This window comes from Calypte anna, chromosome Z, assembly GCF_003957555.1.
Source record: "Calypte anna isolate BGI_N300 chromosome Z, bCalAnn1_v1.p, whole genome shotgun sequence".
Lineage (NCBI taxonomy): Eukaryota > Metazoa > Chordata > Aves > Apodiformes > Trochilidae > Calypte > Calypte anna.
The window spans coordinates 43,804,272-43,876,360 of NC_044274.1; positions in this window are offsets into that span (position 1 = coordinate 43,804,272).

Genomic DNA, 72,089 nt, shown 5'->3' on the forward strand with positions numbered 1-72,089 from the left:
AAACACAAAAACCAAACCAAACCAAACAAGAACAACAAAAAAGAGCTTAAAAAAACCCAAAAAAACCAAACAACTGCTTAGAGAAAAACATGTCTGAAGGCTCTATTGTGGAAGCCATGTGGAAGATACAAAAGAGATTGTTGTCACTGTCAAGACTTAATGTTGGGCTAGCACTTAAATGAATGACATGCTCTTTATTAACTCCTCTCCCTTCCCAGAAAGGGAAAAGAAAGAGAATAAGGGCTTATGTGCTGGAAACTAAACTACACAGCTTTAATTAAAAAAAGAGCAATGAAAAAGCATACAACGAAATATATAGAAATATATACAAAACCAATACCACCGTAACCCCCCCAAACAGGCTCATGTCACCAATGAGGCTGCAGGACAGGCTCTGGACTGAAATCCTGCTGTCAGCAGCAGATGGGAGATGGATGCAGCAATACATATACTGGGACCAAAGGCAGAAGAATGCATGGATGCTTTCCAGGACACCAGTCATGGACAAGGAGATCTTGATCTTTGTGTGTGATTCTTCAGCTTTGTACTTAGAATATCTTTTATGGGATGGAATACTAGGTCAGCTTTGATCACCTGTGTAGTTTCCTCCTCAAAAGGGTTGCAGGTGTGACCCCCCCTTTTTCACCTTTTTTTTTTTTTTCCTGAGCATACCATGTTTCACAGAAGCAAGCAGCGGTATTGTTTCTGCATGTCATTCACCAGCAACTACTTAGAAGAAACTAAACTGAAGTAAATAGGTTGTGTACTGACTCAAACCAGGACAGTGAAAAAAAAATGGCAACAGTGGGGAAAAAAAAATAGTTATTTCTCTGTGGTACCAGATGATGCCATTTTCTAACACAAGTTCACAGTCAAATATCCACATTTGAAATAATTACTGTTTCATTTCTCTGTCAGAGTCTGGTCACTGTCCTGCTGGCAGAAGTTGCCTTTTATTCCAATCAGACCATTTGTGCTGCTTGTGTATCACTTATTAACTTATGTCTGTCAAAGCAAACTGTCTTAATCTAAAAATTTACAATAGTAGATCTTCAGTTACAAAATCCATTTTGATGGCAACAGCACAAGGGACACTTACACAAACAGCTCTGGCTTATCAGAGGCCATTGAAGTATCCAATCCCTAACATGAAATGTCTTTTAACAGGGTTAGAGTTTTACCCAAGTGGCAAAACCAAAAGCAAATACAGAACTCCAGTTAAGAAACAAAGAACAGGAAGTGAATACAAATACACAAGGAGTGGGATCAGGGAGGTGTGCATGCTTCACAGTATGGGCTGGAAAAATTTTGAGTGTATTCTGGGACAACATTCAACAGATGTCACTGTTTTATGGGACTGTAATCGCCCCCACTTGAAAACATTAAAAACCTCAATGAATTGTGACTACTCAAGGGCCTCAACATCTTTTTACCCTAAAAAACTGATGTAGAAAATATCCATACATAAGCTAGTATTTATTTCATTTTAATAAAATTTTTTCACAGAAATTGAAATTTTCTCAGGGAAAATTTCACAGTACTTTGAAATGACTATGCAAAAGGTTGCTTTCATCTTCTAAGTCAAAACAGAAGGCTAGGTCCACTATCTCTCTGAAATACTCATCAGGTTTTGTGCTTTAATGGAAACTTGGCTATGATGGATGAATTAGTACCAGAAGAAAAATATCGGAGCTAGCTAAATCTATACTCATGAATGAATACTATCATAGGATGCAGTTTTATTTCTATGCTTAAGATGTTTCAGTCAAGGAAATTAAACCACCCTAACGCAGTCAGCAAACAGTTTCTTCTTTCTTTACTAGAAATCAATTAACCATAAAAGCTGAATACATTTTCACAAAAAGAAACATGGTGGAATAATCTTCAAGAGGAAGGCTTTTCAGCAGAGAGATTTTCTCATCATCTGAGACTTGAATATACATATTTGAAATTTTAATATCCTTAAAAAATTCCTTATATTAAAAAAAATTATAATTTTCATTTTTCTCTAAATCAAACACAAAGTCCCAGAAGAAAATACTCTCTATGAAACAAGAAACTGTAATCCCTGTGTTAACAAGAGAGTTTTTCACTCTATACAAAAGTAAAAAAAGTTCAGTCCCTCATAATTAAAAATCTATGAATTTGATACTTGTGAAAGCTCTACCTCTTTCTAGTCAGTATGGAGTAATATAGCTCTAAGTATAGAGTAACAAACTCTGAGGAATTAATTTATCTTTGTCAGATACCTACATCAGAATTAAATGAATTGTAGTCCTGAAGTGCTTGTTTTTCTGTGTTGGTAATAAATAGACTCTAGATCGTGAACCAGAATCCTTGGTGTGAAAAAACACATAAAAAGCCCACGTCTCTCTACTGATTTTACAAATAGGCTAGATGACCACTTTCTTCAAAAGATTTGAATTTAATTTATTTGAAACAAAGACATGTAAATGGCACTCAGTCAGTATTCATTCTAACAGAGTGGATTTTAAAAATCTCTTGGAAAAAAACCTTATCTGGTCAGTTATGCAGGTTCATCCAAAATGGACACTTCCTTCTGATTTCTTTCTTTTGATTACTTAAAGCATGATATTACCTGTTTTTCTTAATTGTTGTCTTACCAGGTAGGTCATTTAAGCCATGGAGAATTCTGCAAGATGGCTTGGTTGTTTTGCTATTATATTTTGTTAAAAATTCTTCTGGGAAAGAAGATATTAAAGGAAAGCTATTTATTGGAGGTTTTGAGTAAATGTGTTTGCCAAAGGAATAATCAAAGAGAAACAGAGTTAAAGAATGATAGAAGGTACAGACTTGCAAAGAAGCTTCCCTCGTGGAAGCTTTTATAAAGAATGTTTTCTAGTTTCTTAAATTTGTGTTTTCACAAAGCAAAAAGAAAGGGAACCTCTTTTTATTAGTGCCTTTGGGTGCTAAAATGGTGTAAGAAGAACAATAAAGTGCACATCACATTTTTTACCTTTGTTTTCCTCACTGATGTCATCTGTCTTTTTCCTTCTCATTTTCAGTTTGAAGGAAAAAAATTCTGCTAGTAAATGACACCTTCTGATCTGCAACACAGAAGCCTAGAGGGACTTGTTTGCTCAAGCTCACTGGTGACATAAACAGCACGCTGCAGCTCATATATTTTTTCCAATTCAAAAGTGCCTGAACACCTAGCTCTCAGATGACTTTCAATGTGATGTATGAGTGAATAGTTTCACACTGTTCGTATCCTTTGTTTCATCACATTTCATATGGGGAAGAAAAAAAATACATCTGTGTCTTTTTGCAGAGTGTGTCCACTATTTATTCTACAACTATCCTTTCATTATGATAATAATGGGTTTCTTACTCTTTGGCAAATTGCATAAACTATTCACTTCTCTTTTCGATCTTCCACATTGCAAATTTAAATAACGTTAAGCACAGCTTAGCAAATAAATGGCCAGGTCTGGTTTCCTCAAAATCTCCATGAAAACTAAACTCATTAACTGAATCAGCTCTGCTGCATTTTTGATGTAGCACCTGCTCTTGTTTAATTGAATTTAATTTAGTAGAAATGATCCAATCATTTTCCCACCTCCTGTTCACTCTTTTGCCTCTCTCCATAAAGCCTCAACTCAGGAAATATGTACTATCTAGACATCAAAACCTTTTCTATTCTTTTCATTGTACGTTGTAAGTCATCAAAAATACATCTCTTTTACCATAATACTTACTGATCACACAGGGTGAGTCACATGGACAATGAACCTAAAAATTATAATCACCCATTTTAACACAAGAAATGAAGTACAGGGAAAGATTGTTAAGAATGAGACTTTGAGCTTAAACCAGCTCTGTATCTGTTGGCCTCTGAGTAGGCAGCAAATAGGCAGAGCTTTGGCTACTGAACTTGACTTTCTGAGTTCCTTTTTGACATCTGAGTTAATACTTGGTTGAAGAACATCAATTCATTGTTGTCATAGACCATAGCATTTCTACTTCATGAGAGTGAAAGGGAAAGAAAGAAAAGAAGGTAACTAAAAGGTGTTCATGATTTATTTTTTCTCCTGGGAAGGTCCCCACAGTGATGCACTTTACGAGCAAACCCTTGCTCAAGGCTTTGCATAACCTAGATTTAACCAAGGATTTACATAACCCAGATTTAACCAAGAATTTACATAACCTAGATTTAACCAAGAAGCTTCACTGATGAATCTTAAATCAAAAAAGTATGGTAGTTCCTGGGAACTACTGATCTCTTTCATAATATCCTTACTCTTTCCTAAAAAGCTATCACATTGACACAACTGAAAATAATGAACATCAGAGGATATATTCAATCTACATATATGGTGGTAGGTTTTTTTTCTTGTTTTGAGTACCTTCCTTGTTTTGATCACAACTGATTCTTTGTCAGTAAAAATAATACTTGCAGATAAACAGAATGGTAGCTATTATGTTTTAAATCAACATCGATTATTTTTACCACAGGTTGTTTCATCACTTTAGCCTATTATCTTTCTCTCCATCTCTCTCTCTGAGTTTTGACTTCCATGTGTACAATGTGTTCTTACCTGTTTGTTTCCATTTTACATTCCTTATACCTATGTAGAAGACAGCTCTTAAGATAGGGGAGAAATAATTTTTTTTTTATTTAAAGAAAATAACTTTATAATAATGAATACTTGATTGTGTTTCTTTAAAAGGCTGAAAGACAATCTACATAAAACACTGAAGAGTCATTTATCTTGGTCATTCACCTTGGGGTTGTCCAGAACTAAACTAATTTAAAGTTTCATAGGATACTACACTTATTCTAAATATTTATACTATTCTAAAAAGCTTAGACAGGAAGCTCTAGATAAGCTGAAAAGCATTTTCATCATTGTTATGCATGATACAAGCTAAGATGCTGGTTAATCAGTATATATTCCTATATATTCCTGGCCTGTATCAGAAACAGTGTGGCCAGCAGGTCCAAGGAAGAGATTCTGCCCCTGTACTCAGCGCTGGTGAGGCCACAGCTTGAGTCCTGTGTCCAGTTCTGGGCCCCACAGTTTAGGAAGGAGATTGAGGTCCTGGAGAGGGTCCAAAAGAGTGCAACAAGGCTGGTGAAGGGATCCAGCACAAGTCCTGTGAGGTGAGGCTGAGGGAGCTGGGGCTGTTCAGCCTGGAGAAGAGGAGGCTCAAGGGAGACCACATCACTCTCTACAACTCCCTGAAAGGAGGGTGTAGCCAGGTGGGGGTTGGTCTCTTTTCCCAGGCAACTCTCAGCAAAACAAGAGGGCATGCTCTCAAGTTGTACCAGGGGAGGTTTAGGTTGGACATTAGAAAGAATTTCTTTATGGAGAGGGTGATCAAACACTGGAATGGGCTGCCCAGGGAAGTAGTGGATTCTCCGTCCCTGGAGATATTTAAAAAGAGACTGGATGTGGCACTTAGTGCCATGATCTAGTAACTGCGACGGTAGTGGATCAAGGGTTGGACTTGATGATCTTAGATGTCCCTTCCAGCCCAGACGATTCTATGATTCCATATTCACTGATTTTATTTTAATCGAGGCAAATTTATTCCAGACAAATGAATAAAGTGATAAACATTTTCCAAAGAAGATGGTAGAAGAAAATATACTTCCTTACATAAGCGCATTATATACAACAAAAACTGTTTATATACAACTGTGCTAATATGCACGGAGTCAGAGCAGCTGTGAATATCCTTGTGCATCCCAGGATACCAAGCATGTCTGTGGGACTGCAGTTGAAAAGTCCCAATTTATAAACTAATAATCTCTCAAATAATATGCTCAAAATTTTCAGAAGATCCAGCTTTTCTCTCTGCCCATGATCTTTTTGGACCAGATATATGAGCAGACAGAAGTATATATACATTTTTTTTTTTTAGAGGGGAACTCTCCAGCAGCCAGAAGTACTTTCTTAGGAAGAGTACTTTCTTAGCCACCGTTTTAAAGATGCTTAGTGTCATCCAATGGCCTATATGTAAACAGACTCTTTGAAGTTCCACTGACAGCAGTTCCATAATGAATTCAGTTTTTATGGCCCAATGGCAAAATCCCTGCTTTAAAAGTAACATTGGACTGCAGAAAGGACCATGATCTTTTTCTTTTTATATAGAGCATGAAATAATAGTTCTCTGACACAAAGTTAGCTGACATCTGATAAAATTATTCAGAATTTTAAAAATATCTTTATAGTCTGAGACAAAATAAACACTTCAGCACAAATAAATTGTCACTAATATGTATGGTAAAATTGCCTAATATGTTCCATGATAAATCCTATTTCTAACTCTGCAGTTTTTCTAAGCATTATTCACTTGATATAAAATATCACTGCTTTCTGCCTGGTTTAGGTTTAGATATTTGGAAAAACAAAACAGGAAAACTAACTAGATTCTAGTTAGAGACATTTTTTTTCTAATTTTGTCACAGAAAAAAGTACTTTGGTACCTTTTTTTTCTTGGTTTTTTTGTTTGTTTGTTTTTTTCTTTTTTTCTTTTTTTTTTAAATTTCCTTTATTGGGGGGGTGGGATAGCAGGCAGAGGAAGGGGAAAGAGAAACTCAATCAAAAACCACAGGGACTTAAAACAAAAGCTTGATCTTTTGCAAGTAGATACAGGAAATATTTTTGTAATTTGAAATGTGATTAAAGTCTTATTTCTAATATGTAAAGTTTTTATTATGTTAGGGAAATAACTTTCACTCAGAAATTATTTTTAATTTTAATTTTTCTGGTTCTTTCTTTAGGAAAGGAGAGATTTCTTATCTCATCTGTTAGGTTTATGTACAGAGGTCATTTTCACATAGAACGGACTAAGTGATACACAGAGCATTAAGGACAGGAAAGACCATCTTTGTATAACTTCTGGCAATTTTCAATGTTTAGATCTTTTAAATTTCCTAGAATCATTGTTGTGTAGCATACAGAGAATAATTTCCTCAGCAAGCACTTGTAAAGGAAGAAAGCACTTGTGCTCTAATGAGTTTAAATCTTTTGCCAGGCCAACTTTAATTGATCCTTCTCTTTAGGAGAAATCCTTTTGTTAATGATCCTTTCAAGCAGTTTAATAGAAATGAGAAATTTTACTTTGTAGTCTTTCAAGTATGAGTTCTCAATGTACACTTAATGAGTAACTTTCTACTTGTTCTCTTTTGAGTTTATCACAAGATTAACACAAGTTAACAAGATGTCTGACAATATCCAATGTGCTGCTTTGTATAGCATCATCTAATTGGTAATTTTTTTGGTAATATTGATCTTGAAGCTCACAGAGAAAATCAGTATTCCTCGCACTATCAGTAGGTGCTACTGTCTCAGCAGCTGGCTTGTGTAAATACATTGATATTAAAATCTGTGACTAATGCAGTTTTTGTTTCCCAGCCTCATATACATGGGGCTTATGGAAAAGGGAGACAGCTTTTAAAAACCAAAGTGAGTTTGAATTACAGTAAAATGTAAGCCAACTAAGGATCCAAATGAGGAAAATCTACATTTTGATTGAAGAGAGACCATATATGTGAGAAGATGCTTTTCTTTCTTTTTTTTTTTTTTTTCTTTCTTACTTTCTTTCTTTATGTATGTATGTCTTCTGCCTTCTGTAGATGCAACCTCATTTTAGTGCCACACTTAATCACAGATATCATACTGTGGAAGTGTACTAGGATGTACCCTTCTCTATGAAAAATCTGAAGTTTCCCACAAAACAGCAAAAATATTCCAGGCAAATTAAATGGTGCTTTCCTTTGGTCGTTAGTAGTACCAGAACATATAATTATGACAGACTTTAAAAAAAATGCTATATTCTAGCTCCAGTTCAGAATTTACATGTGTGTAGGCTGATTAGTAAGGTATTAGTAATAAAATCACCTAAGGAGAGATGCGGAGGATGTGTTATTTATTTGTAAATATCAAATGTGTGCCCCGTTACACAAACAAAATGATGTTGATATTAAGGATATAAAATGCAGATTAAGTTGTAAGTCTTAAAGTAATTCTTTTTCCTTCACCACTAAAGTAAAACACTATTGTCTAGGTCTATTGGTCTAGTATGTTATATATAGATTCTATATACAGTTCTTATAATCTTCAACCCACTTGGAGACTACATTTATTTTCACTTTCCCTCAGCACAGCAAGACACATGGCCTACTTTAGGAGCAGAAAAAGGCTGTCTGAACATTAGTGTTTAAAATCCTGGTCCTTCTGAGCTAAGTGGGAGTTTTGTCATTGGATCCAACAATGTCATTACTGCACACCAGAGAATTCATTTGTTGTAAAGCTGATTCTGATGAATCAACACAGCAGCTGGTGATTTCCATATTTGGAACATAAATGGAAACTCTTGGCCTTATTGATCACTTTTTAAAAGGGAGTATGTGAAGAGTGTGTATAATTTTGTAATATTATTTTGGCATAAGGAAATCAGTAGAACAGTCCATGTAGACACAAACCCTGAGGTCAATGGAAGCTGGCTGTATTTAATACTAGGAAGACTGTTCTGGAGAACTGTTTATTCTGTTCTCCAGAAATGCTGGGGAAACTTTTTATGAGTTTATTGTTAGGGAAAAAATATGAGTCAAGAATTTATAAAGGTAGAACGTTAACTATTACCACTTTCACTGCTGACCTCCCTTTGGGTTCTTTCTCATTCTCTGAAGTCCCTCTCTTATGAAAACTTCTTAACAAGAATTCGAGGTTTTTCCTTAAGTACTTTTTTCTTTTTCTCCTCCTCTTCTGCATCTTCCTTCTTCTGCTCCTTTTGCTCATTTTTTCTTCTTCATTTGGATAGCTCTTTCTTGGATAGCTGTTTTTGTTTCTAAGATTATAAGGTTTTTAAGTTTTCAGCTCCATTACATTCCAGCTGTCAACATGTATCTATTTTATTCCCATTACAAGTGTAAAAGTGTCTTGGGGAGACATCAATTTTTTTTTACAAAGAGGGGTTTCTGATGGCAGTTGAAGCTTGCAGCTTCACAGGATAGATTAAATAGACATCTACCTTAAACCCTAAAAAGTATTTTCCCCATTTACTTTACAAGTTGACTTTGGTTATAAACTTTAAATCACAGCCACATGACTAAGATTCAAGGACCTTCTTAATTACCAGTCATCCCATGCACCAGTCAAGAATAAATTAAATACAAAATCTTACAATATGTAGACCGTGGAAAAGTCCGTGTTTAAATTTCATTCATGTCTTTGAAAGTAGTGTCATTTAAAACAGGACTTGCTAATCCTCTCCATGTTGAATCTAAAGACCATGAGCAAATGACAACCAAAGCAATCTTAAGTGTCTTCATAGTATATTTGCTATGACTAAGGAAATTCTCTAAGTCTTCTGAGCCCATATTATTAGTACTAAAATACATTAATACCTTCATACGGCTAAGAATATGGCTAAGAATAATAATTATATTCATTGTTAATTTTTGTATCTAAGGAAAGAAGTCACCTTACTAAAAAAAAACAACATAGGTTTTTTTATGTTAAACTGGTCTGCTCTAAACCTACAGCATTTACATAGTCACGGTATGCAAATAACCTAAGTAGAGAATGTGAACAGTTCATGATTTAGTATCCAAGTTTCATATAATTAGTAAAACACTTCAAATATCTCTAACTTCAAGTCCTGTGTATGCATACATTAGCATGAGTTAATGTGAAATTATTGTCTAGGCAAGATCACATGTAGGTTAGAGAAAATTAAATAGCTAAGACTGTGTAAAGAGAGAGTTACACACAGTCACAGCAGAGAAAATTATGCACAAACAAAACTAAATTATATAAAGAATCTCACCATCACCTAGTAGACTAAGGAGATTTTACCATAGATTAGTTGGAAGTAATTGAGTATTTGAGTAATTGCACTTTGAAAAACAATGGGTACGTTTTCAGTGCTTTTGTGTGTGTTTTTAACACATGCTTTGTGACATCTCTCCTTGCTTTTCTTCTGACTGGGCATGATGGAAGTTAGGCTCAATTGTTATTGTTAGCTATACATAAGATAACATGTAATGAAAAGTAATTGGGAAAGAACAACAGGTTTTTTTAATACTTAAACTGAAAATTGTAAGAGAATTCTACTCCCACTGTTATTTTAAGAAGAAATATTCAAACCTGATGTTTCAAAGAAACTGCAAAATTTCTGGACTGTGAGAACATTTTTGAAGTAGCTATGGTCTCATAACAAAAAAAACAACTAAACAACCAACCAACCAACCAACCAAAAATTATTTCTATTCTGCTTTGATTAAAATTTTTAAGTTCTTTGGTTTTGTGTTAGTTTTGTTGTTGTTTTTTGTTGTTATTTGTTATTTTTTTAAGGCAAGCACGGTCCAAATTTTTCTCAAGACATGTTAATCTCCAATGTTAATCTCGAATGTTAATCTCCAATAACTAAGAATTAATCTGCAATTATCTAGGAACTATTAATTTACACTAAGGTAAAAGCAAATTTCTATAACATTTTACACTGAAACTGCTTACTGAGAAACCACTTGCTGAAAATAAAAGGGATGGTAACAGATACCCCAAAAACAGCAGATAGTAACAAAGGTCTTGGAAATGCAAGAAGAAACAGCAAATCTATAACCACAATTCACAGGTGGCTGGCTGCTGATTTACTGAAGGAAAGGAACTCTTGGATACATGTACAACCAACTTCAATGTAAGAACCAATCAAATGTAAGAAAAAACAAAGATTAAGTCTCCCTCACAAGAGAAATCATGCTGAATAATTCTGGATATACTGTGGAACTAGAAACCATTGATGAAAGTGTTGCTAAGTAGATTGAGTTGACAAACAAAAAGTGATTCAAGAAAGGGGAAGAAGATTCACCATCACCATCTCAGTAGACTAACAAAGAATTTTCATTTCTAAAAATCCATCTAATTACCTTTTAAATCCCCATCTTCTTGAAAAAGACTGATACCTTTGACATTAGTACCTAAAACAAAATTATAATAGAAAAATATGGCCTAAAACTCTTGGCTTTGTTACTGGATGAATATTTCTTAGACTATAAAGACTAGTTTGATGCACAATGAACTCTTGTCTTCACACTTAACATATATTTCCTTAATACATAAAAATTAAACAGAGTAATTTTATACTCTGTTCTTGAGGGTTATATCCCCTGGGATATATTCCTCAAGGACAAAGGAGTCCAGGAAGGCTGGACAATCCTCAAGAGGGAAATCCTTGAGGCACAGGAACAAACTGTACCTGTGGTACATCTTAAAATGAGCCAGCATTCCTAAACCAGGAGCTTTGGGCAAAACTCAGGAAAAAAAGGAAAGCCCATAGGCTATGGAAGGAAGGGCAGAAAACTTGGGAAGATTATGACATTACTGCAAAGATGTATAAGAAGAAAAGTAGAAAGGCAAAATCTCAGCTTGAATTCAATCTGGCCAGTGTCATTAAAGTTAACATAAAGAGTTTCTGTAAATATGTAAATATCAAAAAAGAGAACTAGGGAGAATCTCCCCCTCTACTTGGCATGGGAGGGAAACTTGTGACAAATGACATGGAAAAGGTTGAACTGCTGAGTGTTGATTTTGCCTCAGTCTTTGCCAATGTCAATTGCTCCCTGAGGGTACAGATCCCTGAATTGGATGACCAAGATAGGGAGCAGAATGAAGCCCCCATAGTCCAGGAGGAAATGATCAGTGTCCTGTTGTGCTGCATGGATGTGCACAAGTCTATGGGACCAAATGGATCTGGTACTCAAGGGTCTTAAAGAAGCTGGCAGAAGGACTCACCAAGCCACTCTCCACTATTTATCAACAGTCCTGGCAAACTGGGGATGTTCCAGCAGATTGGAAACTGGCGAATGTTACACCCATCTACAAGAAGGGCCAGAAGGATGATCTGGGGAACTACAGACCTGTAAGTTTGACCTTGGTGCAAGGAAAGGTTATGGAGCAGCTCACCTTGAGTACCATCACATGGTACATACAAGACAACCAGGTGATCAGGCCCAGTCATCATGGGTTTATGAGAGGCAGGTCCAGTCTGACTAATCTGATCTCCTTCTACAACAAGATGACTCTCTAGTGCATGAGGAAAGAGCTGTGGACATTGTCTATCTGGACTTTAATAAAGCTTTTGACACTGTCTCTCACAGCGCTCTTCTTCAGACACTTATGGCACTTGGCTTGGATATATACACTCTGCATTGGATAACAAATTGTCTGGATGGTTGGGCTGAAAGAGTGGTAGTGAATGGAACTAAACCTGGCTGGTGACCAGTCAAGAGTGGTGTCCCCCAGGTTTCAGTACTAGGGCCTCTTCAATTTAATATCTTCATCAATTATTTGGATGAGTGGATTGAGTGTACCCTCAACAAATTTGCAGATGCCACTAAACTAGATGGCTGTGTCCATCTGGAGGAGGGTAGGGAAGCCTTAGAGTGGGACCTGGACAGGTTAGACCAATGGGACAAGGTTAATTGTATGAGGTTTAACAAGGCCAAATGCCAGGTCTTGCACCCGGGTCACAACAACCCCATGGTAAGCTACAGATCTGGGGAAGTGTGGTTAGAGACCTGTAAGATGGAAAGAGACCTGGAGCTACTGGTTGTCAGTCTACTTAATATGAGTCAGCAGTGTGCACAGGTGGCCAAGAAGGCCAATGGCATCCTGTCTTGTATTAGGAACACAGTGGCCAGCAGGAAGAGGGAGGTGATCATCCCTCTGTACTCAGCTCTGGTGAGGCTGCATCTTGAGTACTTGAGAACTTCAGTTCTGGGCATCTCACTATAAGAGGGACACAGAAGTGCTGGAGCATGTCCAGAGAAGGGCAACAAATCTCATGAGGGTCCTGGAGCACAAGTCCTGTGAGGAGTGGCTGAGGGAGCTGGGGATGTTCAGTCTGGAGAAGAGGAGGCTGAGAGGAGACCTTATTGCTCTCTTCAGCTGCCTCAAGGGAGGTTGGAGCTGGGAGGGAAACAGTCTCTTCTCCTTAGTAAACTGTGATAGGACCAGAAGAAATAGATGGAAGCTGCATCAGGGGAGGTTTAGGCTGGATGTTGGGAAACATTTTTTCACTGAGAGGGGTGTCAGGCATTGGAATGGCCTGCCCAGGAGTCACCATCCCTGGAGGTGTTTAAAAGGCATTTGGACCTGGTCCTTAGGGACATGGTTTAGGAGTTTATTATGGTGTTTATCAAATGTTGGACTGAATGATCTTGGAGGTCTGTTCCAGCCCAAAACATTCTGTGATTCTGTGACTCTGTGGTTAGCTGTTAAAATGAGTTTGCAACAACTGTGTAGAGTATGGGAAATCTAGGCTATAATTTCCAAAGTAAAATGGAAGCATAAGCTTTTGTCTTCTAAACACTTTATCCAGTTTTCCTCACATACCATGCTCTGTTTTGCATTTTGGAGTAGTGTTGGAGTCTTGGAGTAATTTTGCTTTCACCTAAATCTCTGGTAAGCAGTCCCTTTCAGTGTGGTTAAACTGAAAACCATAGCTCATATACAAGCTGTTGCTACTCATTATTACAAAATAAGAAACACTTATTAAGACTTTGTAAAATACATTAATCATAAACTGTAATCTTCAAGTTCTTCCTCTACAAGGATGTTGAACGTCATATACTCAGGAGACCATACATCTTTTCATAAAACATTTACAGCAGAGGATGTAATAGGATGCTCAATTTAATGTGTAAAATGTACACTTATAAACCTCAAAACCTCTCAATTAGGATACTGGGAAATGAAATGACCCTAAGGCTACTCACATCTTATTTTAAATAGTATGTGACAAACAGTATCTAATATGAACCACTGATGGCTCTCAATAATAATGTATCATTTAGTGACTAACACATAGATACAGAAAGAATGCAGTAATTTAAACAGAAACTGTCTCAATAGAAAGCAGGACCATGGCAGAAAAGCAAAGGGATTCCAGGATGACAAATGTAGTATAGTATTTGTTTTTCTCAACTAACCACTGTTTTTTTCCTAGCACTCTCAGAATACTCAAAAGGCTGGAAAAGTGGGAAGGCTCTTTCCAAAGATTTAGACTGTGTATTTTTTATTATTAGAGTGGAAGTCAAAATAGAGAAAAATGTTATCCTAAACATATGTTGGTTTTTGTTGGATGATCCGTAGCACTCTATTCTTAAAGATGTGTATCTTTTCAAGTCTTGATTGCCAATGTAAGTCAAGTATAGGTCCAGTGCAAGCAAAGGTCACAAGTATTTTTCTCTAAATTTTTCTACCTAAAACAAGTTACTGATTTCAGTATATCTTCCAGTGGATAAACATCTGTGTTACATATGTTCCCTTAAAAACTTACACTTTAGTTCAGGTCAACACTGTAGAGAAGACAACATCAAACATATTTCTGACATAGTAAAATCTCTTCTGAGAAGTAGGTTGTGTCTATGACCTTTCTTTTGCTTCCAAAGAATTTCACCACTTCTGCCAGTTCCACAACTGATGAAACAGTCCTTGGTTTAAACCAGAAGGGTTGTCAAAGATTTTCTTTAATAATGTATAAATAACTACAAGGAAAAGATTATATAAAATTTGCTATTAGCCACTTTATATGTTGGAAACAATAACTCTTTAATGTGGCTATTTCAAGTCAGGCAGTTTTCGGGTTATAGCTTATCTAACCTATATATAGTTATGATAAAAATGTGCAAAGCCTAACTTTTATGTAGTTTTTGATTTTTCACATTGAGGTTCCCAGACAGTCTCAGATGATTTCAACTGAGTTTTCTCTTTTTAGTTTTAATCTTTTTATCTTTTAATTTCTTTTATCTTTACAGCAAGATCTCATGAGTTTAAATTATGTTTATTGCCTTTCACTTACTCTTTCTCTTTGGAAACAGGCATAATTGTAGGTATTTTTCTCAACATTATATTGTATTTGCAGCTTGTCAGGGTACAGACAGTATATTATTTTTCCATGAAAACTATTTGCTAGAGAGACACAAATTAATCACATTCATATTGACTCTCATGATATTTTTAAAAATCAACCTGTATGTTTTGATGACAAAAACATCCATAGAAGAAGATAATGCGTGATGACAAAACTTATGGTAGTTGGGTACAGGGAATTATGTGTGCCATGATTCCTGTCTTCTAGAAAGAGTGTGCTACATGTGCAGTCTTCAAAACATAGGGACAGAGTAACCTTGAATTCTGACAACTCACAGACATGTGCCTGACTTAAGTCAGCCTCACTTTAGTCAGTGACCCACTCCCAAGGGATGCTCTGTGCTTCAACTGTATGAATTTCTGATAACAAGAAAGGAACCTAACCCCAAACAACTCTGGCAAAAAACTTCAGTCCAGGCTGTTCTACATTCACAGCTGCAGCAGTCAGGGTCTCAGGGTCCTACCTACCCGCTGACAGCTCTCTCGGGAAAAACTCATTCCTTCTCAGGGCTACCATGGCACAATGCTTAGTCCAGCAATTCCTCTCTCCACAGAAATGAAAATCCCCAGCACTGACTCTGACATGACCTTCCTTTAACTTATATAGGCTCTCAGAGCCACCACTCTCTGAGATTTTATTTGTCTTTAACTATCAGACTTAGAAGCAGAGTAAGAGAATGACCAGAAAGAGACTTCACCTTTGGGCATCTTAGTGCTGTGGTTTGTGGAATATAAGGGGCAACAGAGGTATGAAGATTTCTCCCATCTTTAATTTCTCCTATCACTCATTAAAAGAAATTGGTGGGTTTATACTGCTGCCAATACAGATGTGATGTGATTTAGCACATTAATAGAGAAAGAAAGGGCATTTAACACATCTTTGCATGGTCTTTTCAGTTATCTTGGACTAGAAAGAAGTGTATTTGTTTTCATTGATATTTAAGCTTTTTCCTTACACTCATTCTTCTTGCTCACAAACAATTTCAATAGGAAAACAAAATGTAGGAAACACTCCTTTGTCTAGGATGCACTTTAACTAGCCTGTCAGTATATTTTACTGATATACTGACAAAATGCTATCTTTTCCTATCATGGTAGTCAGAATTAGTAAATATTTATTTAAAATAGAAAAATTGCCACAGTTTAGTCAAAGGAATGTACATTCAGTAACTTAACTGTACAATGTTTATCATGTTAATACAGATATGCAATTAATTCATAAATACAGATATGCACAATATAGTGTATATTTATGTAAACACAAGCAAGCACAGACACATATATAAGTATCTACTATTAAGCTTACATGTTTATGTACACATATTTCTAAGGGATAATCTTTTTATAAAAACATTTTGTCTATTTGACATTAGTTTAAAAATTTGTAAGTTTATAAATTGCAAGTTAGAAGTTTTGAACACCAGAAATCTGAAGATTTTACTTCAGACCTAAGTGTCTACCAGTCAACCCTGATGTAGTCAGGGCTGATGCAAGTAAAAAGGTTATTCTCTCTCATAAAATTCCTGAGGATTATGTACTCCACTCTAACACACAGTTTTAAATTCAGTAGTGAAACATCCATAGCTCATAGCTTAAATAAAATGCAAGATGCAAATACTTTGCTGTTATCTTACAATTTTTGGTGAGAGTGATTAATACATTGTTTTTAATTTCTGGTTTTTTACTTTTCTGTCCCACTCATAAAACAGCAGTTTAACTCAGGGATGCCTGAACCCCTTTATCTTGAGTTATACAGGTTTACTTTCCTTCAGTCTGATAGAAATCTGTAGTTGTGGTTTATCTAGCCCCCCTGCAAAGTAACACAAAGATCTTAGAAAGCAGCAGGAGGGCTTAAGAACACAAAATTCCTTGTTTTAATCTACAACAGGCTATGTCTCAATTCAGAATGTCTTAGAATATCAGGGGTTAAAGGAACATTAAATAACATTATGACAAACTATCGATATTTATATTTGTGTGTTATCTGGCATACTTATCAGTTATTTACTAGGTAATCCTCCAGAGAGAATACTGAATAGCCAATCCAAACATTTCTGTATGGTTGGTGGTTATCTAAAGATATGAATAACTCTAAAAACAGCTAGCTTCCCTTAGGTCCCACCTCAGTGATCCATGCATTTCTTAAATGTGCCATGCCCAGCACACAGATCTAAAAGTAGTTATTTATTTACTAGGGAAATTAGTAAATTCAGAGTTCCCAATAGTATATTTAACCACCTTTCATGAAATCTAAATGAAAGGAAAAGTACCACTCATTTCAGCTTTACTTCAAAAAGTTTTGCTGACCTGGGGAGTGAAACAGTCAGTTTCAATGGTCTTTCTATACTGAAAACCACTATGATTTATATCATTGTTTTACATGCTGAATTTTCATCTAATAGCAATGTAGACTCTGAGGTTAAAGTATGATTGACCCAATACCTCAGAGAAAAATAAAATTTAAATTGCTCTGTATCTGTTGGTTTTAACAGACCACCATATACAAATCAGGATGTCTCTCAGTGTGACACTAATTATAATTTACTTGGTGTTTTCATGCATTCTCATTATTTTAAAACTATATTAAGCCAGTTTTCCCCAATGGGATTAAGAAGAACAAACAAACCTCAGGAGCTCCCACATTGCCAAAATCCTGAAACTCATTTGAATTCATTTGTGCCAAAAATTAAGGACATTTGTAAGATCCACAGCAAGACAAGGACAATCAGTGGAAACTGGCTGTTGAACAGGTAAATGATACAGCTTCATAAGGAACAGAAACAGTAATTGTGGTCACCTTCTTCACATATAGGATTGTATGTGAAGAACTAACTAACAGTTTGGGAATATCAGTGTATCTGAGATGTACAGAAACAAAAGAACACTGTGTTTGTCTATTAAGTTTTACAGCATGATAATTAATGAAGCATGGCCCCACTCAGGCAGAGTGGAATGGCAACAGTGTCTAGGATTATGTTATTATACTATTTAGGGTTTTCCCCTTTTCTTCTTTGAAAACTTCAGAGTTTATATGCCAAGATTATCAAGCAGGCAGAAATGGGTGGCATGGTGGTGTCTGCTACAGATAAGGAATATGAAAATGAGGTCTTTGGGAGTTGGAAAAACTTCACTTTCCCAGTGTGAAGTCCACAAGAGGAGTAATGAATTGCCTTGATACCTGCTGGAGCGACAACATAGGACTTAAACACGTCTGGATATTTCTCAATAGCTTTGATCACAATTCCCTGACACAGGTGATTGAGGAGCCAGTGGGTGTCACTACGCTGCTGGACCTGATACTTACAAATGAGGATGAACTAGCTGAGGATGTAAAGAATAGGTGTAACCTTGTCTGTGATGACTCTGAGATGTCGAATTTAGGATTCTGAGGAGAGAACAAGCCTAAACACAGGGACTTCAGGAGAGTTTGGACTTCAGGAGAGCAAAATCTGGCCTATTCAGAGACTTCCTTGGATGAATACCATGGGATAAAGTCCTGAAGAGTGGTTGTGTCCTGGACAGCTGGTTCATATTCAAGCATTACCTCTTTCTTCAAAGAACAAGTATAGTCCATCCTGATGACCAGTAAGTCAAGCAAAAGTGGAAGAAGCATGCATGGAAGAGTATTAGCAAACTTAAACAGGGAAAAAAAAAGCACAGAGGAGGTGGCAAGCAGTACAGAGCTAGAGGAAATACAGAGGTATATGTCCAAGAATGGAAAGAAAGTGTTAGCCAAAAGCCAGATAGTGTTCAATCCAGTGATGGATGTGAGTTAAAAAGAAGATGAAGCAAATGAATGCCTGCTACCGAATGAGGCAAGGGCCTGAAGACAAAGGACTTAAAAAAGGGCAACTGACTCTATACTTCTGCATCTGTCTCTCAAGTGATAAGAACTTATTTGAGGTCTGGTCCCTGAGCCCCTGAGATTTGTGCAAAAGCCTGGAGCAAGGAAGACTTACTTTGGAGGAAGAAGATCAGGTGAGAGAATATTTATATAAACTGGGCAGCTAGAAGTCCTGTGAAACTGATAGATACAGAGCCAGCTGCATGATGTCATTGCAAAGCCACTTTTGGTTATCTTTGAAAAGTTATGGGGATGAGGCAATGTTTCTGAGGACTGCAAGGAGGCAAATCTCACACATGCTTCTAAGAAGGCATGAAGGAGCTAGAAGTCAATCAATCTTCCCTTCATGCCTGGGAAAGTCAGGGAGCAATTAACTCTGGAAATACTTTCTAAGCCAACTAAGAAAAGAAGGGTGGTTGGGAGTGGTCAGAATGGATTAGTGAAGACAAACTTCACAACCTTCCATGATAAAGTAACTGGAATGATGCAGAAATTGAGAGTAGTGGATGCTGTTTTTCTTGATTTTAAACAAGTCTTTCAACACTGTCTCCCATAGTATCATCATGGACAAACTGATGAAACAAAGGCTAGTTAAATGGAAAGTCAGTTGGACTAAAAGTTGCTGAACAGTTGGGTTTGAAGTACTTTGGTTGGTAGCATTTATGATCATTCTAGATGGAGGCTCCTTACTACATGTATATCTCAGGGGTGGATACTAGGTATACTGATGTTTAGTTTTTTTCATTAGTGATCTAAATGACATGACAGAGCATACCCTCAGCAAATTTTCATACATTACATAAGAGAGGAGAGGCTGAGGCACCACACAGATAGGATAATGGGAACCTCAAGCAGTTCAAGAAAGACAAATGCAAAGTCCCATAGCTGGGGATGAATACACCCACACACTGGCACAGACTGTGGGCCAACTACCTAGAAAGCAGCTTTACAGAAAAGAACCTGCAGGTCCTGCTGAACACTGAGCTGAACAAGAACCAGCAGTGTACCTTGTGGCAAAGAAGTCTGGTATTTTCCTGAGATACATAATGGGAACCTGCAGGTAGAAGGAAGTGATCCTTACTCTTTACCCAACACATGTGAAACCTCCTTGTGAGTACTGTGTCTGGTTCTGGGTTTGTCAATATAGGAGAGACATGGAGATACAAGAGAGTCCAAAAGGCCAGAATGGTCTGTGGACTGGGGTATGTGGCCATGTGTATAAATACTTCATGGGGAAGAATTAAAGAGAATGGAATCCGACATTTCTTGGTAGTGATTAGTGACAGGACAAAAACCAATGAGAACAACCTGAAATGCAGAAGAACTGAATAGAAATCCTTCCAATTGAACCATTTCAAACAAAAGGCCTTCTAAAAGAGGGTACCTGTTCATTTACCTTAAATTCTTTATTATGGTGAGGAACTAGGTTGGGAACTGATGTATAGATAACTGTCTCTTATCAAACAAGTTGTCCTGTTTTATAACGAATAAGAATTTGGTCCTTTATTCAAGTCTTTGTTTGGTTAGATTTTTATTTTATTTTTCTCTCTTGCTTTTAGCTTTATTACAGTTATGCATGACATTTCACAAGCAATACAAACACTGAGTCATCCTCCTGAGGTATTTATTGACAATTCACCCTAAGCAATCATTCAATAACTAAAGGCCGTTTATCATATGTATGGAAAATTATTCATGATACCATATTGCTTGCAAAATATTGATAAAAGCAAGAGTTTAAGTAGTCTGGAAGAGAAATAAGGAGTAATGGCTGCTCATTTAGTACTCTCCAAAGAAAGAGCAAAGAGGATGTTTAGATAGGAATGGGAAAGAGCAACCCAGACAAAACCAGATTGATTTGAGCTGCTGTCATCCTAATATGGGCTATTACTCTAGCTCTTTAGAAAGGACTTTTTGGAAGCATGCATTAGAAATATCCACAAATCATCCATAGAGGTAATGCTGTGGACATTACCAGTCAGTAATGTAAGTAGCAGTCTTGTTTATTTCTGTCCTTTTTTACAGCCCCTTTGTAATAAAGTACTTTAAATCTTTAGTTTAAAAATTATTAATAGATTATTAGATTTAAGTGGTGGGTGACAAAAAAATAACTTGGAAATGATATATTTTCAATGCTAACACACAATTTTTGTTGCAAATATTTAAAGTTAGCATTTTAATTTTATGAGGCTACAACTACACTTTTTCAAAATGTATTTACCTCTCTAACTGATAATTTCCTGTGGACATTTTTCTGGCTACTTAAGAAAAACTGTAAAACACTTCTTTTAAGAGTGAGACCCTGAACATTAAAGGGACTCACATCTCCTTAGCGGTAAAAAGATATTAATTTCTTCTGCATGTATTTGCACAGTTCTTAGCCTGTGGTTTTGTGCTTATTTTGCTCCATTGTTTTCATCCTGGTTTATTTTACAATGCCTTTCCTAAGAAGCACACAAGTGCTTGCCTGGTATTCTACTTCACAGTGTCTATGGAACACCCAGGTACGTAAGAGTCTTCTGTCTGAAGTTGTAAATATTCTCTAAGTACTAGAATCATGAGGGCAAAAGTCAAAGAACAACTAAAAGGTAAGACATTTCCCCTTGTATAATAACATGAATTAGAGTGACATGATCATCATCTTGTGAGAACTGGCCCCGTAACGTATTCATATTCTCAGGAACACATCCTGACAAAGAGGGTGCATAACTGGTTTGTAACTTAGTTTCAGTAACATTTTCCAAAGAAGAACAATTCTAGAGTGGACCATAGTTATGTATTGTCATTGGAAGCGAGTGTCACACTTCTGAACTGCTATTCTGTGACTGTGTCTTATTCTGGAGACCAGTTTTGGTTTTGGGTTGTTTTTTGCTTTTTTTTTTTTTTTTTTTTTTTTTTTTTTTTACAGTTTGATATTTAACACTTTAAATTTTAGCTTGTTAAAGCATGTCCAGCTTTTTAGCTTGTTAAAATGTGAAAAAAATGCAGAACAAAGTTCTTCTGAAGTCTGACATTTTCAAATGATCTTATTTTCCTCTAAAAACAGTTATGAGAGAGATCTCTAAAAGACAAACAATAAGACTGTAGAATTCCAGGCTCTATTCAAAGGAGGCAAGCTCTGCTTTTCCATATTAACCAGTGTTTTATATCTTAATAGATTGTTGTTATTTCAACAGAACAATATCTGGAAAGCTGGCTCATAGCTCTATGTGGTTATTCTTCATTGTTTTGTTTAAAGGTAGTCTTGTTTTCAGAAAACGAAGATTGAGCACAGGATAAACCTATGCTTTTTAGGAAAGAAATACATTACCTTGGTTTAAAGACTCTGGATATTGTGAATATATACAGCAATTCAGATTAAAATACAGAGATTTATCTTAATATTTCCCTATTTATTTTTTGATAAAAAAATACCTGAGCAACCCAATAAGATATTCTCATAATTACTGTCTGATAAACAAACACAGTGGATGTAGTAGCATCCTGTTTATAAATTTGGATGGACAGTATAGATCTGACTACATGTTGGTGCTACTTTTTGAAATAAAACTAGAAGGCAGTAAGGAGGGGTTTTCTAATTCATATGAAATTAACTTGTATGAATGCAAATACAAAATATTTCTAGAAGTTCATAGAGCAGAGATGTAAGGGCTACATTACACTAAAGGGCAGAGATCCTAACTTTGGCTAAATAAACTTGTAAAGATACCTATGGCAATCCATATAATGAAGTTCAAAAATCAATAAAATCACATACATCCTATTGAGAAACAAGCAAATTTTTGCTGTTCTTGACTTAAAGACTCAGTTTAGTACAAACACTTCACTGTGACAGATAAAGAGTTCTTATTCAGGATCAGGCCTAGGGGAAATGATAGATCCTTTCCTTTGATTCAAAGATCTCATTTCTTTATTTCTAAAACTTTTTTCTAAAAAGTCTATATTCTGGTACTGCAGTGTGGGAAACCACAAATCACACAACTATACTTGAGTATAATGCAGAATGAAATTGTAGAGAATGCTGTTGTATCCATATACAGATTTTCCAAATATGACATTAGAAAAAACTTCCCTAGCTAACCTCTTATATATAAATTTACTGTTTCACAGCACTTGAAAAAGCGTTCTAGTACTACCTGTGGAAAAAATATTTTTTATGACCATTGTTTTATTATATTATTACTACTAATGATACTCATGGAATAATACTCATTGCAAGTCTCCAATGACCAAAATCAAGCAATTTTTCCAAAAGAAAGAAAAAATACCTTCCAATATGTTTGGTACAAGAAAACTAAAAGTGTTTCATATCTTCCTGATGTCTTTGAGGTCCCTCTCTATTACCACATATTTAATGTCCTGCAGTATGGACAGCAAATTTCTACTCTGCAGAACACTTCTTATCAAAACCTTCTGAAATGTAAAAAAATCCCTTTGAACTTGATAATTTTAAATTATTTTTATAGAGAGATTTCATCCTTCTTTTAACAATTAGTCATGAGTCGAGTACTAGACTTTTCATTCTACCTCTTTTTGCTTGATTTGTTTTTTTGTTTTATATGTCAAATATTTGTGTTGTCTCTCACTAAACAAACTGTTCCAGTTTTGTACATCATGCTGACACCCACTTGTAACTTTCCCCACTATTAATGGCATTCACTTAATCCAACAAACAAATGTTGGAGTCTGCTTTAATTGTTATAGCCAAACAATATTCTTCAATATAATTTTTTTTTTACTGTCTTATTGGTTTTCTGTATTCACCCAAACACCTCTTCTGCGTTCTCTGTATGGATTATGTTGCAGCTCTAAATCAGCCAAGCAAGTATTAGCTGTTCAGAGGACCCTAGTGTAATGCTTCTAATACCTGTTTCTTCACTGTATTAGTAATTTTCTGCTAGTTTACTCCAGTACTACAATTTAAATGACTTCTCTGTAATATTGTCTTGGCAAACGCCTAGAATAAATATTCTCTATACATCTGCTGATAAGATCTGGATGTGAACAGGTAGGAATATAAGTCAAGTCTCTGCCTCAGAGAGAATTCAGTCCTCAGCTTTAAATATAAGGATTCTTTCACTCAAACTAGCATGATCACCATTTAATGTTCACTGAGATACATAAATGAAAAAAAAAAAGTATTTCTTAATTATGCAAGTACCCTGTTTGTAGTGTACAAAGAATATAATTTCATTGTTTATGTCCTCCTTGTTTATTTTTTGTTAGAATATAATGTAACAGCATAAGTTTTTTGGGGGGGTTGTGGGTTGGGTTGGTTTTTTTGCACTTTATTGGCAAAAACAATGCCAAAGGAAATTTGAATTATTTTCTTCCTGTAGTCAGTGATGTTCTACATATTTTTACTATTATGATAAATTACAGGAGAAAATTTTAAAATAACCATCTGTGAGGGGTCATACACAATACACAGCATTCATTACAGCTATTTCTACTGCGATTCTTATAAAGCAATTGAATCCTGCATAAAATGAAACTTTTAGCTAATAAGCATCTGAAAATTTGTCCTATTTTTTTTCCAATTAATATTTTATCCACTAACTAGCATCTATGTAGGAATCCCTACAGGTATTTGCAAAATCTTTCAGTAAAAAGAAATTACTCACGTGATTTCACATGAACTAGCAATTCCCTTGAACTGTTTATGTATCTCAAGTTATTTTAATAGTCTATCTTGGGAAAACTCTAATTGGTTTGGAATGCATCAGAATGAAGTTAACATTTATGTTTCAATCTAATGCAGTGCATTTATTACAATCTGCATGTCTAGAACAAAGAAGAAATGCCTGCTTTCATATTTGTATTTGCTGAAAGACCTCAGTGGAGTATAATCAGTTTAGTGTTTCAAAGCTGTGTTTAGTCTGAGTTCTTTCTTTGCCTTGCTTTCTTATTCAATCTCTTCCCCTTATGAACACAAAGCTGTTGTTTAATACAAAATGTGTAATGGTTATTTTCGTTATGCAGAAACCCAGTTCTCCAGTGTCACAGTTTAGGCTCAGCTGGTATCAATCAGACCTCCACTCATTCACCCCCTACCTCCACTATGGGACAGGGAGGAGAAAATCCACCCAAAGGATCATTAATCAATCAAGGATAGGAAAGTTTTCACTCCCCTGTTATGGTAACATGCAAAAACTTGACACACCCAATTTGGGAAGAGAAGAAGTAATTTAATATACCAGGAGAGAGAAAAAAGCATGACCATATTTTAATACCTTCACCCCCTCACCCCTTCCTTATTCCCAGTCTTTAATTGCTTCGCTTCTGCTTCCTCTTCAGCAGCACAGGCAGCAGAGAAAAGGGGGACAGAGAAATCGGGAGACAGTTGAGCCCAAGAAGAAAGGAGGAGATGGGGGAACATGTTTCAAGATTTGGTTTTATTTCTCATTGTCTTACTCTGGTTTTGATTGGCATTAAATTCATTTCCCAAAGTTCTTTCCTTGTGAATGTAATTGGTGAGTGATATCTTCCTCATCTTATCTTGACTCATGAGAGTTTTATCATATTTTGTCCCTGTCCATTTGAGCAAGGGGATGATACAGAAGCTTTGTGGGCACTTGGTGTTCAGCCAAGGTAAAACCACACAATAATATAACATTATGTCTTTTTCCCCATACCACACTACAAGAAAGACATGTGTGTAGTATGTTAACTTGGACGGCACCAAGAGAAGTATGTTTGGCATTGATTTGTTTGGGACAGAGATCACAAGCAGCCACATGCATCAGTCAAATGCACAAAAATTCTATAGGAAAATCACAGTCCCATCTTCATATATTGGGAATTAGCTTTGGTTTACCATTTTACACATAGAGAAAAAAAATTATGTTGGTTTTTTTTTTATCACTTTTTGATAAAGAATTCACTTACATTTCAAGATTAAGATTACAGATTTTTTTTTTAATCTGAAATAGGCTGCTTATCTTTGCACATATGACACTACACTCACTTTTCACTGCTCTGAAAATGTTTGGTTGATATTGAAGATCACTTACCCTTAAAACTGAATAAAAAATTCTACCTCACAAAATTACCATCTGAACAAAAGTACAGAGATTTAACATAAATCACAGGCTATGGCAGTGAATTGTCTCCAGTACTACCCAACATTTCAACAATGTGATGATTTTTAATAGTAATACTATAATTTTCTCAGTCATATACATTTGTAATGTTGAAAAATTATGAATGAGAATATTTTGTATGTAAATATTATTTTAATTGAGTAATCATATGAATAAGCAGAGAAAGACCCCCTAATGAGGATCTATTTAGAGTTTCATTGAGTACTCTTCCCAAAAATAAAGTGTTCCAGGTCAGGAAGACGTAGTAGTCTCTGCCAGGAGCCCAGCAAGGAAAAGTAGGTGGTGAAAGTCTGTGACAGGAAAACAGTCTTCTAGTTCATCTTTGATTTACCAAGAAAGTCTTATTTTATTTCTAAAGTTATGCTCCTTTGTGAAGTGTTATAGACACTTAATATATGTTCTATTTGATGTGTGACTCCAATTTTAGTCTCTTTTATTATTACTATTTTTATAGTGAGTGTAATTATGTTAAATATTCTAACTATACTTGGCTTCCTCCATTCCAGAAGTCTATATGATTTCAGTTAATCTGTGACTGCTACCACCTGCTTTGGAACTGGGAGTGCAAATGTGATGAACAGCCAAGAGCCATGGAGTAAAATCAAGCGACCAAAACTCTCTACTGACCCACAAAAGAGAAAAATGTTCAGCTGTCATGTACTTGGAATCAATGCCAGATTTCCCTTTAGTTCTATGACTCTGCAGAGTATTGTGCATAAGTGGGTACTCCTTTGTTTTATTTTAATGACATTATTGCTTCCTACTGGCTTGGGGTTTTTTTGTTTGTTCCTTGTTTTCTTTTTTTTTTTTTTTTTTTTTGTGGTTTATTGTTTTTTGGCTTTTTGTTTGTTTGTTTGTTTGCTTTGATTTCTCTTCCTTTGGTCAGGAGAGAAATGGGGAAACTTTACAAATCTACAGAAAATGGGAACTAAGGATCTTCCTGAATATCTATGTGTGTAAGAAGGGGTTCTGTATTTCCAGAGCCTTGCCTTCCTACCCACTCCTACCTCCCTTCCATTATGCACAGTCTATATTACAGCAGAGTGAGGCCTTCAGGACACTGATAATACATAGGTAACTACATTGTTATCTGTGATCTTACAGAAGCAAATAACTAGTTATAGTTGTCTTTCTATGACATTATTCTACATTTTCTCATATTTCTGGTGTATATTGAAGTCTTCTCCTCTCCTTAAGTGAAGAATTATAAGGAAAAGCTGTATCCCAGATAGCTTTTCCACTGGTGAGATTTTCTAGGTGAACTCTTTTCATCGACATATCTTCATATATTCACTTTCTTTCAGTTTTCAGCCACAATGATTCTCATTATGACTGAGTGTTGCATTATTGCTTCATTTTTAAAGACAGAACACAGAAGCTTACTGGAAAAACTTACTGAGCTCCTGAACTCCTGATTGTCTTTACATCACCTCTCAATAGCGGATAACATTTATTGATAGAAATCAGTTTTCCCAAATCATATAATCCTTCCTGAGCCTGATTTGGAAGTGTAGAATCAAATGGAGATGCATGGAGGGGGTGGGGGGCTAAAGTGATTATTTCATGCTTTTAGGGCAGAAGAGCTCAAATCATGATAGCTCAACTAAGAACACTGGAGGTAAGCAGTAACTATGAAAGCTGCCTTTAGCCATTTTGCACTGACACTCCCAATAGGGATTTTTTCCTGTGAAAATTAAAAATGATTGGAGTAACTAGGTGAGAAAAACGAGAGGCAAAAGTAACTAAGAAAAAGGTGTTACACAAGCAAAAGGTTATATTTTAGAGCTACTTGGTCAGCAGCATTCATCTATTTCCCTCCATCTGACTTGACATCTGTTAAAAGACAGAGAGATATGGGTAACATATTTTAGTGTAAAAGCTTCATGGTAACTGCTGATTTCTCTATATCATTATTTTAAAAGGCTTAAATGAGATACAGAACAAAAAAGGGCAAAGAAAAGAGAACTGTACTTCAAAACTGTGTCCTTGTCTTCCATTTGTTTTTTTCCCTTGATAGTTACTAATAAATCCCTTTCTATCTCCATCCTATTTAATAAGTGGCTCCTTATCTCTTCCATGTTGATGCTTGTAACACTAACAGGATAGTTTTCAATAGCCCCTGACACATTTCCACTTTCATTTGTTAGAGATAAAAGTTACAACCTGAACATCATGGAAAATTAATTTAATCTAAATGTTCTCAGGCTCACTATCTGGAAATGTTAGTACTGCTTTTGTAAATTATGATACAGGTAGATTTTATTTTAAGCAGTAACTTAACCTTATAGTAGGACAGCAGTAGAAATTTTTATGAACATGTATATTTTGTATTACTTTGAGCAAATAAAAATGCTTACAAATGACCTAGAAGACAGGAGATTAGATATTGCTTGGCTACACTTCATTAGGGTTCTAGGCAGCAAATTTGGACTTGGGAAAAAAAAAAAAAAAGGAAGAAGTGGATATTCAGAGTCTCACCAACAACAGAGGAAGTATTGTTAAAACTCCATCACCCACCTCCCAATTACCCCAACAATAACACTGCTGTAACTAGATGCTAGAACAAGTTGAGAAAAAAATGTACACATACATAGATTTATATACATGCACCCATATATATGTATAGGACTTTAAACCTTATTGTGTAAGTCATGTCCCAGTAAACTGAGACTGTCTGTAGCAACAACCTGTCAGCATCATATCAGGGGCCCCTGAGAGCACAGATTGGCAGAAGATCTTGAAAGCTGAGGAGCATGATGGTACTTGGAGCCCCAGGGCCAGTCACACAACTGCCCATTTGCTGACATATAGCTGTGTAGCAACCTGGTGAAACTATACATAAATAATAATGCATGTAGAACGGTCTTTAAAATATGTCTAAGACAACAAAAAAAGCACAGGTATGTACCCTGCCTGGCCCTAATGCTTCAGTAACAGGTATGAAGGATTAATAATGATGCTGTCCTGTTTTGTACTGTTGTGTGGAGGAATAATGTCTCATTTGTTACTGTGGTAGTTAACTTTGTCCTTAGTCTGCACCAGAGATAATTGTGAACCAATAATTTTCTAAAAAGATAGTTATTTTCTGTGCTTTGTTTCTCCTTTTGAAATTCTCCCCTGTTCAGAGATATTGACTAGCTTTAAAATAAGACATCTGGAATAAAAGGACAGCAGAGTCCACTTTTTGCATGCTGACAGAGATAGAGATAAATACTATTTACTAAGGAACACGGCTAATCAACACTAGTGGCAGTGACTAGCTATCATCAGCCTGGTATAAATATTGAACACTGATACTAGATATGGTGTGATAAATTCCAATTCTTGTCACAGAGGAGGACTAGGATCTTCCTCTGTGCTGTGTTAAAGATGCTGTTCTGGAAATCAGGCTCATTTGAGTAGCTAGCAGCAGGAATGAAAACAAGCAGGATTTAGAGAACAGCAGCCTTAATTCACAGATTTGGATAAACAGTGCTTTCGGTAACTCCCTCACCCTCTCCTGTTGTCTCAAAACAACACGTTTGACTATTAGCAGTACCTATGTAACAGTCAAGGGGAAGCTAAGAATAAAAATACAAAAAAGACTAAGACAAACAACAGAGAGTTCTAAGAAGAATATAACATTTACTCCTAAAACAGTTATCTCTGTACTCCCTCTCCTTGAAGGTGAAAATGGCAAAAAAATTGATTCCCCTATTCTTCCCACTACTGCACTGACTTTTCACCTCTCCTGGCTATTGATCTCAGATAATCTATCAACATTTTTGGGAAACTACAAAAAAGACTGAGATGAATGTTTATTTGAGAGGTGGCAAAGATGAGGCAATCATTCTTGTACAATCACCATATAGCCTGTGAGTCTAGTCTTTTCTTGCTTACTGTTTGAATTTTGAATACTGCTATGTGGTCAAGAGCTTCTTAGGCTAAACTACTTGTATTATACATCACTTAAATCACTAATTAATTTCCAGTTCTTAAATGGAGATCCATGTTTCATCTGAATTTCATGAATGGGCTTTGACACAAAGATGACAGGGTGTATTCTCATTTCTGCAACTTTTCTAAGACAGATATTGAAAAAAAATCTCCTCTAGAGCTACAGAGACATCTGAGAGCCTCTTAAATGTAAAACACAGATTTTAATCTTTAGGCATGAGTCATAAATCTACTGAGGTACATTCAGGTAGTAAAGGTTGTAATTCTTATTCATGACTAACTTCTGTGATGTTTAGAACTTTGTAATAATTTATGACTGACTTTTACTAATTAACACTTAGAATTATGTGAAATATCTGAGCCACAGAAAGAAATTTGCCAGCTGCATTTGTATTCCTTAAGGGTGAAAATTAAATGCTAGTATCTAGTGTATAGTAGAGATGCAGTGAGCTGCTATCACAACTCCACATGAGCCACAGCAACCTTCCCAGCCTAGGGGCAGGGTCTCAGTAGGTATCTGATTGGCTGAAAAATAACAGTAGCTATCAATTATGCTTTATACCTGAAAGCACATTTTTAATATTTCTAAATATATTTGACAACTGCAAGAGTACACTCAATTATATTTAGTAGGGTGTGCAGTCATCTTTTTACACAGAAAACTGCCCTAAATGAAAGCTGGATTCATCAGAACCTGGGGCTGTCCAGCCTGAAGTTCAGTATGCACATGTTTACAGGAAAATATCACTCTAGAGCAAAATCAAACTTTTGATGAAGCATGGGTGATGTAGATGGTTTGTCACATCTACAAAATTCATATAAACTACTCATTAACAATCCAAATGATTTACCAGAGAACTTTGTAATCTCAAGGCCTTACGTGAAACATCTCCAATTTACTTACTGCATAATTCCAAGATATCTGTTTGAAAAGCTGTTTTTACATGGAGTACTGCTTCACTAAGAATTGGATTAGCCTGCTCTAGCACTTCCATTAGGTGTCATTTGGAAGTGAACAGAGGTTTTTGAGGTGGAAGAAGTCATGATGAGATGATTTGTGTATGGCTAACCTGGTGTTGAGCTTGACTATAAGCAGGCTCTGCCACTAACACTGGTTAGGATCTATCCATGGCTCTGGCTCAGATCAAGAAGCAGTGAAGGCTATCCAAGCAAATTATGAATCCCCTCTCCTTGAAGGTCTTCAGGGATGGATCTGCCATCTGCTTTTCCATAACTGAAGGAGATACAAAGACTGTAATTGTACAAAACCCTTCAAAATCACAAGTTTGAGGACGTATTCAGTCCTAACCACTTTTTGAATCCCCACATTCTCCTTGTCAATTATCTCACTTTATCCCCAAACTAAAAACAAAATGCTGGCTTGATATCTAATTTGTTAGTTACAATAGATTTCCAAATTTACAGTGATCCTTCATATTAAACCTTTAAAATTATTGCATAATTTCTGTTTCAACAGTAATAATACATTTGTTTTCTTACAATACTGAGGCTTTTTGACAGTTTCAAAGAGTATAAAAATTACAAAAAGGTGGATTAATTCTTTAAAAATTTCCATTCTAAATATCTCATCTCAATATCTGATTCTCTGCAACGCTCCGTAAAAACAGTTAAGTACTAACTTGATTAACTTAAAGACACCTTTAAGATCATCTGTTTCCAACCTCCCTGCCATGGGCAGGGATACCTCCCACTAGATCAGGTTGCTCAGAGCCCTGTCCAACCTGGCCTTAAAAACTTCCAGGGATGGGGCTTCCACCACCGCTCTGGGCAACCTGTTTCAGTGTCTCACCACCCTCATGGTGAAGAACTTCTTCCTAACTTCTAACATAAATCTACCCTCCTCTGTTTTGTATCCATTCCCCCTAGTCCTATCACTAGATGATACCCTAAGAAATTCCTCTCCAGCTTTCCTGTAGACCCCTTTCATACTGGAAGGCTACAATAAGGTCTCTTCAGAGCCTTCTCCTCTCCAAACCGAATAACTCCAACTCTCTCTGTCTCCATAGGAGAGGTACTCCAGTGCTCTGATTAACCTTGTGGCCCTTCTCTGGACACATTCTAGCATATCCATGTCCCTCTTGTAATAGGGACTCCAGAACTGGATGCAGTACTCCAGGTGCGGTCTCACGAGAGCAGAGGGGGAGAATCACCTCCCTTGATCTGCTGGCCATGTTTCTCTTGATGCAGCCAAGGATGGGGTTAACTTTCTGGGCTGCAAGTATACACTGATGGCTCATGTTGAACTTGTCATCCACCAGCACAATTATTAATATATTTTAAGATAAGTAACTTTATGTGAATAAAGCCTGAAATCCAAATTTAAGGTAATAAAAACCTATTTAAGTGAGATAATTCAGCAAAGAAAAAGAGTTTCATCAGAATTGGATAAAAAGAGGGTGTAGAACAGCTTTTCTTACTCAGAAAGATATGAAGACAGACTGATGTTATTAATTTTCAAACATTCATCAATAAAAAACACTATAATGACTCAAAATATCTCTAGTAATTACTTTATTTCACGGATATACTCACATTCCAGGTACCGATAAATTTGCCTTTGGTATTTTAAGAAATTTCTATGTAAAGAATATAGGAAACCTGTTATTGCTAAAGCAAAATATATTTTCCTAATTTTGCAGAAAAAGATAAACTATTTGTGGATCAGAATTTAATAACAATTATTTTAATAAAGAATATTGTGTCTGCCTTATGATTTAAATTATGGATTTCCTGGGACAGGTGCTGGCCCTTTCTCTTCTGTTCTGTCTTCTCCTTTTTAAACTGCGTCTAGAGTAGTAAGACTTAGACATGCAAGTGCAGAGCAGTACAGTACAGTGCAATGGGGCACAATATATGAAGTGATATATGGCATTACTTTAGCGTCTTCGATAACTTTTAATTAACGCAAAACCAGTGAATAAATCCTTCTTTCAGTTAATGATTAGATGTCCCAGTTAGACATCTGCACATATCTCTCTCAGCTTCAAAAACTGTGCTTTTCAAAGGTTCACTGTGGACTAGTACAAAAGATGTCAGAGCTGAGCATCAAAGCAGGAAAAGTAGACACCAAATTTTGCTGCTGCCATGGAATGGAATATGAAACAGCTGCCTAAGCTACATTTTTTTCCTCATTCAAAAATGTCATTGGAGTCTCCACAGAGGCTAAAACCTGAGCTTGAATGGATTCAAATGTTCAGAGGAAGTGTTCGAAATATGTTGCATCAGTAATGATTCAAGGTTGGTGTAGCAATTCAAGCCACAGAATTCAACGATTTTCTGGCCTTTCAGCCCCAGTGAAAGGGCTGATGGAGATCTGAAATATAGAACCCATGTGGAAAATAATGCATGTTATAAAAGGATTGCCATGATTTCTTTAAAGGTATATCTAATAAAGGAACAGTAATGCACAATGCTTGAAATCCTGGACTCCAATTGAGTAATAAAGCACAGCAGATATGGATGGCATGCAATGTTATCTGTGGTTATTTAATACTGTGTAGAAACACAGGAAAAGAGTTAATGTTTTTCTGCCCATAACTCATTTCACTGCAATACTGATCTTGTCAGTCTCTATTGTTTTGTTTCTATACTAAATGGGAGCTGATATTTCAAAGCTCCAGAAGTCATACAGTTTATTTTCCTGACCCTCTGTCAGAGATGCATACACCGGAGCAAATGACTCTGTCCAACCATCTCATCATACTAAATGTCTGTATATATCTATTAGTTAGCTAGGAAATGTACTCCGAATGGCTACATAGCCTTGGATGATATATTAAAAAAAAACTGTGGCATATCAGAAATCACCATCAAGTAGCCATCCTTTTGCTGAGTTCCTTCTCTCCAGTAATCTATTAGGATAGCCATAACATAAGCAAGGAAAGAGAAAGAATGAGGTGAGGTATGTTCAAAAGTGGACCGAGGATTAAGTTGTTTTTATATATGCGTCTGGTACGGGAGCAATTTTTAATCATAGCTATGTTTTCTGAATGCATAACTAACTATTCCCCAGTGAAAACAGGACCATAGAATTGGTAGTGACCTTGCAGAAAATTATTACTTAGTTATCTTAAGAACTCAGGACTATTTGTATAATTTTACTGATATGGGGTAGTCTTCCCTTTATTTTCCCCTTTATTTTTGTTCTTACATAGGTGTAAGAACAATTATTTGCTCAGTTCAAAAAATTAACATCTGCGGCTGTGAGTTACTGTGAAATTTATTTGTTTATTTTTATATTTGGTTTTACAAAAGTATTAACCCATTGCAGGAGCATCCCAATTTGTTTCCCATAGGATATCTATCATTATAATCTGCTTTTTCATACATAAAACAGTAGTCTGTGTTTTTTACCTATTTTTTACCTTGAGAAGATTACCATAGAAAAAAAAGAAAAACAAAGCAAATGAATAAAAACCTAAACCAAACTAAGAAAAACCCAAATGACTAAGACCAAACAACAAAAAATCCCCACAAAGCTTTTTCCAAACAGTATTATCACCTAAGTTATGTCTAAATATACACTTTGTACTTCTTATTACAAACAACAAAAGACCTTTCAGAGCATGCTACTGTTGTCTTGTCCTCACTGTGCACTTTAGAGCTGATTAGAGCATCACTGATCTTCATTACTGGTATTCCAGTCCTCCTGATGCCTAATCACACATGTTGAACATATGCCAGACAATGCTGGTTGTCACGAAAGTCAACATTCATATTTTCTGTTCTTCCTCAAATACTTCAGCTAATATATTCTCTCCATCTGTTGCAGAAAAGCAAAAATAATGATGATGCAGTAATGGTGAAGATATCTGCTAAATCTATTCCATTACTGTCAAAGGTCTAGACTTTTTAAATACTATTGGTTGGTAGAGCTCAACAAAGTCTCCTGGGCTGCTCTGAAAATCTCATCCAAGATTCCTGCATTTCAACATTGGCCCCAAGAGGAAACTGAATTTCCCATTGTGTCTTTCACATCTGAGCACATTCAGATCAGCAACCCTGCTGCATAACCTACCAACTGCACTATTCTTAGGAATTTTCCCTTCTTACTCATAATCTCCTATTCAACAGCCAGGTCTTAATATGTGAGCAATCAGACACACATCATGCCATTATGCAACCTTATTTTTACTTTCCTTTCTCACAAAACCTTTATCATCAGCAGGTCCCAGACTTACTGTGCCAGCCTACTGTATATCTAATGGCATGGATGACCTCACTTAGAAATTCTGGTCCCTGGTGGAACATGGAACAGTGTATATGTAATGGTAAGGGAATGGGAGAAATTCACTGTTAGCTGTCAAGGAGGATTTCCACCATCAGCATTAACCATATAATATAGTGGCAGTGGAGGGCAATGAATGTGGAAAGAAGTGAGAGCAATCAGCAAGCTTTCATTCAGTGAGATGGAAGAGCTTGTCAAAGACACAAACAACTATTCAGTTGCCAGTGCTGATTGATGTCCCAGACTGCGTTCAAATCTATCATTGTGACCAAGTAGTGCCTATCATTTACCCAGTGGATAGATAAACTAGAAGTAATATATGGCATCTAAGCAAATAGATCATTAATTCCGCTTAATACGTTAGGGCTAAAGTTTAAATCTTTTCCTAAACGCAATCCTTTCCTTCAGGGAGGAAAAAAAAGTTAAAAAAAAAAAATCCACTAATCTACTGTGGTTGACTAGGCAATAAATTTTTTTTTTTTTTTAAGTTACAAATTTGTTGCATTGGATTTTATTTTGGTGTATGCCTCACAATTGTCCCTTAGCACTAAATCTATCAGGAAATTTACTAACATCTTAATTAAAATGGTTAAAGCACATGAGAAATTATCTGCTAACAGAGACAGAGGAGTGCTGTTCTGTGTTTCTTTCTTATGCTGTACATTTTTTTGTGGCCAGTGTGTTCCCAGGCTCAGCACTGCTACAATATTATCAGTGACTTCATATTCTTTTTTTCTGACTATTAGATGAAAATTTAAATGCAGACATACAGTTAATTGGATTTTATTATTGCTTGACTTCTTCTTAATTGCAGGGCATGGCGTGGAATGATTTCTTAATGGTTTGTAAATTCCACACTTTGCACCAATCAGCATCAAAGTCAGTAGATTTTGACACATGCTTTTGTAAAATGTTAATTCAGGTCATGATTACTGGAGTCTGCGATGATAAAAATTAGAACTGTCTTAGGACTGGACAAGAAGTAAGTAGTCAGCAGTTCTCCAAACTGAGGCTCGCTTTCTGTCTTCTGTCTCTCATCCATAGGGAAAAATGTGGGTGCTGGTATTTAAGAAATAGAGTCTCAATTTGCTGTATATATTATAATGAAATAAAACTATAATCTCTGAAGCAGAAATACTCAGGAGTATGATTTCTATGGCTTTGCATCTTATTAAGATATGCTTTGGCTTGTTTCAAGTATCATTGTTAACCTCTCATCAGTAGGGTATTTTAATAAATAATTAACGGTTTCATTCATGATTTGTATCTTATGAAGTTATGAAATATTAATACCAGGACACTACAATAAGCATAAATATTTATATATTCCCTTTTGCTTAATATACTTCATTTTAAAGACTATAAAGGAGATCAGAAGTACTATTAAAGTATTTAACTAAAGCACAAGTCTACTGAATTTGTTAACTAAATGGTATGTTTAAAAATCCTAAGGCAGAGAAAGATAACATTTTCTTTCTTAAATTCCAGCTTTTTTTTTCCAAAGATAAAAAGCCTTCCTGTACAATTTCCAGATGACCTTACAATTGAAACCTGACTATGTAAAGATATGTGGCAAATTTAAAAACTGTTTTGGCATGTAGATGTTATCAAAGTCAGTGTGTCAGTCAAATGAAACCTAGACTTACAATGGGGTCTTGACTATCTGAAAGTAGACTACCACGACACTTCTCACTCATTTTGAGATTCCACATCTCTTGAGAATCCCTGACAAAGCCCAATTTAAAAACAGTACAAATTAAAGATCTATAAAATATTCTCTTCAATACTGATGCACTAATGGAAGGATGGAAAGATGGAAAGAATTACTCTTTCTGGCTACCTATTTTTTTTTTTAGTCGTCTATCTACTTGGATACTGTATTACAGTACTTTACTAACTGTTGGGTACAAATTCAACTACATAGACAGTAAGAATGCTTTACAAAAGTATTTGTAAGAGGTTGAATCTAATGGGCTGGATGTTTCATTTAAGAAAACTTGTTTAATCACAATGTTTGAAAAGCACCAGCAGTAAAACACATTCTCTAGGTCACTGTTTTGCTAAATGTATTATTTTCAAAGCAATAATCTTTATATTTTTTCAGGGAAATCTAATGTATTCATGATAGATATTTTCTGTCATAAACACAATACCTGTTCTTTTAAACTTCTCAGCTTCAGAAAATGCTTTAGTTTTTTTCTCATAACTGTTAATTAAACCTTAGAAAAATTTGAAAAGAAGTAAAATATAAGGCAGTTAAATACAGTGAAAATACTATAAATCTGCTTTTGTTCTTTTAAGACAAAACTTTGTTTTCAAATGTTTCTTTGATAGCCTCTTTGAGACTAATAAAAGCTAAATAATCAATTCAAATTCCATGAATTAGGCCCAAGAGGACTAAAATACTGTTCTGTCCTGGGAAATTTTACTGAGCACATAATACTGTAAATGGTGTTTATTGCCTTTGGCCTGTGTTTTCAAGTGGCTACTAATGTTTCTTTACAATTTTGTGACTGAACATTAAACTACAGTTACAGGGAGTAGCTCAGAGCTGTTCTATTTCTGTGTGTGCTTTTTCTGTTAGATGTTCGATTAATCCGTAGCAATTCTTCTGGTGTAGATCAGAGACTGATGGGAAGGGTATTTTAGTAAATTTTACTTAACTCTCTGATTGTATGGCTTCTCCTGGCACAGTGGTCATAGAGTGCTTCTGGCGATCTTGCAGGTTTTTTGGATGCCATTACTTTTAGGACAGAATCATGTAACAGCTGAGTCTTCTAGCTCTCCAGAAAATGAGCATGTCTGGAAAACATATGTTTAATTTGGTTTGGCATGTAGCTTGACAATGTTGAAAGAAGATATTCCAACAATCAAAATGATAAAAAATCCTTTGTATCAGTGGGAGTGTCAGTATGAGTCTAGGCTGTATTTGAATAAAGGCATGGTGGAATTTAAGCTATGCTTATCTACATCTGCTTAAATATAAAATTACTCCTGAAAAAAATAAGTAAGAATCAGGAAATAAAAAATTATCTACACAATAAGAAGATTATATGTTTAATTTACAACCATGGGTCTCTAATTTATGTACATTAGAATTTAAGGAGATGTGGACTAAGACAAAGACTCATTTGCCTGAACATCCCTGTCCTGCCTCCAGGAGAATTTTTGGAAATCCTAAATATCTGAAGAGGGTAAAGCACCTGAAGATAGATGATGGCTGGACGACTCCAACTAAGAAACCATGATGCATGCATTGCTAAAAAACCTGTTCACAGGACAAGTAATTTTCAAATTAACTAGACAACTGAGGCGTAAAAAATGAGCATATCATTCAGATCACAAGATCTTGCTCACAGTGCCACAGAAATATTGCCAAAATTCTGATACTGAGTTCCAAAGTTTAAATCATGGTCTGCATAGCTGACTACTTTGTCTTGTTCCATCATCAGCTGCATTGATGTCACTGAAGTTATTGATAGAATAAGACACTATTACACAAAAACAAATGAACTGGCACATTGCCATCATTATATTTTAGTTGCTTCTGTCTTCTTGCTCAAGAAGGCTATCTGTAGCCTTTCACTGAATTCCAAAATACTGAACCCTGTCTTCAATTTCATAGGTCGCTGTTGCCATTAAAACTTGCTTACGTTTCAATGAAGTTTTCCTGTCATATTACTTGTTCCACAGATATGACTAATTTTTTAGTTTATTTAAATATCTCTTTTATTTTTTTCATATGTGAGTTAAAACTCACATATGTAAGTTAAAACATATGAAGAGCAGAACTTAATAAAGCATCAAAAAATGCACCAGGTGAGTTATAAGAGTCATAAAGCCAGTGTTATTATTACATAGACTTGATTTTCCCATATGTTGGTGTTATTAACTTTCAAAATTATGCTTTGTGTTTTTAAAGGAGTAATGACATCCTTGCTGTTAGAACATGTCAGTGGGATGTATGTATGTAAAACTTTGAAATATTTTTAAATGTGGTTTGCAATATTATTTACTTTTTCAAACCTTTACAAAGATCATCTTTATTCAGAATTATGAGATGATGGAACTGCAGTCAAATCAAACATATACCAGTAAGCATGGAACAAGCAAGAAACATCCGGATGTCTTGATTACACTGAGAGAACAAATGCTATCTAGTTTAACTGTACTAATTCTATTAAGGAAAACAATTGTTTCAGAAGTGATGATGTTGCAAGCTGACATTATTGTCCAAGAAGAAATTTACCAAATTTCAATTACTTGATATATGAGTTACATTTTAGTTAATGTGGTCTCTCAGTTTCAGCTACTCACTTCCCTTCATTCTTCTATATTATATATATATATATATATATAAGCATATTTTATATTATATATTCATTCTTCTTTATAACCCTCTTCCAGTCAGAAAATGGCAGTTTCTACAAAGTATGACAACTGCTCAAAGAAAATTTATAGGCGATGATAAACAGAATGATGTTCCTCTTTAGGTTGTCCTGTGGAGAAAATAAAGAGAGCCTGGAAAGGTTCTCAGCAGAAAAGGACCTAGGGGTGTAGGCCATTCATACAGATCTAATTGACAGAGCCACTATTGACAGAGCCATTGTTTCACTCTGTACCCATACATGATTCTTCTCAAGGGCAGTCAATGAAGTACACTCATGATTTTTAAATATTCAGATATTAAGACAGTGAGAAGTAGTCAGGAGCTTACCCTCTTCTCCTCTCATTTGAAGAAGAATATTACTATGTAAGAAGATTTATTAAATCAAGATACTACCTCGATTTAATATATACCAAGACTTCCGAGATGTTGCTTGTACATATGACACCTTGTCCCTCGTGGAGGGTTATTGTGAGTGAGCTGGATTCCAAGTTAGTTAGAATTGTTGAATGAAGTCAAATCCTGAGCTGTTGCTTTGGTTGCTTTCAGGTGCTTTGATTATATTTTAATCCCCTCTGTTTTTTTCATAAGCGAAACATTGCTGATCAGCTGGAAAAAACCCAACCAGGTGTACATTTTATATATATATATATATATATCTTTACTAAGTTACATTTTCATCACATTAAATTAGATAGTTATGGCCCAGAAGCATTTTACATTACATGTTTTCCATTAAAATATCTTTAAATATTACACACATTTAACATATCTAGGGAAAATGAAGAAAAAAATAGAAAGATACTTGTAATTTAAAAAAGAAAATAAACACATTAGAAACTTCAAAAGGACTTAGTCTATAAAGTACTTAAGATGCTTTTAAAAAGGAGATTTAGCCATATATATATACAACTCAAAATAAAGTATAAAAAGCTTTTCAGATATCTCTGGCAGCCAGAGAAGAGTGCTGTCAAAAACAAAGAATCTGTTTTCAGCATCTGAGATAACTTATCAAGAAACACATCAGGTGTCCTTGCACAGCAATATAGCATGCTGGAAGAAACACCTTTCTAAACACCTTCATGTACTTTCACATGTGAAATATTACTTACACCAAATCATTTTGACCCATAATAATAAAAAGCTTTCTGGCCAAACAACCTGGTGTTGTGTTTTTTGGCTTTGTTTTTTGTGTGTGTGTATGTGGGGTTTGTATGTGTGTGTCTGGGGATAAGGGGGTGTTGTTTTGTCTTGTTCTGCTTTGGTGGCTTTTTATTTTTTTATTTTGCTATACACATTTTAGCCAAGCTAGTGGAATCTGAAACAAAACCCTGGATCCATTTTACTCATCATCTTTCAGCTCTCTTCTTTGGTACAGTGCCTGAATTTCCTGCTTATAAATACAAATTTCCTCTCATGGAAATGAGAAGTGTTATGATTGACCTAAATGGCAACAGAGGGAGGTCATATATTCCACAGCTGTTTCTTAGCAGCACTTGGTCTGATTCTGCTTGTTATTATTCATGGCTAAGCTTAAGGCAAGCATGCTGCAGGTGTTTACCACACTTCACAGAAGTTAAGAATATGACACTTAGCGAAAAACAGTCAGTGTGAAAATGTACATGTAGTTTAGGAAAACAGAAGTATTTTCTTTTTTGCCCTTGATTATATATTAAAGAAAAAAAAAAGCCAAAGTTATCAGGATTGGTTCTTTCAGAAATATGGATGTATATGTATTAAAAAACCTCTTCAGTATTAGGTCACATTTTATAGTCAAACCATGGTTCTTTTTTGTTTTCACTATAGAAATTTTTAGAAAACCTAGGATTTCATGTCTTAATTAAATACAATGATATCTCTTCATATGAACAGAAGTAAATTGATGGAAAGCTACTTTCCTTTTCAGTGTTGCTATCTGTTAACCTCATGACTTTCATGTTCATCCTCCCCTGTCTAGGTTCCCAGATGCAAATGAATCCTTGAATATGTTACCTTCATAGGTAACCAAACAGGGAAAACTACAACCTTTAATATCTTCATTGGCACAATTCAGATGTGGAAAAAAAAAGCAGAGGCTACTACAATTAGATCCCAAACAATAATAATTTGGATAAAAAGGCATCAGTCTTAGTTCTTGTTCATTTGCCACTTCTCATTCCTGCTCTCTTCTCTTGAAATAAATTTCTGGAATCACATCATATTTTAGACCATGATACTCTGGAGCTCCGCCATTCACACTGGATATTTCTTCTACTTTATATCAGTGACTTCATGAGGCAAACAGGATGTTAGTTTGGTACTTAGGATACCAGTATAATAATAATTTCTATTAATTATTTAAATATGCAGCTTTTTCTTGTATTTTTCCATTATATCACTTATCTTTACAGTAACAGGTCTTAATGAAATATGTGAATATGTGTGACTCTGGAGAAAAAACTGAGAAAAAATATAAACTTGCAATAATATAAAGACAATGAAGGGTTGCCATACACGTGACTTGCTTGCTCTGTTCTCCTCTATCTATAGACACAGAGTAGGAAACAATCTTGAAGAACAAATAAAATAGTCATAGGTTGACTTTTAAGTCTTACCTGGAATGTTAAATTATCTCTTACCCTGGCTGTGCAGATAAAGTGACCTCTTCATCTTGAGAGACTTTACAGATTGGCTAATTTTTTTCCTTCCTATTATACAGCTGACCAGCTTTTTGGATACCGGTGGGAGAAACTTTGAGGTATAGAAAGGGGATTTTTTTCTGGCTTATGCATCCTGTGTAAATTGGTATCATACAGCTGGGTTTTCCAGGACTGCTGAGATCAGAATGCTTGAACAGAGGAGAATCCAACTGTTATTTTTTCTTAAAATTTAAGAAAACCCAACTCTCACTCTGGGATATAATAAAAGCCTAAATTATGTTTATAGATTACCTGACTGATCTTGCTTTACATTTTAAGATGGGAGAGATTTTGTCAAAGAACTTTGTCTTTCAAAACTGCTGCAATGTTTTGCTGATAGCTGCGTGCAGGTACATAAGCAGTCATTAATTTAAGAATCTCTTTAATTACTTTTCTGTTTTCTATACCCATTTTCAACCATTTTGATAGTTTCCTTGTAGAGTTTTGGTAGGAGATGCCAATTTTCCATTGTTCCATCATGCATGCATACCTCTTATCATAATTTTAAATATTGATAAGCAGCAGAATATTATTTATAAAACAGCTTCTTTCTGGTATTTTCAGTTCTGACAAAACATTAGCTCAACTCTCCAGTGGGCTGCAGTAACACAAATAAAGCTCAATAGCAGTAGATATCACCACCTCAACACTGCCCCCTCCTCTGCATAATTTAATATTATTAATTTCTAATTAAAAAAAAAAAAAAAGTTGCCAAGCAGAGGTAATAATTATGCTTTTGTTTTGTGGGCATCTACCTGCAAAGAATTCTCCATCAACTCATTTAATACAGCCCTCTATGGAATTTTCAACTGTTAATAACATTCTGTTTGTGCCAGTTTATGTCACATGTAAACTGGTCACATGATAACATGCAGTCTTCTTTCCTAGTACAAGAATATTTTTGTGTGCAATGTTCAGAAAACCAAAGCTGAACACTTTACTTTGCAAAATGTGTAATTAGTGAGTGCAGACACAGGCTTCAGAATGGAAAAATTTTAATTTTTATCCTTTGTCTTTTGTGTCTGATCAAGAAAACAGAGAGGCTCATGATTACTAAGAAGTTTCATCACAACCTGTGTGCTCTAATAATACAAGCAATTACTAGGAATTCTAAAAATAGTATTAATCAGATACTTATATGTGACTGGAATGTGTTGCTGCCCTTATGCTTACCAGGGCTTTGTAGCTGCTTTCTCTCCAAAGTCAGACTGACTTAAACTAGACAATCTGTGGGATAATTACCTGTTAAATAATGGAAAAATCTAGCTAGCACTTCAGCTAGCACTGGCAATTACAGATCATTACCAAACCAATCCATAAAGTCATGTGAATGTTATATATGTAATTTATATCATAGTGTACTACATTATATGCACACATATATCCAAACATATACATACATACATATAAATAAATATAAAAGACACTGTGTTCATGAAATGTATTTCAATCATAGTGAAGCAGTTTAAAATTTTTTGCAGTAAAACATTTTAAAGGATTCTGTTACAGAAACCTGCATACATACATAGGTTTAAGCAGCTGCTTTCAGCCACCTTTGAAAAGGGTGTTCATGGGGTTTTTGCTTCCGTATTAGTGTTGCTTAATGACAGGAGTGTCACTGCTTCATGTTATTATGAATGGTGCTATTAATTATACTATAAACAATATAAACAGAAATATTTGTGCCATCAGATATCACTTTTCATACTCAGAGTCATAAATGAAAGTCAAGGAAAGAGAAAGGAAATACTTCACTGATTCCAGAGGTGTGCCTGGTGATTCAGAAATAATTATACTACTTGATGAACCACGGTTCTGTCTGCTCTTGTCTTCCTGTTTGATTACAGATCAGATGTTAGCACTTAATGGGTAAATGATCTGCCAGTAAGCTTTCTTTCATGCTTTGTTTCAGGATACATTATAACAATTCACGTGATGAAATGCAGTTTTCTACCATATGCTGACATATCACAATGCAAGATGTTTAAGTGTCATAACTGACGCCTTGCAATGTGATCTGCCACCCATGAAATGAAATGCTTCAGAAAAACAACATTCCAGTTCTCAAATAAACTCTGACTCCAGTACATACTGCAGCCAGTAGACTGTGTAAAATGCCTTAAAGTTATCCATAGATTGCTCAGCTCTTCTACCAATATAAAACTAGCAGTCTAATTTTAGCTTCACACTGAAAAGAATTCAGTTAACCTAACAACACTGCAGCACCACACTAGAAAGATTTTATTTTAGCCAATATCGCAAATGCTGAGTTTTAACTTTCATAGGTTATTTATTAAGACATGAAGTTACCTCCCAGTATAAATGATTTCTTTATGGCTGTGAATGGATAGCAAAGGTCCTAGTATTTATTAAGCTCTACTATAAATCAAATCTCCTGAAATAGTCATAATGTATTCTATTAGTAAACATAAAATATATATGTGATATTATGTCATCCTTTCAGCATAAGAGCAGCCAGATTTACACTGCAGTTCATCCTGAGCCAGCACTTACAGAGCAGGAAGTGGACATTAGGGGTTAGCCAGCTGATAAGCTATAAGGATAAAGTTTTTTCTTACTCACAATAATAATAATCTGACTGGAGAAATCTAGCCTGAGTTTCTTTGCCTATTTTGGGCATCCTCTTGCTGGGCTGGTAAGACAACAGCCTGGTTTTTTGAGTGCTATTTAATTTAAGTATGCAAGTATTTAATGTAGTGTTATGTTCTTCACGGAGGGGGAGGCAAGGTAATTAATGAGGAGTTCAGCTGGGTTAAAAAGTTTTTGACATCTCATTCCATCTTATCTAGCATGTAATACATGTGAAAACAGATGATTTCTTTGCTTGGACAACACCAAGTCACAGTAAGAGAATCTTAAAATACCACAACATTGCTAGAAAAATCAAAGGAGATAACTGTGTTCTGCACAAACTGTAAGGAGGCAAATGTGAAAAAATAGCTGACTACTGAGTAGTATGTGGCTAATTCTTGGTATTTAGTTGGAAAGTATTGAAGCAAAATTTTGTTAAGTCTTGGCTATACCAGAAGATAAAGACAAATTGCTTAATCCTCAAAGAACAGTCGTTCTTGCCTCTTTAAAACCAGAAGTATTTACAGTTACTGGTCCAAGCTAATGTTCAGCTTCAAACATTACCACTAAATAATCATGAAGATATAGCAGATGCAATTCTTGTCATGGTGCAAGGACAAAGGTAACACATCTTATCACTGGCAGAAGAGTAGAAACCCTATGAGGATTATACCATTACTCTCTGCCTCTTTGTGGTCACCGCCATCTGATTTTGTCCCTCAGGATGGGACACAGTGACACAACTAGAAACTGCTGTATGTATACTGTTCAGTTTTGACAAAAGTTTAAGTGCTGTGTGGAACACTAATCCAGTAATGATTATACCAGGACTGTCTGAAGCAGCCTTCTGCCTGTCCATGGTGCTATGGAGGATACAGGCTGACTACATCTTGTGCTTAAGTACCTTGACATATTCTGATTTAAGAGGTTAGTGAGTAATTCTAACCTTCTTGGTTGGTTCTCCTGTTATGCCATTACTATGCATGAATGGTTCATCTATTAAAAGATTTTTTTTTTTTATGGATACTTCAACAAACTAATTGCAAAACATTTTTATAGATAAAAAAATTAATTAAATGTTATTTCTTGGAAGAATGGACATGTGTTTTACTTATTAATTAATTCCTTCTTGTGCTCTTCTAAATCCCAGAAGAAAAGATAATCCCTGCCCACACCCCCAAATACAGTTTGGACATGAGTTTTCATGTTTCATTTTGTCATACAGACATATAAGCAGTCTATTAGAGATAACTTTATGCAGATAACTAATAGAGTTAATAGAGATAACTAATATGTCATAGATGCTTTGTGTTGTCTTTCAAATATAATATCCATTAGTATTTCTTAATCCTTTCCTTCGACTTAATACATAAAATGCGTTAACAATATCTTCAACTAAATTCACTATAATTTACAGCTAACTAATTTCTTTCCCCCTGCTATATTAACTTTACCTTGAATGTTTATACCACAATTACTGGGTATGTGGACATTATGTATTATTATATTTTTAAAACAGTTTATCATTTGTTTTCACCCACAGAATAAATCACTATGGACTTGTGCCTAAAAAGAAAATTTCGTAAATATTCCTAACTGACTATTCCCTGGTAGAGATTTTAAGATCATTTCTATACAGATATCTGCAGACAGATGTGGATTGGCCTTCCTTCAAGCCACAGCAGTGGAAGAGTGCAAATCAGGAAGATGTACAGCCACACTGCTGAAGTAGGGATTTAGTGTTTCCTTCAAGAGCTATTCTTGCTGTCCCAGAACAATACTGATATTACAGAGGAATTACTTCTTAATTACCTTTCTAGTGTTGCTATCATTGATAACATCTGAGACAGCTAAACAGCTTGTTTCAGTGACGTATGGTCATTATCAAGCATAACACTGGTAGTGTGACAAAATGTGTTGGAGTTGGATTACTCATTTGCTTCTCCATTGCATGTTCTTCTCTAACTTTTTCCCTGTTTACAAAAAAACAAAAAAAAGCACACCTCTGATCCACCACTATGAATGTGATGACTTCTTCAACAAGAGAATCTTGCTCTAACTAAATTACAGTCTACTCCAACCCTGGCAAAAATAAGGTGAACTATATTTAAATACACAGAGTGTCTGACTTAACCAGGGACTACATCTTCAATGGTCTGAAGCCTTGCAGACATTTTATAGCAGGCAATTCTGGCAAGAAGAAGTGTGAGGAAGAGATGAGGTGAAATGACACTGAAAGTTACTTGCCTCTTGTGAGAAACTGAATAACTTCTTTGTGGATTTTGCTATGTCTAGTTATAAAATTTTATTTTAACCTTGGGCCCTTCTTAGTTTATGCAACACTAGTATGTAGTAGGACACAGCTGGTTTTATTGTTTTGCCACATCACTAACAATACTCAAAAGGAAATTGGTATTCATAGAAATTGCAAGAGCAGGAAGAAAGGATTTATTAAAGAAAACAAGGGCACGGATCACGTATTTTCTCAGGTTAAGTAGTAGACAATTTAAAATGTTTAAGCAAACAGTTCTCATCCACTGTGCAGTCTCAGTTTTAAAAAGTAATTATGTATCTATTTTTTCAACCAGTTATTGGAAGGGTTATGACAGGGACAGATTTGTTGACAGTTGGTTACTGTTTAGCTTTAATTTAATCTGCAATAGAATATTTTCTGCTTTGGGGACATGGAAGTTGCTGGCAGCATCTCTAATGAAGTTGTAGTTTTAAATATGTCAGTCAGTGACACTCAAGATAGATACTATTTTTTTTTTCTATTTTCATAGATACTATTACCATAGCAGAGGTACTATTTTCATAGATATTACTCGTTTCACATAGTTTAAAATAAATAATAATAAAAAAAAAAGTCAGATCTGGAAATATAAGGAGATTAAATAATTTTCTATATTTTTTATAAGGTAAAAGAATAAACTTAGCATCAAGCAAGGCAAAAGCACCCAAAGGAGCATTATTGAAAGTAGCTGTCTAGGAATGCCACAACCTGGATAGGGTACCCAAGGAGACAAAGATTGGACTCCCCTTGCTTTCTAAACTCCTTCTCAGAGAGGAACTGGGGTACAGGATCCAACCTTATAGTGTCAGCACTGGCCCTCCCAGGGAGAGAAATTAAAATGTTACTGTCTGAGGAAATGCTCATTTGACAGGTGCCTCTGGATTGAATTAAGGTGAAGCAACACTCAAGGTCTGTATTTGATCATAAGATTTAAGGAATCTTATAAAGGAATAACTCATAAAGGACAATACTTTGGTTATTATATATGGTCAGGCTGCATAATCATAAAGATTGGTTATTTTGATCACAAAAGTCACAATACATGTATATTCAAGCTGTGCAACCTGCCAAAAAATTGTGGCAAGCCTTGTGTTACTTGATGACTTTAGGAAAGAGAAGGAAAAAGCAAGACAATATGAGATGAAAAGTTGAGAGGTAGATAACAGAAAATCACTGGTCCTGTATCCAATGTTGGGCTAGCTAACAGGGTCAGCAAAACCCCCAAAGCCCATCAGTGTAGCCCCTCATTTTATAGGCCTCTTTTGCTTAGTAAGTGTGGTTGGGATGTACCAGACAGAACAACTGGGGTGGACCCTTGCCCACTTTGTTCCTCTATCCTTATTGCTATCATTACCTCCACAAGTGGCCCTAGGCCATATGCCTAGTGAGGGCCTGACTGAGGGATTGCAATGTCCTCTTTGGATCAGTCCCTTACAAGATAAAAACAAGAAAAAAACCTCATACATTTGATACGTGCATCTGTACAGAAAGGAATGCAGGGGCCATTTTTCAGAGTCTGATACAGCTGGCTGCTGCAGTGTACAAACCAGGACATATAGTGTTAAGCAGTCATCCACATGTACATATGTGTTCTCTACCCTGTCCAGACAAATTGACCTAATCTTCAAGATATGAGCTAAGGACACAGTTTATCCTTCTTTTTTTTTTCCCAAGAAATAATATTCCAGATGCCTTCAGTCAGGAAAAATATCCTATGTAGCTGTCACCTGGTAAAAATTATACTATCTTCAGGAAATATGACACTAAGTTAAAAATACAAGGGTTTCCTGACTTCCAAATGGTTCTGGAGAATGCGTATCTTTTTGCTTCCCCCAAGGATAAGAATATATTGAGGTGCTGGAGCAGGTCCAGAGAAGAGCCAGGAGGCTATGAAGAGATCCAGCACAAGTCCTGTGGGGAACGGCTGAGGGAGCTGGGGGTGTTCAGCCTGGAGAAGAGGAGGCTCAGAGGAGACCTCATCACTCTCTACAACTCCCTGAAAGGAGGTGGGAGCCAGGGGGGGGGTTGGTCTCTTCTTCCAGGCAGCCATCAGTAGGACAAGAGGGCATGGACTTAAGCTCTGCCAGGGAAGGTTTAGGTTGGGTATTAGGAAAAAATTCTTTACAGAGAGGATAATCAGGCATTGGAATGGGCTGCCCAGGAAGGTGGTGGATTCTGTGTCCCTGGAGGTTTTTAAGAAGAGACTGATGTTGCACTCAGTGCCATGGTCTAGTAACCACAGTGGGAGTGGATCAAGGTTTGGACTTGATCTCAGAGGTCCTTCCCAACCCGGATGATTATATGATTCTGTGATGCTATATAACAAATACACATGACAGGATCAATGTTTGGCAGAAGACATTCACATACTGGGTAATTTGCATATAGATATTCTGATCATTACCTAATTTTTGAAATTGTGGCATCTGAAAAATATAAATTACTTTAACCTAGCCAATTTACAGATAGATATACTTTGAGGCTTTTCAGATTACATACAATGCAATATGAGCCACAAATTATCCAGATGATTGTTGGACTCTTAAAGAGTATGGACATTTGAACACCTGTCTTCTTTAAAGCAATAATAAATGAACAAATAAAAGACAACTTCATCACTAACAGAGAAGCACTGCAACTAGCTAGTAAACTTTCACTGGTAGCCAGGGCACTAACCTGGAATAACGAAGAGCAAAAGTAGTAGAAAACTTTATGACTAATATCTGTTCAAAAACAGTTGTGAGGCATGTAAATTCCTCTGGAATATCATGGGGACTTGTGGTACTCGATTTTGGAAAAAAGAATGTAAAAATCTGCAGGACAGAATAATAAGTAAGGGATAGTGCTTTTGATCATCACTGTTTCAGGTTAAGGGATAGGTTAGGAAGATTTCTAAAGCAGCATGATGTCTGGTGGAACCTGATAGAGGAAAGAATACAATGATTGATACGGACTTAAACACAGAACAGCACACTGGGTTTACCCAGTATCCTTACACTGGTTTCTTTGCCAGTGGCTGCTTTGATTAGTGTAAGTTTACTTAAAATAGTGTCTATCTTGATTTTTTAGATAGAAACTTCTTTTGACCAGAATAGGTCAGTAACTGACTTAATTGAAGGTGTGTAGAACCAGATAAATATTTTGGTCAAAGACTGGTATTGTCAGTTAAGACAATATCAAAGTTCTTCAGTAGGAGTTAGCCTTCTTTTTTGCCACAGAAGATTCAAATTTTGACTGAAGCCATCTGTCTAACTATCAAATCTCTCGTATGCAGGTGGAACAGACAAAGGAGGATGCTGCTGTACTAATTTTTTTCCTATTGAAAGATCTTTATAGTGGCTTGAAGAAGATAAACAATAAGTTATTCTTCTAGCTCCTTGACAGTTTGCACCTTGTCTGGTGGTGTATGGCGCAGAACTTGAATCGGTTCTGTGTAGGTAACCGACCTCATCGGACACACTGTAGACTACTCAGAGACTTTAACCTCCTTTTCTAATAGCATTTATAACATAATACAATATATTTGCAGAAAATATCACCTAGGATATTTCCACCAGTCTCTGTGAGTTAATGGTATTTATTCTATGAAAAGATTAGCAAGATACTGACCTCTTTACCAGATTTTTGATCTGTAATTTTTCACTGATAAGAAAGTTACTGAATTCACTAACAATAGCAAGTGCATATTCATAGTTAGCAAATGAATCAGTATAGTTAGCAACTGAACCTAAGATAACTATAACATTGCTACTATCGAGACTCAGTAGCTAAAGTAACAAAACCAACATAATGGAATCAGAAATAAGATTTTTCAAAAAAATTCATACAGCAACAATTGTTCGTATGATGATGGTGATGATATTAGCCTAATAAGTCCCATACCTTCGTCTTTCTTTGTTCGCATACCAAAGTTATCACTGTTAAATTTTAGTGTTGGCAGTCTTCATGTTTCCAAATTCCGTCTCCATTGTTTAGTGTTCTCTCATTTGTTCTTGTCCCTGTTCTGAGATAAAATTTGCTACAGAAACATAGGCAAGGTCCGCACAGTCCCATTAGAGATTAAAAAACTTCCATTTTTATTCCTATGGCAGAAATAGAAAAAAGGAAGGTCTCATTATGCAAGCTATAGAAGATACTCAGATTAAAAAATCAGCAGTATTATGAAGCATTTACAGTCAAAAGGGTTTATTCTAAATACAGGCTTGAAATCAGCAGGACTGCTCATATTAAGAAGCATGTGTAGAGGATTGTGGTTTTAAGTAACCAAGACAGACATAATGCAGAAATAAAATTGGAGGCAGAAACAGTGAGCGAAGTAAATTATGTGTCTGAATTCAAAGCCAGAAATTAGTCTCAGCATAAAACTTCTAGTTATGAGCATTAACAGCAGATCTTTCCACATAACTATAATGAACTTGCTACCTTAATTTTCAATAAAGACCATTAATTATTTTATAAAGAAACTTTTTAATTTAAGTTTTCTGACTGTGAAAAAAAACTATGGAATGTGTCTGTGTAATTTCATAGCAATTTAAATATCTTCTACATTAATTTTAAGGGTTCTACCTGTTTCGTGGATTCCTGGCAGGGATAAAGAATGAGTTTTCTTTTTGTCCTTTCTATTTCTCTTTCCTTATCTTTCCTTCTCCTTCTCCTTCTCCTTCTCCTTCTCCTTCTCCTTCTCCTTCTCCTTCTCCTTCTCCTTCTCCTTCTCCTTCTCCTTCTCCTTCTCCTTCTCCTTCTCCTTCTCCTTCTCCTTCTCCTTCTCCTTCTCCTTCTCCTTCTCCTTCTCCTTCTCCTTCTCCTTCTCCTTCTCCTTCTCCTTCTCCTTCTCCTTCTCCTTCTCCTTCTCCTTCTCCTTCTCCTTCTCCTTCTCCTTCTCCTTCTCTTCTCCTTCTCCATCTCTTCCTCTCCGTTGTCCCCTGTCCTTTTTCCTTTTTTCTTTTTTTTTCCTCTTCAATTCCTTTATCCTTTTCCTTTTCCAATTCCAGTTTTTCAGGGAGCAAGTTAATTTTCTTCATAGCAGATCACATGGTATTATGTTTTGGGTTTGTGACCAAAACCAGAGATGATAACACTGTTTATGTTTCTAAACAGTGCTTGCACAACATCAAAGCATTTGATTTTTCACTGTGTTTCACTATCCAGTAGGCTAGGAGGGGGACGCAGCTGGGACAACTATATTGAATTCACCAAAATGATATACTGTACTTTTTGATGTTTTGTTCAGAAGCAAAACAGATAAAACTGACAAAACTGGTGATAGAGTGGGGACTCATCTTCAAGGACTAGCTGGTAGGAAGTGATTCCTGTTGTGTCACTTCTCCTTCACTCTTTTTCCTTCCGCTTATTAGGTTGTCCTTATCTTGACCCATAATTTTTCCCACTTTTTCTAAGTTTTCTTCAAATCCTGGTATCAGGGATTGAGTGGGCTACTAGATGTGGGGTTTACCTGCCAGCTGGGTGAAAATCAGCGCAGAGAATTGTAACTCTTCTTCTGATACATGAAAGTAAACCTGAAGAAGCAAAGCATTATAAAGGCACCAACCACCATGTCCTATAATTTATCTTTGTGCATTTCAGCTTCATGGTGCATTATCTCCAGGCTCAGTTATGCGTTGGGAAGTTGGCTTGAACAGTATCCTGCTGCTGACTTCTACAAATCTTTCAATCTCCCATCTGATTTTTGTGTCTTATAATATTCCACAAGTACTGGAAGAGACATTTTGATTTCTTACAAAAAGGAAGATTGATACAAAAGATTGATTGTCATCCTTCAATACAGATCACTCTTGATTCTGCCATTTAAATTTTCAATATTAGCGTGTGACATAACTTATTTAATATGACAATTAAAAATAATTCCTTCAAAGAGAAGTAATTTCTCAAAAGGAACTTTCACAGTACAAATGTTAATATCTCTTCACAACATTCAAAATTTTGAAATACACTGTAAATCTAAATACTCTATTAAACCTTTGCGCCAACTTAATCTGCTCTGCAGATTATTTGCATAGATAATATACTTAGAACATCTTTGGACGTGCAATTTAATTAGCATAATTTCAACTAATTGTGCAGCAACTTTGAAATTTCATAGTTTTCTTCCCTTTTTACTTGAAATAGTAATTTTATTTAAAAATATTTATTAATTTCACTTCTTTGTTTTACATACACATGCTAATAGGTATTAATGTAGAACTCTTGCCCAATTTCCTTTGAAAATCCTTGTTCTATTATTTCTTATTTGTCCTTGTTGTTTTAATATTTTTTTTTTAGTTTCTACAAAGGAAAACAGGTATGAAAGCAATAAAAAAATAGAGAAATAGAAATAAATTTACAATGTCAGCAGCTACTGTTTCAGTTAATTTTGATGGTGAGCCTGAGCTTTATAGTATTTAACATGCTAAAAAAACTTCTGCAAAAAACCTCTTCAAGTGGGGTCTTCAAGTGTGAATTTATGTTTCTTTCCACTCTTCATCATGATCCAGAATCAATTTTTTTCACAGGTCTCTTGTGATTTGTTTTCAAATTAATCACTTTGCACAAATAATCATCACTGTCGGGTGACAATGGAAACTGCTGGATATGAATGAAGCCTGGAGGTTCTTGGGTTTTTGTTTGTATGGGGTTTTTTTGGGTTCTGTGTCAAAGAAATACTAATATGTAAAATAACCTCTCAAAACACTTCCAAATCCAAATAAGTAGAGTTAGATGCTGTTAAAAGAGCTATTGTTTTTTTTTTTTTTCATTTGTTTATTTCCACTGACCCATAGATGCCAGTTTTTTAACAGAAATACATGTCAGATGAACTGGGAGAACATACTGCGTGGACTGAGCCCTTGTGAGACCTTAGAGTAATTTTACTGATGTACCTGTTTCAAGTGCCTGAGTGGATAAAATTTCTACTTTCTCAGGCAATATACTTTGCTTTGTTTAAATAATTTCAACCTAGCAGTCTTTGACTCAACGACCCACATAGGGAATCTTCTATCTCTCTGGAAGCATGCAGCAATTTTTCGGTCAATATTGATCATAAAAAGGCATTCCAATAATACCTTCTGTTTTTACCAAAACTTCCAGATTTGAACTTGAAACCTTATTATGCAATGCTATGCTACCCTAAAATAGTGTAGGATCACTGCTGGTGTTAAGTGATACAGAAGTAAGATTCAGTTAATCATTTAAGACTCCATTTCCATAGTGTGTATAGCATAGATTCACTGAGGTTAAAGCTAACAATCCTTGGCAATTGTATTGTTCTCACCTGGCACATTGATTCATATCAGCTGTAGACATATGAGTCTGATTTTTAAGAGGTCTTCAAACAACCATACTGTCATACCCCTACATTTTATCACAAGGAGAAAGATGAGTGCAGAAAAATATATAAATGATAGGGACTGCACCCACAAATAATTACAGATGTATCATGACATCTAAGGAGTTCAGATCTCCAATGAAAATTTGAATTGTAGAGTAAATGTCTCTGAGAACACTGCACAGTAGTTAGGCAGCTTACAGTCACTGTTTACTGTGTTAATTCTTGGTTTGTCCATTATTGTTTTGTGTCTCTTGTTCCTTCTTGCCGTAATGACCCCTTTACTTCATTTCTAATGGAGACAGAAGTTCTCTTTTAGCAAGAGCATCTTGATTTTCTGTGAGCCTCCATGGAACTTCCATCCTGTCCTCTGGCCATATTGTACCATTCTGGCTCCTTGACATTTCCCCATGTGATTTTGGATGATTAAGGCTGTCAGCATATATCCTCTTCCAGTTACACCTGTGCCAACTGAAGAAGTTACTGCCTGCAATTGCTTATTACCAGTGTCTCAGACTTGCTAGCCATGAAGATTCATTTACAGAAATTGTATTTACTTCAATCAAACACCAAGCCATCACATCTGTGTGATTTGAAAATCAAATCTTAACCACATTGTATCTCTTCAGCTTAGGACAGTCAGAAAACATCTGCAGGAGAGTTATGGTTGGGCAAGGGAGCAATATCCTGCCACCTGGAAAGAAGCATCTCTGAAGTCTGCCACAGCCACCGCAGGTGCAGCTGGTACTGCTTTCATTCACAACATGTGGCATGGCAGCTGGTTACTATTTCAGTTTTTTAGATGGCTCAGAAGGCTGCAGTCCTACATGCAAGGTGACATTATAGCCCCAGAAGTATGGAAGGGAGGTGAACCACAGCATTGTTTCGCCCCCTGAAGCTAAAGCATTGCCTCACAATGTAAAAAAGGTGGTTGTATAAACATAATTTAACATTGATAAACCAGTGTTCTGTGTAACTAAGTGAAATAGGCCTATTAAGAGTGATACTCAGAGCTCAGATCAGAGTTTCTAAATTGATTAAATCATTAGCTCCCTAAAGAGTGAAAGAAAAATATATTTTGATGGATAAATGCTGAATAACTGCAGGTGTAGTATCCAATTTATTTCTTTGTTTTCACTGTATGTGTATCTCTTATGTTTTAACACAATACATCAAATATTTTTAATATGTAGTTGTGGCAAACTATTTTCATTTGAGGACTGAGAAAATTCTGAAACTGAATAAATATTAGGCGTCTCAGAGTTTTCAATTATTTTTGCTTTGCTGAGACTAGCTAGTAAAAATATAATTGATAGCTTTCCAAACAGAATAGAGGGTACACTCTGCAACTCCTGGTGATAAGCATATGTGAGACACAGATGGAGAATCAACAATTTTTAGTACTAAACTATTTTGTCCCCAGATAATTATTTTTTCTCTTGTCTGACAATTTTTTTAATTAAAAATAATATATATATTTATATATGAGGAAAACAAATACCCACATTAAAAGTTGTGGGTGTTCTTCTCTCTCTCTTTTGGCATCTAAAATTATTTTTTTCTGTTAAGGTTAACTGAATTGCTTTGCCTTCCCTTACCTTCCCTTGCCTTCCATTATCTTCCCTTGCCTTTCCTACTATTCCTATGTAGGAATAGTATTCCTTGCATCTGGCTAGAGAAACCCTGTGAAAGCTTTTATTTTCATCCTGTTCTCTAATCATATAATGAGCTGAGATTCTGAATAGTGAGCAGGAAAAGAAAACATTAAAATAAATCAAAACTTTACAGCGGCCTCATATTTTCACTGGTCAGATAAGCAACTTATAGCATTTGATACAGAACACAAACAGAGCTGCCTCTTGTGGAGTAATACTTAATGTTCACTAATGTATGGCTATTTCATCACCTGACAACTCAAAACATGAATACACAGAAAAGTACACTTTTATCCTCCAGGTTGTGTTGGTACTCCAGTAGATTAAATATTTTTTATGAAGTGTCTGCAGATCTGAATACTCTATGAACCTTTAGAGATTCATCCACACCTAATATTAGCTTTTTGTACTCTAATAAAGTACTTGAATTACACACAGGTTTTTTTGTTTCATATATTAGGAGGAAAAAGAAAGTTGCTTCTAGACAAATGTTACAGAGTAACTATTTGAATTGAGCTAGCATGGGAAAAAGGAGAATATAAAGTTACAGAGCTTCTTTTATCCTTTAAGCATAGAATTAATTTTTCTTTCCATTTATAAAAAGCAATAATTTTCAAGGCCTCTTTTCAAGTCATGAATATTTTACCCAGAGCTCTCCCTGTGAGGGAGAGAAACAGCTTTTCAACCAGCTGGTGCAGGGTTATATTTGGCATATGGAGACTGTATTCAGTTATTGACTTAGAAGCCCATAAATACCCCCCTAACAACAGTGCTGTGTGTAATACACATCGTTGGGGAACTCCTTAACACAGATTTCTGAGGTATCCAGCCTTCTCGTCTACTAAGAATACAATGCACAACAAAGCAGAAGTCTTGAATTTAGAAAAGGCTGACAAAATTCTGAGGCTGGCAGAAGCTAGATTCTTCTATCAAAATAAATTCTGAAATTTTTTTAATGATGAAGGAAGCTAAAACATTTTCATTAGTCCTTAGAATAATTTTCAACACATTTTGCATGGTCTGTTCGTGCAAGATGTCAAATTAATAATACTGAATGATATATTCTATATGCAAATCAGATATATTGTACATTCATCAACACCACAAGCTTTATTGTAACAATAGGGTTGTCATGCAAGTCTGTTTTCTGTACCACTTAAAGTTTTAATATTATTTGGTTTCAATGAAACTATTTGGTTTCAATGAAACTTTTTTTTTTCTTTTTAAAATGATTCTTCAGGCTTAGTCAATTCCTTCTTATTGGCAAAATTACTTGTAAAATTACTTTTTAAAAAAATATTCACAATTTTTCTTGTTTATTTGCCTGACAAAAATAATATAAGTTCTTTCTATGCTGAATAGTTCAATGCATGTACTGTGCAGGCATGTAACAGCTGGGATCTATCACTGCCAAGTGATAATTAAACAAAGTTGGCAACAGAACTCTGAGAAAAGTTCTGTATGTAAAACAGAACCATATATCTTCTATTACGAGGTTTCTTGTGGTGTGTGAAAAATGCTGGAGTTTATTGTTTAAACATTTACTGGAAGTTAAGACAGTTTCAATCAATTTAAAATGGGAAGGTTAGCTCTGCAAATTAACAGAATCAGAAAGGTCAGTCAGGTAGCAGAATTCCCAAGAAATCAGCTTATTTAGAGAATTAGAGCTAAACATAACTTCTTAACCATATCCATAATTAATAAATTCCGCATAATTTCCAGACTGTCAAAAGAATTGTGCAGATTTTATAGTAAGAGTTGCTTAAAGGGACTATTGTAGGTTCATTATGAAAAATGTAAATTTATAATTAAGTATTTAAATCTGAATTCTGGCTCTGAGGGTAATACACAGAGTCACACAATAAAAGGTGGCAGGTTGGTCATGGCTCGAAAAATGCTTACCTATATATTGTAACAATGTGAACATTTATCTTTCTGTGGCCTTAAATATGGCTAGTCATATTATGAAACTCATGATTTATTGGCTAGAATTGGTTAAATATGTTGTTATCTCCACATGAAAGGAAGAGAGTCAGAAATTACTTTAATGTGACAAGTACTTCCAAGGAAATGACAAGTATCTCAGTCTCTCGGAGGGAGAAAAAGAAATGAAACTTTCTAAAGAAATTGTTTTGAATAGTTTGGTCATCTCCATTGAGTAACTATTAATCCTATTGACATTGCATGGGACCATGGAGCTAGAATCAATTAATTCTACAACTAGAATGTGACAATGGCTAGAATATGACATTAAGCTAGACTATATCAGTTCACCAATCTGTACTGCAGTTTGCTGCACTATAGTGCTTTGAACCAAAAGAAATTAAATGAGGGAATATCACAATTCATGATAGTAAGATCTTATTGCTGTTGGTGATGGATAAAGTTAGTCTGGATTTATGCTAACTCTTTTGGGAAAGGGCTTGAAGATTACTCCAATGATATCCCATGTTGTTGACTATCGTGCAAGTTTTAGCCCCTTTAAGTCAACTCGACCTGACTTATAGTACCTCTGCATTAAGTAAGAGCCAAATGGGCTCTCCTCAGCCAGACACTTTATCAGGAGCCATATCTGTGAACAAATCAAAAGCTTTTACTGATCTGATGCTCCAGTTATCTGCCCTTTAGAAAAATGGTAATCTTTTTACCTCAGCTTGTCATTTTTATTTCATTAGAGCTGAGTATCTAGGACCCAGGGAATATGCAGGGCAATGATTTTATAATCTTAATATTTCATTTCCTTCTTCTGTCCTTTTCTTTGTTTTTAGTCACTCACTTCTCCACACAATATGAACTTAGTATCTCTTAGTTAAACATACTTGCCATTGCAATAGCATGGAGAATAAACTTTCCAACAGTATTTTCTCATTGGTTGAATAGAACATGGAAAAGCATACAAAAAGCAAGTATAATCGCCTTTGAATTTAGAACATTACAAAGGTTAGTAGAAACCCTTCAGCTTTCCTGGTCATTAAACAGCAGTGTTGAGACTGGCTATGGTAACTGAGAAACTTTATAGAACATAGTGGTTGTATATTATAGCATTGCAGATCTTGCAATAGAGTTTAAGTTTTTCAGCCAAATACGTGTTCTGTAAATGCATCAGAGAAGAGCATCACAGTCTGCAAAGTATTGTATTTAAAGCTTCTATCTGCCACTAGGCATAAAAATGTTTCCTGAGGAAATGTAGGTGGTTATTATTGTGGGAATACAGTGGTCACTGAGGTGACATTATGTAGGAACTTTTCAATGTAAATCAATACTGGCAATTCATTTGGGTGGGTATGAAATTTCCAGTGTTAGTCCATTAATGTTGAAAAAGAGTAATGGAAGACAGGATGCAGAAACATAAGCAAAGGGAAGGTAATAATAAAAGCACTAAACTGCTATGTATTAAAATGGGAAGAGAGAAGGATCTGGCAAGAAAGCTTATAATGCATGACTCACATATATGGTAAGCTACCAAAGAAAGGTGATGCAGTTAAAACAGATGTGTGCTGAGTTCCCAGATATGACAATGATTGTAGGTGAGATCCTTAAGGCATTTATTACTTTAATTTGGACACTTTTCATCCTCCATATACTTCAGTGAGTAGATGCTACAGATGCTATTAAAACAGAAAAGCAATGTGAAACAAAATATCTGTCTTCTCATTTGCAGCAATATATATATATTTATATAAAAAAGAAGCTGATGGTCACCCTTGATATTGGTGTAGATCATTTTTGATGTTAAAAGACAATTATGCAAGATAAAATACTTATGCGAGTATTTTCAATTAACACAATTAATAGATTTCATCAGCAGGAAAAATAAGCATTCCACCAAATGAAAGTATGAAGCATCTAGAATACAGAAGATACTATAGGAAGAACCAGAGCCTGAAAACAAGACCATATCATTATGTTACTGCAATATCTGGTTTGTTTTTCTTTCTGTTATTTACTGTCACTTCATTGTAGGCAGATCCTCAACATGAGGAGAAACAACTTTGCTGTGAGGGTGACAGAGCACTGGAACTGGCTGCCCAAAGAGGTTGTGGAGTCTTCTCTGGAGACTTTAAAACCCCACCTTGATATGTTCCTTTGTGGCCCTCCCTAGGTGACTAAAAATGACCTAAATTATGTCCATCATGGAAAAATACTGATCAAAGTAGATACTGTTGAGACTCTATGAATACTGATTCTGAGAGGGAGGTCCTTTGGAGCTCCTCAGGATAGCACTAAACAGCAATCCTGCATCTCTTGCACTTCACACAGGAAATTGATTCATCCGATTGAGATGAGTACATAGCTGGCCATTTCTCTTAAATACGGAGGAAAATTCAAATTATATTAGGTTGCTTTAATTCAGTTCTATGTGGTATTGGGGGTATATTGCAACTTCTTTCATGTACTTAGATATAAAAGTCTAACATCTGAACAAATTAAGCTCTAATCTCTGTGTTTGTGCCCAGCTCAGTTAAATCTTTAACTGAACCTCTGTATTAATTGAAACAGATTGTTAATTACTGATTATGTTGTTCCTCTAATTTTACTATTCATTGTAATAGTATAATAGTTTTAATCAATCTTGATTTACTACTATTTCAAATCACACCATATCCTTAACTATATGTTTAAGTACTACACTGAAACTCCTACACTTATATTCCTTAGTTAAAAATCTTTGACCAAGTCTGGGGTTGGAGTGGATTCAGCCACACCATTTTAGAAAGCAAGAGGGTCCACTCTGAACCTTGTGTCTCTCTGTGGGGGTATTCTTCACTCTTTTCCCTGATTCCTGTGCAAATCACTCAAACCCATCCTTGACTCCGTCTCCCGTATACCTATACAAATAATTTTTGGCACACTGTTTTGTGAGCATAGAGACTGCAGTTGTGTGAACTACTTTAGTAAGATGTTATCTTGTCTTTGGAGCATAGAAGCCAGGGGGTAGCTTTAAGAGAAAAAAAATTACACAAAACCAAACCAAACCATACCACAACAAAAATCCACAAAAGAAAAAACAAACAAACAAACAAACAAAAAATAGCAAACAGCCTCACAGAGAATTGAGTATGTCAGGCATAGTACAGTAGACCTTTGACTGCATTTCTCTCCTTTCAAGGGAGAATGAAACATGAACTAGTAATACCAGTTTCTTTCCATCTTGTTACAGGAACTTGTCACTTCACCGTGAAGCAGTGCCACTTCCTCCTGTGATGATGAGCTGTTAAAAAGGATGCTTTGCAGTGTTGCAGTGGTGCAGAGGATTCATGGGCGCTGTGCCTTTTCTGTATGGCTTTTGAGGGAAGGTTATGTGGGAACACAGGAAAGAGTCTGTGAATGTTCCCATTGTGAGATAATGAATACTCTTGCAGCACCATTAAAAATGAGGTGAATGTTATGCAAAGGTATCAGATTAAAAGAGATCTTCTTTAGAGAACCTATCTTTTTCTATTTTCAAGGTAAACAGAAGATGTAAATAAATTATTAGGACTGAGTAGGTAAAACCAGCTCTGTTTAAAAAAAAAAAAAGTGCTTTTTCAAAAGTGAAATCTTCTTATGCTTTTCTGGGTATTTTTTGTTTGAATCTTCCAGGGTTTTGGAAGCATTTAAAATTTTTTTTGCTCAAATCTGATTAATCCATAACCGGCACCTTCGTACAAATATCGTAATATTGTTGTTCATGTGTAATTAATTAATTGATGGAACAAGACAACTTTTTTAGTACTCTGAAACTACACTTTATGTATAGTTGAGTAATAGCAGTAAACATTATTTAAAATGAGGATATGGGCTACCAGATGTATAGTCTATGCACTTGCATACACATGCTCCTTCCTGAGGAAAAAAAATTCTAGTAAAACTGCCTTATTTTACAGGAGTTTAATAAAACGGGGTATCTAATCTCTCTCCAAAATGCAGGAAAATGGAATGACAGAATTCATATTCTCTTGAGCCGTTTTGTTATATTTAGCTAAATGCTTTTATTTCAAAATCAACTACAAGACTGAAATGTCTTCCTTTTGTTTTCTGATGTGCATTGTTTTGGCAGGGATGAATTGGCAGGGATGAATTGCCAGGTATTGCACGTTTGTAATCTGCACTATGTAACTATTTCTTAATTTTGGACAGATTGTATTTGTATTATCATCTAGTAACTTGCCTTGTGAATTTTTTATTCATTTTTTATAACTCAATCATTATACTACTGCAGTTTGGATCACAAAGTTATAAATTTATGCTACTTATATGTAAAAGAAAATAAGACCCAAAGAACCTAAACCTGCAGTATATAGGTGCTGATACTGTTAATTCTGTATTTTATTTGCCTGATTTTTGGACTATATGATGATCAGTGACTTTTTGTTTCATTCTGACTTGAACCACTTTTGGGATTCATGGCTAAAACCTTCCTCATTACCTTAATGAGTAATCAAATACATATTGGGTGGACTTGCACTACTTTTACAAGATATATCAGCATATGTTTTCAACCCACAATATTTGTAGGCCTTACATTATATGCATTGATGCTTCATTTTTTTGAGAAAAGACTTCAGAAGCTAAAGTAGTCCTTTTTTTTCAACATGGTTTAATAGCGTCATACAAAATCAGATACTAAATGTACATTTTAACAGAAAAATGAGACATATCTTAAAATAAATAGTCTGTGTAAGAAAAAATTACAATGCAAATAGAATGGAAATGAGCAGAAGAGAGAAAGGAAATATGGTAGAATAGACATAAAATAGATGCAAAATGTAGGTCAAAGAGATGGAAAAGAATAGGCACTGTCTTTCTGTGATAGGCAGTGCTATAATTTCTTTAGTTTATTATTTATTTACAAGATAATTCATGCATCAAAGACAGTATAGACTTGTTAAAAATTAATGGTAAGTAGATGTGTCTGCACTCTAGAATCTGTGTTTCAAGATCCTTTGAAAATCCCAGTCATAGTATTAGCAGCTCAGTTTTGGTCTGTGAAGCAGGAAGACCTTTCAGAACAATGTGTAGGGAAAAATGAGTTAAACTGACATGGAAGTGGGCTGTTTCCACTTAGCTGCCATGACCCATGAATCACTTCTTGATTCTGAGAAGCATTACTGAGTAGTGACAACAAAGCTACAAATCACATGAAAGAGAAAAGGGTAGATTCTTTGTTTTCCAGATGCTTGCTCCTATATCAAGGCTAAGGGTGTTACAAACATATTTTGGGGTAGTTTTTTTAAATGCTGTTTCACTGGACCCTAGTTCAGCCAAGCACTCTGAGAAGGAATAAATCACTTCAGTGTCAGGAGTACGTATTTGGTATGCTAACAGTTAAATACATGCTTAAATGTTTTTCTTGTCAAGGCTAAGGATTGTGTCTTTATCTGTAGTAGGAAAGAAATGATTCAGCTGTAGATAATTGTGAAATTAATCTCCAATTGTAAGTGTACCAGATGTCTGCCACTTGTACCACTTCATGAATGTTTCCATTTGGAACTTAAGGGTGACTTATCTGAAGTTGTGTTCGAAATAAGGTATTTCCAACAATATTAGAGGCAAATGTTTTATTCCTAAACGTATTGTTATTTGATTTCAATGATAGTTGAAGGGTAACTTTCAATGATAGGCTGAAGGGTAACTTTATCACTCTCTACAAGTACCTGAAAGGAGGTTGTAACTGGGTGGGGATTGGTCTCTTCTCCCTAATAATAAGGACAGGGGGAAAAGGTCTCAAATTTCACTGGGAGTGGATTAAATTAGATTTAAATTTAAATTAGATATATATTTAAACATATAAGTTAGATATATATTTAAATTAGTTATATAAAAACAAAATCTTCATTGAAATAATTATTAAGCACTGGAACAGAGTGCCCAGGGAAGTGGTTGAACCACCATCCCTGGAGGTGTTAAAAATCACATAGATGAGGTTCTTAGGAATAGGATGTAACACTGGACTTGGGAGAGTTAGGTTAATAGTTGGACTCTGCTCAAACAGAATCTTTGATTCTTTTCCAGACAGTACCATTTTGTGATTCTGTAATTCTCTGGTGCACTGCTAATGTCCTGGGTCATCTGGCAGCAACAGTCAATCATGCAAAAAATTTTGAATGCAGGTCAGAGTTGTGCCACCTCCTGGCTCCACCAGCAGCTGTGTGAATCAAACAATTGTTCATACCTTACCTGGAAAATATGGACAGCATCTCCCCTCTTCTGGCAATGTTACAGGTCAGGGTACTGGGTGTGAGGAGACAGTCCTGCCAGTGTGCTAATGCTGTCAATACTGTCAAGGGCAGGATGTTGGGAGACAGGGTGTCATCATGTTAGAACTTAAAGACATTAGTACAATATTTACATGTGCTTCATGACTTTTCAGAAATGGGTAACTAATTTCATTATTTATCTTCAGTAGAGCTATATGCAAAATTTTTGGAGATTCAAGTCTTGCAGACCAGAGCTGCTCTTTCAAGATACAGAATTAAAGCGATCTATTTTATGTCATTTATTGTTTTACTTCAGTCATTGGATTCGTAAGGAAAATATTTTCATTATTTAGAGAAGAGAAACTGTCTACCTTAAGCCTTCTTCTTACTTCTCATGAAATCAAACAAACAAATAAAACTCACCAAAACATTAAGGTTACATTCCTTGCTCTCCAAAGATTATGCTGTTTTAACTGACTTGTCTTCCAAAAAAACAAAGGGAGTGGCTGTCTTTATTAAAGCATCTTCATTTAGATTTCTCATTATAAGCTTGTTTACTCCAGCAGGACGCAATCACAACTGTTGCAAACACATTGCTGTTGTTTCAGATGACTTATCTTCACATGGTCTACCCTTTCAATAATTATAACATATTAATTAAATCTAATAGATACTGAGCTTCACTGTTTTCCTCATTAATTTCTCAGAGAACAGTCTATTGCGTTTTTCATTAAGAATAATTAGTTTAAAACATTGCTTCTATGATTGCTGTGTTATTTTTTTCAGATTTTCAACATGCTTTTGTTCTTTGTGCAAATGTGCATCTCCTTCTCACCATAGAAGTTTTTCTTCTGTTTAGTATTTACTACACCACTTACTATAGGTTTGGTTTTTCCCCTACTTCTTGCACCCTGTATATTATGACTATTAGTATATAAAATCACTATCTTCTGTTGTTTAGGGTTCCTCACATTTGTCAGAAAAGCTTCCTTAGGAGTAGTGATTTCTAACATACCCTTTCCTCACTTCTGCTCCATGTTTATCATATCAACACTTGTAATTATCCACTAATAGCTGACAAACATAGAACTACTTCTTTAATTTAGTGAAAAATGCAACATCCCTCCACCTTCTCATTTAAGCTTCAAATGGATGGTTGAGGAAGACCGAGAAGTAACTTTTGTTTTTTTAATGTTTAAATTTTTTAAACGGGTTTTTCTTGAGGAAGTGTTTCAATTTTAAAAGTTTACATGAATGAAAAATAGAAAGAAGGAAATCACAGGAAATCCAAGGAAATGCAGATGCTTTTCAGCTGCATTTTGAAATATGATTGTTTAGATTTATAATTTTTAAAAAAAACTGCAAGCTGCCATCTACTCAGAAACAGAATAAAGACAACTGAATATTTTATCTCAGTAATGAACTATAATAAATAAATAAATAAATAAAAAAGCACTTGAACAGAAAAATCTGTAAATGCCTTAATTTTTAAAATTCCTCACTTCAGTCAAGCATCGGTGTAAGTAGTAAGCTAAAAAATAAAATCTGATTATTTTTTTTTTCTGTCTGAAATCCATGCCACAGACACAGAGAGAATATTTTTCATGTATTATTTGATAAATTATTTCTAGACAAACACTAGAAATAAGAAAAAGTGATACACTAGTTTAAGGTCTCTGTAGCAGGTAATGAAATAAAAAAAGTTTCCCACAAACTGCAAAATTTTAGACTCATTGTATATGAATTATATAATGAATTTTGCTTCTCTGTCTTAGAGTAATTATGGAATTGAAGTGGTTTCAGATTGTAGTGTTTAAGATTCCTAATTCTGTAAAACTTTCTTGATATTACTGCTGAAGAGTAAGTAGTTTTCAATGTAGGACCCACAAAGAAAGTAATTTAGATAAATGCTTTAAAAGAGAAATTTAAAACAAAAGGAAATAATTGTGGCTTTCTTACTAATATTCCAGACGAAAACCAAAATACAACTTTTACAGTGACTTAAAAGAAAGCAAGCAATGAAAGAGGAGTATATTGTAAGTGAAAACTTACTGATACTTGCATTTTTATCTTTCAGGTTTATGTGGTGATATCTGAAGAAATGTGTAGGTATGCATTTAAATGCTTGCTAAGTTTTTTTTTCTGCACAGATTTTTATCTTTTTATTAAAATACATTTATATATATATATGTTTCATTTTATTCTTCCAGCATAAGTTGCCTTAGATAACTTGAGATATAGTAAGGTTTGCAATGTCCTTAACTCTTGAAAATTAAACATTAAGTTCTGGGAAGTTGAAGATATAGTTACATTATACTGAGTAGATAAAAAATCAAGATAAAAAACCCCATAAAGATCATTTTAAAAAATTCATTTTCAATACTCAAAACTTTGGGTTTCCTGACCAGTCAGAACAACCTGAAGGTTTTAATAATGAAATATTGATTGTTGCCTGTCCTATGACAGTGGCATCGCTTAAGGCAGTGTAAATAAGCAGCAGCTCAAGGGCCAGATTCACCAATATTGAAACAGAGATGTCACAGCCATTGATCTGAGACTCATTAGGGTGCAGACTAAACATTACTGTCCAATTGTGCTAGTGAGATGGATTACCATTTGCAGATGGAACATGCAGAAAGATTTTACCATCTCTTCCTGAGAGACATATGTAGTTTTCCAACAATAGGGAGATTTGTGGGTACACAAATCAAGTTTATTATGGAAAGGATATTTGTCATTGAGCTCTCAGTTGCTTTTACAGACTCTTTGATGATAAACCCAGAAGCAAGATCAAGGCAACATGGTTGCAATTTCAATCTGCCAAGCTAGAGATTGTAGCACAAAGACATTGGAACATTTGAGGAGATTTTGCTCCTTTCTGTAATAATTACTAGGACAGTGTTTCTGTGTCATGAAGACTTTCAGAAATTGATAGTATAAGGTAATTCCTGAATGTCCAAAGGTTATTATGGAAAGTCAGGCCCATTAATTTATACCTGCTGATCAGACAGAATGAAAATGTTCTTAGACTACTCTGGTGGAATATAGGGATGCATAGTTTAAAATATTGCAAACAGGTTCTCTAAGAATTCTGTTAGACTGTGGAAATTTTGAAGACTAGATGAAAGACAGAGACTGCAGTACAGTCTCAGCGAAGAAAAGAATTAGCTATCAGGCTGGCCCCACACCTTCTACAAGGGATGTATCAGGTTAGTCCTTAAATTTTATTTTGCAGGAACAGTATGAAGGAGGAAGCCTTGACATCATCAGTGATGTAAATATTACTGCATTCAGGCTACTCCTAAGTTTGCTGCATTTTCATGTTCTGTTTTTTCCTTTCTGATAGACTTTATATATCCTTGTGAATATGCCATAGGTGGCGTCAGAGTGTTCTTTATTGAATCTTTGACTACAGAAAATTATTCATTCCCAAAGGAAAAAAGGTAATAGCCATCCTGCTCTTGAAGCTATGCACCTCTACAAGCAAGCTCTATTTTAGACTAGAATGTTCAAATCTATTACACTGAAACTGGTACAAAATATTCAATAATTAATTTCTGTTCAATCCTCATGGTTTCAGAGTTTTTTAGTCTTTCACTTAAACTATGGTAACAAGTCTCATGATGACTAATTTGAACTAATTACTTCTTAGAACAAATTGGAGAGGGGAAAATGGGAGGGGGAAATCAAAAAAATCCTTTTTGTAGAACATGTGAGTGGGTGTATTGTGCCTGAGCAGCTGTGTTGCTAAGTACTTTGAATGCTCCCTGTGATCTTACAATCCTAAATATTCTCAACAAAATACCCATAAATGTAATTTGAAACTTGCACTTCTGTATTAAGTTTCAGATTAATACATAGTTGCTTTTAGTGTTTCATCATAAAGTCACACAATTTAACCACTATTTTATATTACTGGAATACAATAAAATTCTTCAATAAATAAATAAATAAATAAATGGAAACGGTGGAAAAAGTTAATGATTTGGGTGGATGATAGCCAATACAGTGATTTTTCCAATTGATTTTTTCATAGAAAAGCTAATCACACACTTCAAAGACTTCCTATTAAACTGTTTTCTCCCAATTTGTGTTAAAATCAACTGCTTTTTTAGTCCCTGGTACTGATATATACATATATGTATATATGTATATATGTATAAGTGCATATATATATGTATATGTGTTTATGAAATCTCCGGTTGAATGTCTGCCTAATTGACAAGATTCATCAAAAGATTGTAAGCCGTGTACAAGCACCTGAAATTTGTGCAACATTATCAAATTCAGACACTGTTTTTCTCTATTCTTCTAATATTCTAAAATAATCATTTTTCTTTGAAAAGTATTCTTTTTCCTTTCTATCTTCACACTCTTCAGGGTATTTTTATTCCATATTGAAGTACTTGATGTGAAAAATACATATTTTTAAAGAGGTTTGCAAAACCTTGCAAGTCTTGTAAAAAGTCTGGGTTATCTTTAACAAGAAAAAATGTCACTGTAGTTACTTAGAGTAATATATCTACTGCAGTGGAACACAGGTTCAAGAACATATGTGAAATTCATCCTACATGATTGCAGAGCTGCAAAAAACGTATTGCAAAAATAATTTCTTCCTTTAGTTAACCCTCAGTATCACTCCAAAAAAAGATTCTTCTCTATAGGTTATGTTCATGTATACTTGGTGTTAATGAAAATTTTTAAGGACTACTATTGTATCTCATATTTCCTGCTATTTTTTCATACTCCCTTCTATTTGAATGTTCATTTTTAAAGCAGTGTTTGACTTTATAATAACAATAGTTACCTAATGTGAACATCTATGTATTCTACAGCTAAACTTTAATTATTTCCAAGGCCAGTTTTTTAAAAATAATCACTGCCAGTGTGTTGCTAAGAGGAAGATATTGAGACACTGATAAAGCAGTTAAATGTTCTGCAGTGTATGTAAAAATCTGACTCTGTAGAACCAAATCAAGGACTTAGAAGATATTATTAAGGCAAGATCCTTTTTTACTTTGAGCTGCAAACAGTTGTGGCTAAAAGTACAGTATTTATGAAAATACCTAAAGAGGGGAATGCTTTAAAAAGTACTTGGAAAACTGTTAATCTGTTGTCATGGAGGGACCTAATACAGTTTTCTGGAAATAATAACAAGGCAGATCAGATTTCTGCAGGGTTTTGTTTTGTTTTGGGTTTTTTTGGCAATGAGGAACAAGAGAGACATTTTAGATTTTCAGGAGTTTTATTTTTCCAACATGTTATAAGATGAAAAAAAGAAAAACATCTGTGAGCATCTTGATCATAATCTTTCTCAGAACTGTCATTTCTGAAAGCTAATTTCCCCTTCAAATTTGAAATTCCACAATTTAAGCTGGGTAAAAGTTAAATGCTTGGAAATTAATTTTTTGGGGAAAGATTTATTTTTTTGTTTATTTGGGGGTTTTGTTGGGTTTTTTTTTTTTTGTTGTTTCTTTGTCTGGCTTTAGTTTTTTGCTCGTGGATTGTTTTTAGTTTTTGGTTTTCTTGTTTTAAATAACAAAATGTATTCTCAAAGTCACAGTAGTCCTCCGTAACCAGTTTGTCTTTTCATCGTCCCAGGAGCTTGTCCAATCAGCTCTCTTATGGAGGCATCACTGAAGATAAAGACAAAAGTTCTGGATCTGATATTCAGTTTTCTAGTTTTAGCAATAGATAGATAAGGGAAAACAGAATAGCAAGAGAAGGCAGGGAGGGTACTGAAATAAAAACTACTGCAAACTTCCCAGCTAAATTATCTTACTTTGGTTTTTTGTGTGCTTAAAAGAAGTTTGATCTTTGCAAACTGCACACCTACCTTAATAATTGTGGTTTTGGTATTACTGTCTGCTCCCAATCAGAGTGCACTCACAGTAGTGAGGAATTTTCTCTTGTTCACTATTAGGATTGTGATCAGCTTTATCTGCCATTAACTCAAATCCCTTGTTAGGAGTCTTGCTAGAATCAGCACCAAGCTGAACATAAGTTAGCTCTATGCCTTCTTTCTCTCAAATAAACTATTCGTAAGAGTCAGGCATTCTAGCTTCCAGTGACAGAGGATGCTAGGTGAATTAGTCACTACATCTTCCATCTGTACATCCTGCATTCCTGTTTCTGTGCCAGATACTTTTGTAATGGAGAAAGAATAACAGTTCTATGATTCTATATTTCATTTTGCCCTGAGCAGTGAAGTAAACAGACTCCTTTAATTGCATGAAAGAAAGCAAAATACTCAAGCAGTTTCTTTCCATTGTAAAGTATATTTACACTAAAAAGAATAAACAATCAACAAACAAAACCCTCCCCAAAAATACCGAAAAACCCCCAAACCAAAAACCAAGCAAACAACAAAAAAGAAAAAAAAAAACAACCCACAACCAAATATAACCCTCCAACCTGAAGAAAATCCTCCCCCTGAAAAAAACAAACAATGCAAAGCTGGAAATAGGAGACATGGATTTTTTTTACTTGATACTGGCATATTTTCAGCTGTTTTCCTTTGTCTCTCCTCCTAAAGGACTGATGACTCTGCCAGTATGGTAATAGAATACTTGATTCTGTCTAAGCCCACAAGAAACAGCAGAATTCATTTTACCCCCACATGATTTTCTTCTTCTACCTGCACATAGAAGAAGCAGTATTTCTCCATGTTTGCAGCACATTCATCGATTTCCACAAAATCAGTTTAGGATTACATCCTTCCTTGCAGTGAAATAAAATATGTTCCTCTCTCAAGGGTGTTGGATAACCAGATGAGAATACAGACTTGAGAACTGCAAAGGGGAATACAAAGAATCACTTAAGTAGGGAGTATATGACTAATGTTTTTTAAGTGCTGTCAGTGGGACCAGTGCCCTGATGTTGTGAGCATGTGAGATGCATGCATAAGAAGACACATTGTCCAACTAAATTTGCAGTCTAAATGGACAAAGTAGAAACTGGACAGTAACACCTTGGGATTTTTTTTTTTTTTTTCCTCAAAATATCTTCCCATAGAAGGTAGGAGAGATAGAGAATACCAAGATGAATTATTTAATCAAGGCCACAATATGGGACAATGGAAAAGCTAAGAAAGAATCAGCTAAGTGAGCTGATGAGTATCATTAAATTAAAACCCATAGCTGAGCTCATACCTCAGATTTTGTCTAATACAGGATCTGCAATTTTGTCTGGTTATTGTGGGAGGAACTGTGTAGGAAGAGAACACCATGGCGATCTTTTTATCTTTTCCGATAGCAGTGCCAGTCAGAGTCTGGCCCAGGGCCTATTCTGAGGGAAGAACAGTCTTGGGATCTGGTTTGCTAAAATCATTAGCCTTCTTGGCCATAGTTCTATACATATCTGTAAAATAACACAGATGAAAGTACTGTAGAACTTTTCCCTAGGACCCCGTGGGACTATTTTGAGGCATTTTAAAGTTACATAATGAAAATGCTAGAGAGAACAGATGCATCGTGAACAAGAAGGCAATAGCGCTCTGTCAGCAGGAATCAAGGGACAAATTTGTGCAGGTTTTCCATTTTTACTGGGTAACTAAAGCAATGAGATGCATATGAGAGAACAGGTTCAATTCATTATTGAACCAATCAGTGCTTCAGGATCTACAGGTAAGTATGTGTGTTCATACGGGAGCATATACAAGAAATATGTTATTACACATTTTACTAATATACAGTTTTATATTTTTACTTATGTATAAAAGAATGTTACACTGAGATAAATAGAGGAAAAAATGAAGGTTTTTTAGCACACATAGGTGTGATCAGAGTCTAAGGAAAGGAATATAAATGGGTTTAAAGTCAGCATTTTGTAACAACATGATGGCCTGGAAATGAGAGTTAGTTATAAAATGAAGTGCGTAATCCAAAGCATTCAACAAAATTAGTTGTACTTGTAAAACAAACATGGCATGTGAAAAGGGCAATCAA